This window comes from Helianthus annuus, chromosome 8 (genome assembly GCF_002127325.2).
Source record: "Helianthus annuus cultivar XRQ/B chromosome 8, HanXRQr2.0-SUNRISE, whole genome shotgun sequence".
In the NCBI taxonomy this organism is placed as follows: domain Eukaryota; kingdom Viridiplantae; phylum Streptophyta; class Magnoliopsida; order Asterales; family Asteraceae; genus Helianthus; species Helianthus annuus.
In genome coordinates this window covers 99108261-99180349 of record NC_035440.2, presented here as the reverse complement: position 1 = coordinate 99180349, position 72089 = coordinate 99108261, and positions in this window count along the sequence as shown.

The window sequence follows — 72089 nt, the reverse complement described above, 5'->3', positions numbered from 1 at the left end:
GTTGTCGTTGGAAGAACTCTAGGATCTTACGCGAGGGGAGTAGAAAGCGGGAAAATTCCAAGGTTGGGAACCGAACTCTAGGACTCGATCATGATTAGAACCAATGTTGTTGGTTACCCCCGATGCCTCTACGATCTCTCAAGGATTGATTGCATATTGGATAACACTCGAATTCAAACGCACTGAGCGCTGCATTTGGGGTTTAGCCCTGAGATACAAAGCTGACAAAAAGAAGTACACTAATAACTTGTCAAAATCCTGAATGAGATAAGTGAAACTTTCACCATGAGGGCACTTCCAAAAGTGCCAAGTGTAGCAGTGTGGTGAGACTAGGTACAAAATGGAAACTAATGAGTTAGATATACTCAAGAAAGAACCAGAAGATTTGAACTGTGGTAAAGAAGTCACGACAAGCATGGATGTCTAAGGACGAATCAAGCAAGTTAATAAGTGAATGTATGAGTAGAGTTAGGAATACTCCCCAAAATCCCAAGGTTGCCATGGGTACTTTCTACTCTACAACCAGCATGTATCCATTCCTTGGATACCAACATCGTCTTAGCTTAGTGCCTTTAGACATTAAGCATATACACAAATTAGAGTCATGTAGGTTAGACATGTCTTACTCAATCAACTTAGCTAATGGGGAATTAGTGGAGTCACGTGAAGTCATTAATGGTCACCGATACGTCCCTACCAACCGACCCGGTGCATCCATTTTGTTTAATACCGGTGTCAGTATTAGTTTCACCCCCCCCTAGAATTCGAAATATACTTGGCCAAGGATCAAGTAAGCTAGAAGTTCCCCTCATTCTATAGTATTGGCCAACGGTAAATTAGTTGAGTCAGGAAAGACATCAAATGATGCACACTCGAACTTGGAGCACGAAAATTCAGTAACGACCTTTCACTCATTCAATTAGGTTGTTATGACTTAACTTCTGGCATAGACTGGTTGGCCGACAACCGAGCAGAAGTAGTTGTGCTGCGAAAACTATTATTCTTTTTCCCCCTGTCTGACGAGAGAACATCTTTTGGTGCACGGAGAGAAACACGACACACGGCTGCTGACCAACAACTGTATGAAGGCTCGGAAGAGTCTGAGAACAGGACGCATCGCCTTTCTTATCCATGTGGTCGACAAGAAGGCCGAGTAGCGCAAGGTGGAGGACATCCCCGTGGTAAGGGAATACCCTGAAGTCTTTTCAGAAGACTTGTCGGGACTACCTCCGCAGCGACAAGTCGAATTCAGTATCGATCTTGTGCCAGGAGTAGCACCGGTGGCGAAAGTTTCATATAGGCTTGCACCCTCGGAGATGCAGGAATTATCTAGTCAGCTTCAGGAATTGTTTGACAAAGGATTCAATAGACCGAGTTTCTCACCTTGGGGAGCTCCGGTGCTATTTGTCAAGAAGAAAGACGGAACCTTTCGGATGTGTATAGATTACCGAGAACTGAACAAGTTAACCATAAAGAACCGGTATCCTTTACCAAGGATTGACGACTTGTTCGATCAGTTACAAGGTTCTAGCTTCTATTCCAAAATTGATCTAAGATCCGGACACCATCAGCTGAGGATCCAAGAGGAAAGCATTCCTATGACAGCGTTCAAGACTCGCTATGGGCATTACGAGTTCCTTGTTATGCCTTTCGGCTTAACAAACGCTCCCGCCGTATTCATGGACTTGATGAATCGGGTATGTAAACCATACCTCGACAAGTTCGTAATCGTATTCATTGATGACATTTTAATATATTCACGAACAGAGGCGGAACACGAACAACACTTGAGAACTATTCTGGAGTTGCTTAAGAAAGAACAATTGTACACCACGTTCTCAAAATGCGAATTTTGGATTCGCGAAGTACAATTTCTCGGTCACGTGGTGAACGAGAACGGAATACATGTCGATCTAGCTAAGATAGAGGCCATAAAGAACTGGAACACTCCAAGGACCCCAACAGAAGTAAGACAATTTCTGGGTTTAGCTAGATACTATCGAAGATTCATAGAGAATTTTTCTAAAATTTCTCAACCGCTGACCACACTCGCTCAAAAGGATAAGAAGTTCGATTGGGGTGAAAAACAAGAAATGGCATTCCAAACGCTCAAAGATAAACTATGCCAAGCGCCAATCTTATCACTCCCTGACAGCACCGATGACTTTGTGGTGTACTGTGATGCCTCGCACCAAGGATTTGGTTGTGTATTAATGCAACGTGAAAAAGGTCATCGCATACGCGTCACGACAGTTGAAAATTCATGAAAAGAATTATACCCCTCACGACCTAGAGTTGGGCGCAGTGGTATTCGCTTTAAAGATTTGGCGTCACTATCTTTACGGTACTAAGTGTACCATATTCACTTATCATAAAAGTCTTCAACACATATTCGACCAAAAGGAATTAAACATGCGCCAACGACGATGGGTAGATTTGTTGAACGACTATGACTGTGAAGTCAAGTACCATCCGGGAAAAGCAAACGTTGTGGCGGATGCTTTGAGACGGAAAAAAAAAGAGTTTAAACATTATGAGTACGAGCTTTAGAATTGACGATTCAAACAAACTTCACTACTCGTGTACACGATGCACAACTAGAAGCTCTAAAGCCGGAAAACATTCAAGCAGAATCCTTGCGAGGATTAGAGAAACAAATGGAAACGAATGTGGATGACACCTACAATTTCATGGGAAGGATCTAGATTCCCTACTTTGGCCGTCTACGAGAATTGCTGTTGACGAAGGGCACAAGTCAAGATATTCAATACATCTAGGATCCGATGAAATATATCAAGATCTAAAAGAATACTATTGATGGCCTAATCTCAAGGGAGATATTGTGACCTATGTTGGGAAATGACTAACTTGTGCAAAGGTCAAGGTTGAATACCAAAAGCCGTCTGGCTTATTACAGCAACCCGAGATCCCCATTTTGAAATGGGAACATATATCAATGGATTTCATCACAAAAACTACCACGGACCTCTCGAGGTCATGACATGATTTGGGTTATCGTCGATCGATTAACCAAGTCAGCTCACTTCTTGCCAATTCGCAAGAAAGACAGTACAGAGAAGTTAGCTGAGCTTTATCTCAAAGAAATAATAGCACGTCAAGGAGTAACTATTTCAATAATATCGGAATCACGATGGTCGCTTTGTGTCACGAATATGGCAATCATTTCAGGAATCGCTTGGATCTCGTTTGGATCTAAGCACATCATTTCATCCGCAAACCGATGGACAAAGCGAACGAACCATCCAAACGTTGGAGGACATGCTTCGCGCCTGTGTGATGGATTTGGGCGGAAACTGGGAAACTCATTTACCGCTGGTGGAGTTTTCCTATAATAACAATTATCACACAAGCATTAAAGCCGCCCCATACGAAGCACTATACGGACGGAAGTGCCGATCACCGCTGTATTGGGCGGAAGCAGGAGACAAACAATTCATTGGCCCTGAACTAGTCCAAGAGACTACTGACAAGAGAGCAAAGATACTAGACCGTATCAAAGCGGCTCGTGACAGATAAAAGAGCTACGCGGACAGAAGACGTAAACCATTATCCTTCAAGGTTGGAGACAAAGTCTTACTGAAAGTCTCGCCTTGGAAAGGCGTAGCTAGATTCGGGAAACGCGGAAAACTAAACCCGGGATACATTGGGCCATTCGAGATTCTAGAAAAGATCGGTACCGTCGCGTACAAGTTGAAACTGCCGGAAGAACTCAGTAATGTACACGACACATTTCATGTGTCAAATCTCAAGAAAAGTCCGACCGTTGATACAGTTATCATTCCAGCGGATGAAATTCATGTAGACGACACACTCCAGTTTACCGAAGAACCCGTTGAGGTAAGACTGGAATGTCCACAAGACAAGGAGAAGTCGTATCAAACTAGCCAAGGTCCGCTGTAACTCACGTCACGGACCCGAGTATACCTGGGAACGTGAAGATCAGATCAAGGCAAATTATCCCCACTTGTTCGAGAAGACTCCTGCAAAGGATGGCTCAACTTGAATTTCGGGACGAAATTCTTTTTAACAGGGGGAGAATGTGACAACTAGCAAATAACCAATAATTCCGTACAAACTAATCACTATTTTATTTACATAATCTCATGCATTTAGCGTAATTTAATTACGTAACTGTGTCGTAAAACAGATAACAGTGTTAGGACAGGAAAACAATGCTAAAACATATGTTGGTTTTCATCGTATTGCGAAACCAATCAAACAATGTCCTAAAAATTGTTGGTAGAAAGTGCCACGTGCACTATTCACGGTTACACTATTCATGCCAGCAAACCGTGAAATCAGACCGAAACACTGAAAAACGACACTCGGATAACATAACTGAGTCCATTTATATAAGAAAACATTATTATGAAAACACATCTTGCAAAGAAACGAGACTTTCTGGTATAACGCCCTAACCTCAAAAATGTCCGTTTCGGCTTAAAATATAGCATTTTTAACGCGTCCGAACCTATAACAAATCATTTCCGGGACTTAGGAATAATGTCAATTGATGAAAAACATACTAAAACAATAAGATGATATCAACGGAATGTTCATAATCACAAGTTTCCGGCGTTACGTCGCTATGCACTAAACTAGTCCGTTAGCGACTCGACGAACTAGTAGGCGACATTTTTGGTCACGAAATAAGCAAACGAAGAATCTAGTGAGCTAGTTAAGCTAAATTTGGGACTCGGAATCACTTCATACAACTTTCGGATGCAAGAAAATAACTTACGGAAAATCCTTATCGGTACGACATAAAAGTATCGTAGGTGAACCGGCGCTTAACCGGGAACCGTTTAAACTAGTTAAACACTATTTTTACTAGTTTAGTGAACTAATTAATAATAATTTTGGTTCCGAATCACTAATTACCCTCTAATGGCGTAATTAAACCCCTAATCACCGAACTCCGCTTAATGACTAAAACATCTATTTTTTAGTAACTTTTTATAAAAAAAATAATGATATACCCCCCCCCCCATGTATGGGGATTTGAAGTGGGTCCCACCCACAAGATTTTTGTTGAAAAACTAAGGATTTTATGTATGGTGAGTATGATGGAAGTAATGTTGCAACACTTGAAAAGATGTAAAGACCATCTTATCATTTCACCATTTTTCATAACAACATTCAACAACCAAAAACCTTCTTGTGAACCTCTTAACTCACGGCCACAAGAACACCCACAAGTCTCACCATTTTCAACCAATAAACTCCACATTTTTACCCTACTCTAGCCATTACAAGAACATATAAGCCATGAGGAGCATTTAGGGAGTTCTTGGAGGCCTAATTTTTCTCTCAATCTTCTTAAACATCAAGTGCAAAGTTGTAAGCTCTAAAACCATCATATTTAAGCTTCTTAATACTAGTATTTATTAGAAGTACAAGTTGATCATCTTGTAAATAAAAAAAAAATAATCAAAAACCCTAACCTCAAAGCTAATAATCTACTAATCTAAACTTATTATGTGGTTATTTGAGTAGATTAGTGTATCTAGTTGATGAAATCATGTTCATTATATTAATTTTATTAATATTAGTGATTTAAACTTTATGTTTATGACGATCTTGTTAGTAGATTAATGTAGTGTTCAAGACTAGTGTTCATCTTGCCATGATGAACCAAAAAAAAATGTGATTTAAACATGGTTATGTTTAAATCTTGAAAGATCATCATCCTCACTTTCATGAACTAAATATATAATTTTTTTATTACATGAAGAAGCAAGTGTTTAAATGGATTTAAAACCTAGTTTTAAAAGTTTAGTAAAGTTTGATTTCACAAAGTTAAATGAAAAAAAAAACTTGGTTGTAATAAAAAGACACCATAAAAAGGTCTCATCTTTGTGTGAAAAGCATATATATGTAAGTTCATGAAATGTGGAGGTTATGTTGTTAAAGTTACATATTTGGAGGAAACTTGATCGATAATGGTGATTTGGTAAATTGATTATTGATTTAAACGCGTTTTTATAACGTGGGAAACGTCATAGTTTTAGGGGAAACTATGGCGAATTTTTCTAAAAATCTAATCGCGATTAAAGAGGGGATTAAAGGGTGATTAACAATGTTAAATGCGATTAGTGGTCATAAACGTCATTTTGGAAACTCTAATGAGGATATTTAAGTCTTAAATATTTAATAAGTTTATGGACTAAAACTTACTCTTTTACAAAAATAAATGGTTAAAAGTGTAACCATATATGTATATATAATTTTTGGTAAAAAAACTATATATTTTCGGAAACTTGCTAAGTGCATGTAATATGTGCTATATATGTGTATGTATTAGATACCTATAGGGTGATCAAAATAAATACACAAACATGTTCCTACATGGTCCAAGAAATGCTAGTAAAATCGGACAATTAAATAAAATGGCCGAAATGGAAATACATAACACTTGATGACGACAAATTGGGCGTATCGACATCGTGAACAAAATACTACAAAGTCGAGTCTAAAATAACATATTTTAGACATTAAAACGAGCACATATCTAAACGATCGATAACAAGAATCCGGAAAGTCGAAAACTAAACAAATTACCAAGTATTTTTCATAGGAAAATGAACTTATTTAAAGTTTACTACTTGGTAACATTTTGGTAAAAATTGAAAGATCATGTTAATGGACTCATAAAGTTAGAATTGGGCGTATCAAAGCTAGTAATGGGCTAGGCCCAAATTCCTTAATACATGGGCTCGGCCCAATAACAATAAAACATGGGTTAGGCCCAATAACATAGATGACATGGGCTCGGCCCAATGACATGAGCAAAGGCTCAGTGACATGCGTGCACTGCACGAGAACGTGTGAAGAACGAAGCCGATCACACATAAGTCAATACACATAGAATATATGTATAGAATATATGTATATACATAACAATCGAGCGAGTAAACTATCAACGCTCTAAAATACAAAGTTGTTCCAAAGATAACAAATGAGAACATAATAAAGAATTCAAGATGAACAACTTGTACGAGGTCCGAAAGACCTAGTGTCTAACGAGATTAGTACACATGTAGGTTATTGACACGTACGGACGCTCACTTCGATATCATAGTACACGGAACGCAAACTTGTGAGTTCATGTCCCCCCTTTTCTCTTAATTGTTTTCGGATTTATAACTCTCGGGGGTGAAATACATGTTACATATGTTTCAATGGTATGATTTGGCTATGAAATGAACTATTAGATCATGTGAGCATAGGCTGAAACTGAAATGCCAATAACTCTCATAAGAAACATGGACAAAGGTTAGATCTAACGGGTACGGCCGAGCCCCACTCATGGTCCATTTGTGACTACTTAGAGTGCTTTTGTGTCCCAGTCGAGGTGATTCGACAACGGTCAAGGGGATTTGACACAGTCAAGGTGATTTGACACTGTCAAGGTGATTTGACACAGTCAAGGTGATTTGATACAGTCGAGGGGATTCGACACAGTCGAGGGGATTCGACACTAATAATAGCCCACTCGGGTTGGGTACTCCCTATGTTTTCACATATATTAATGTCCTTGCAAAACATTAATTGATCTATTCATAGACGCTTTACATACTTGTTTTCAAAGGAATCTCTCAAATGTTTACAAGTTTATTGGAACTCATATAAAACGCATGAACTCGCTCAACTTTTGTTGACTTTTTAAAACTACATGTATTTCAGGAAACAAGTCTTGAGCCGGTGATACATGATTGGATGCAATGATTACCTTTCTTACGTCACACGCAACACGCTTCCGCAACTAGCAGGGTGTGACAATAAGGAACTTATCTTCCATGAACTTAGCCTTTCGAGCAACAAATACCTTTTGCTCTGTTGGATCGTAGAAATAATATCCTATATCATCTTTAGGATATCCTACGAAGATACACTTAGTGGATCGTACTTCTAACTTGTTTGGGGTGTATTGCTTCACATAAGCATCACAACCCCATACCTTCGAATATGATAATGATGGAACCGTTCCACGCCATATTTTAAAAGGTGTCTTATCCACTTTCTTGGTTGGGGCCATATTTAATATACGAGCCGCGGAGAGCAAAGCGTAACCCCAAAATGATAGAGGTAATGTGCTTCTAGCCATCATAGATCGAACCATATCCAATAGAGTTCGATTCCTCCTCTCAGACACACCATTATGTTGTGGTGTTCCAGGTGGAGTAAGTTGTGAGATGATCCCATAATTCCTAAGATGATCTTGAAAAGCATCACTAAGGTATTCACCTCCTCTATCGGAAAGAAGAACTTTGATTGTCTTGGTGAGTTGATTCTCTACTTCACTTTGGAAGAGTTTGAACGTTTCAAAAACTTCATCTTTGTATCTTAGCAAGTACACATAACCATAACGACTATAGTCATCGGTAAAAGTTATGAAGTATCTTTCACCATTCCTAGTCATTGGCTTAAAAGGAGGACATACATCCGAATGTATGATACCTAATAAATCTTTTGCCCTTTGGTTCGTGCCGCTAAAGGGTTTCTTAGTCATTTTACCTTGTAAACAAGATTCGCATGTATCAAATGAACTAATTTCATTTGTTTCCAAAAGACCATTCTTTTGAAGTATTTGCATGCGATTTCTGTTTGTATGACCAAGACGACAATGCCAAAGATAGGTCTCACTCAAATCTATTTTGAGTTTCTTGGTGTTTGGTTGGTACATCGAATTTTCAAATGATATATCATAATGAACCAATTCATAAATACCACTAGAAGGCGTAGCTTTAAAGTAGAACATGTCATTCATCGAAGCATAAATTTCATTGTTCACAAACTTCAAATCAAATTTATATTGTCTTAAAAGGGAAACAGAAATAATGTTCCTAGTCAAACTAGGAGCATACAAAACATTTTTTTAAACAAATTTCCAAACCACTTGGAAGTTTTAAAACATAGTCTCCTTGGGCTTCAACTTGAACTTTAGCTCCATTGCCCATGAAGAGACTAGTGTCTCCTTTCTTGTAATGCTTATTTCTTTTGAACCCCTGCAATGAATTGCAAATATGAGTTCCACATCCGGTATCTAATAGCCATGTGTTAGAAGAAATAACATTTAGATCAACATGTATCATAATGATTGTGCCTGAGGTTTGCCCCGCATCCCTCTTGTTTTTCAACTCTTTGAGATAGGTTGGACAATTCCTTTTCCAATGCCCTATCTCTCTACACTCAAAGCATGGATCACTTGTGGCAACTTTTGCCTTCTTCTCTTTTGGTTTTGGTGGTTCTGCTTTAGCCTTTCTTTTTCCCTTCCCTTTGACGTGTCCCTTTCCCTTGGCAACATTTGCTTTGGTGTCGGGGTGATGTCCTTTCTTGCCTCCCTCATTGATCGTTAGAACGGGTAAAGCCTTTTTACCCATTCCTGCTTCGGCTGTTTTGAGCATTCATGAAGTTCACCAACGCTCTTGTCCCATCCATTCATGTTGTAGTTCATAAAAAAGTTGTCACGCCCCCCGACCCACCCTGGACGGAATCGGGAGTCGCGAGCAGTCCAGTGGTACCCATGGTATCTGATTTATGCGGCAGCGGAAGTCTTTTATTACAGGATCTTTTCACCGTAAAAATGCTCGTTTAATATATTATACAAAGTTTTAGGGATAAATTCCCATAATTTACAATACGTTGATTCCACACAGAAATCATTATTTGCCAAAACATGTTTTATTTATTTATTCACAATGAGCCACTTCTCTGAGCTTGTAGTGCTTTACTGCACTTTTCCTGGATCACACAGATCACCTGAAACATGTTTGAAAAGGTTTTGTCAGCGGGGAAATACTGAGTGAATCATTCTGTTTTCTAAAACGACCCGTTAGTTATAAATTACAGTATTAAGGGGAATTACAATGTTTCTGATATCAAACCAACTACCCACAGTATTTGTCACTCGACCAACCATTGGCTAGCCCATTTGTCCAATGGTGTCTGTGACTGTGGTCAGATCACCCCTTGGCCACCCGTTTGTCCAAGTGTGACGGGAAATAAGTAATGTATACAAAACCCCACATACCAGCTGCAATATGGTGATTACATAGACTTAATTCCTGTAATTATAACCTTTGAAAATAACTTGGAGTTTTGTAAACTTACTCACAAACTGTGAGAAAACAGTTTAAAAGAAGAATGACTCACATTGCAGATTAACGAGCAATAGATATAAGCCTACTGATTAGCCTTGATTAAACCTAGTTTAACACAATGCACACACAGGCAGGTTAGTAACTAATACAGCAGTTACGTCAATTCACGAGATTAAACCCTCACAACGATTAATCAGTGCAATACTTGATAATTCAATCGGATTCACAACAAATAACAGAGCATAGTCCGAATTCGAACAGCACTCTAATATTCAAGTCGAAATCACGATGAATAATCAAAGTACAAGCTCAATTTGAGCAGCACCCGGACTATCGTTGGATAGTTATAATCCATCGGACGTTGAATCGTAATAGCGATCGAGTTATTACCCTGATTGCGGCAGCACCTCGTGATCGTGTGTGTGTTGTGAACTGTATTGCGTGTAACTCGACGTACACACAGAAGTTTTACGTCGTTTTAAGTTCACAGTTTAAGTTCCAAGGTCGGCTATTTATAGCCAGAATTTCGCTTTGCTTACGGACCGTATGCCTTAACCCTTACGGTCCGTAAGGCTGACTGGTATGCTTACGGTCCGTAAGGACCAACCCTTACGGTCCGTAAAGGGTTCAGCCTATTTCCTAGCCTAGCTGAGTTCGGTTATAGCCTTGGTGAATCAACATTTTCAACAAATAAGAACTGTGCAACGTTTTAATAAAGATAATTATCAATTAGGGTTTGCCCCCCTCGAGTTTTAGGGGCCCTGATCCTGATTCCGATTGTTCCAGAAATTTCAGGGTTTACGCTAAATTACTTGGGTGTCTTAATTAGGGTTTTCTTATTGGATAATTATTATTCTAATTACCAGTTTTATTGACGGTTGTTACATCCTCCCCACCTTAAGAAAAATCTCGTCCTCGAGATTTATTGGAAGAGATGAGGATATTTTCGCTTCATTTCTGATTCAAGCTCCCAAGTGTATTCTGGTCCTCTCTTTGAATTCCACTTGACTTTGACCAATACCGGTCGTTTATATTTGAGGAATTTGACTTTTCGATCTTCGATTTCTAACGGTTTCTCCATGAATTTTAGTTTTTCGTTTACTTCTACATCTTGAAGAGGGACTACCAAAGATTCATCTGATAAACATTTCTTGAGATTGGATACATGGAATACATCATGTACTCCAGCTAATTCTTCTGGTAATTGTAAACGATAAGCTACTGGTCCTATTCGTTGAATCACGGGGAATGGTCCAACGTACCTTGGACTTAGCTTTCCTTTCTTACCGAATCGTACTACTCCTTTCCAAGGAGAGACTTTTAAAAGTACTTTATCTCCTACTTGGAATTCTAAAGGCTTACGACGATTGTCTGCATAGCTCTTCTGACGGTCTCAAGCCGTTTTCAATCTTTCCTTAATCTGAGTTATCTTGTCAGTAGTTTCTTGTACAATTTCAGGACCTGATAATTGACTTTCTCCGATTTCTGCCCAACATACTGGAGTTCTGCACTTACGTCCATACAGTGCTTCGAATGGTGCAGCTTCGATGCTTGAATGATAACTATTGTTATAGGAGAATTCAATTAATGGCAAATGGCTATCCCAATTACCACCAAGGTCAATTACACATGCTCGGAGCATGTCTTCTAGAGTTTGTATTGTCCTTTCACTCTGTCCGTCTGTTTGTGGATGATAAGCAGTACTTAGATTTAGTCGAGTTCCCATTGCTTTCTAAAAACTTTTCCAAAAATGAGAAGTAAAACGACTATCTCTATCCGATACAATGGAGAGTGGGACTCCATGTAAGGATACTACTTCATCTACATACAGTTGTGCTAACCTTTCCATGCTAAAGGTTTCTTTCATTGGTAGGAAATGAGCTGACTTGGTTAATCGGTCCACGATTACCCAAATCGCATCATTACCTCTTTTGGTTTTGGGTAACTTTGTAACAAAATCCATTGTTATGAGTTCCCATTTCCATACAGGCATTTCTAGCTGTTGTAGTAATCCTGAGGGTTTCTGGTGTTCAGCCGTAACTTGTGAACAAGTTAAACACTTGGATACGTATTCGGCTATATCCTTTTTCATTCCTATCCACTAGAAATTATTCCTTAAATCTTGGTACATTTTATTGTTTCCTAGGTGCATGGTATACCTAGATTTATGAGCTTCTTCTAAAATCTTATTTCTTAACTCTCCTCGCTTAGGTACCCAAATTCGTTTCTTATGGAATTTCCAAATTCCATCATTTCCTTGTTCTAGTTCTTTTATATAACCTTTCATTCCTTCAGCATCATCTTGGATTGCTGTTTTCTGAACTTCTTTGATTTGTGCCATTAAATCTACTTGTAGATTTAACCTCAGAGCACGGACTCGTTTCTGTTTCTCATGGTACTTACGACTTAAGGCATCTGCAACTACATTTGCCTTTCCTTCGTGATATTGGATATCACAGTCGTAATCGCTTAGCATCTCCATCCATCTTCTTTGCCTCATGTTTAACTCTTTTTGCCCAAATATATATCTTAAACTCTTATGATCTGTATAAACAGTAAACTTACTTCCATACAGATAATGTCTCCATATCTTAAGGGCAAAAATTATGGCTCCTAGTTCTAGGTCATGAGTCGTATAATTTTCTTCGTGATGTTTCAATTGTCTAGAAGCATACGCAATTACCTTCTTGCGTTGCATTAACACACATCCATAGCCTAATTTCGAAGCATTACAATATACTTCAAAATCTTCTGTTCCTTCTGGTAAAGCTAAGATTGGTGCATTCGTCAATCTATACTTTAAAATCTTAAAAGTTTCTTCTTGTCTAGGTCCCCATTCAAACTTTGCAGCTTTACAGGTTAACTTAGTTAAAGGTACGGCTATCTTAGAGAAATCTTTGATAAATCGTCTATAGTATCCAGCTAAGCCTAGAAAACTTCTTATCTCCATAGCTGTTTGTGGGACTTTCCACTTTGTAATAGCTTCTATCTTAGCAGGATCTACATGGATACCTTCATGATTTACCACATGACCTAAGAATTGTACTTCTTGTAGCCAAAATTCACATTTCGAGAATTTGGCATAAAGCCTTTCTTTTCTTAACAAAGTTAAGAGAACGTGTAAGTGTTCACAATGTTCTTTTTGGCTTTTGGAATAAATAAGTATGTCGTCGATGAAAACGATCACAAATTTATCCAAGTATGGTTTACAGATTCGATTCATCATGTCCATGAATGCTGCTGGGGCATTTGTTAATCCAAAGGGCATGACTGTAAACTCATAATGACCATACCTAGCTCTGAAGGCAGTTTTAGGTATGTCTTCTTCTTGTACCTTCAACTGATGATATCCAGATCTTAAATCTATCTTAGAGAAATACCTAGCTCCTTACAATTGATCAAAAAGATCATCAATCCTAGGTAGTGGGTATCGATTCTTAATCGTTACCTTATTCAATTCTCTATAATTGATACACATTCTCATCGATCCATCTTTCTTTATCACAAACAATACTGGTGCACCCCAAGGGGATGAACTCGGTTGTATGAATCCTTTGCTTAATAATTCATCTAATTGCTTTTTCAATTCTAGCATTTCGGTAGGTGCTAATCTATATGGTGCTTTGGATATTGGTGCAGTACCTGGAATTAAATGAATTCTAAATTCTACTTCTCTATCAGGTGGTAATCCAGGTAATTCTTCTGGAAAAACGTCTGGGTATTCTGAGACTATTGGAATATCCTGAAGTTCCTTATCTTTAGTGTTAATGATTACTGAAATCATATACACCATTTCCTGCTTTCTCGAATAGCTTACCAATTTCATTACTGAAATAAATTTCAGTGGCTTTCGAGGTTTATCTCCAGTAATTAAAATTACTTCTCCTGTGGGGGTTTGAATTTCTACTGCATTTTTATCACATAGGATTCGTGCATGGTTGGCTATTAACCAATCCATTCCTAATACTACATCGAATCCGGCTAAATTCATTGTTAATAGATTTGCAGAAAATTTATGGCCTATTAGTTCTATTTTTCCTTCTTGCCAGACTTTATCTATTTTCACAGAATTTCCTTCTGCGGTTTCAACTGTGAAAATTTGCCTAAGAGTGGTTAAAGGTAACTTAAGAGCTTGACAAAATGAAGTATTAATAAAACTTTGGTTCGCACCAGTGTCAAATAATACTTTTGCAAATATGTCATGTACTAGGAACGTACCAGCTATCACATCTGGAATGAGTTCGGCCTCTTGAGTGGTCAGCTGGAATGCGCGTACATTCTTCTTGGTTGCTCCTTCAGCTGGTTTAGCTTTGTTGTCTACTGGTTTAGCTAGCTTAGGACATTCGGATTGAAAATGTCCCATTTCTCTGCAGTTATAACAAATTCTTGTTTTCTTCCTGCAGTCTTCTTCACGATGTCCTTTTGCCTTGCAAAAATTGCAAACTATATTGCATTGTCCATAATGCTTCTTTTTGCAATTTCTGCAGAAAGGAGGTGATGAGGATTGCCCTGTTCCTCTTTTCTTGATATTACCCATACGAAACCCTTGGGTAATCTTCTGAGCTATTTCCTTCTTACGATCTTCCTCTCTTGTGCGTACCAATTCATCCGTTAGGGTGTTAGCTAATTCTACCGCATCGTCAATGGTACGAGGTCTCGCAGCTTTAACGATGTTTCGGATTTCACTAATTAACCCCCAGATGTAACGGGAAATGAGTACCGGTTCTGGCGAAGCCAGTGTTGGCACCACCCTTGCGTATTCAAAGAATGTCGAGGTATAGCCCCGGCAATCTACCCCTGTCATGCGGTGACTTAGGAATTTGTTTGCCATTTGATCTTTTTCATATTCGGGACAGAATTTTCTTTCTACAAGATTCTTAAATTCTTCCCAACTCATGGCATAGGCTATCCTTCTTCCTTTTGCCTGGAGGACCGTGTTCCACCATTCTAGTGCTCCTTCTTTGAACAGATTTGATGCATACATCACTTGATCCTCTTCGGCACATTTGCTTATTGCAATTACTGCTTCGGTTTTCTCTAACCAGCGCAGTGTTGCAGTTGCCCCTTCGTTACCTGCAAATTCAGTGGGTTTGCAAGCAAGAAACTCTTTGTAAGTGCAACCAGATGTTGCAGCTTTTATTCTTTTTAGAAGTGGGACTTGTTACGGATCATGATCGTTATGATTGCCGCCTCCATTTATGCTGTTACTGCCGTTATCTTCCAGAGTACGTTTACTAGGATGTAATTGTTGTGGTTCGGCAGGTTTTTGAACAGCAGCCACAATTTCAGGAATAGCATGGGCTATCCCTTGGGCGATAAAGTGCTTAATATCTTGTCGGGTTATATATTGATCTTCCGGTTCTTGCTCAGATTGATTTACTTCATTAATTGGTTCATTGTTAGCGTTTTCCATCTACTAATTAGTAGGAATTTATTAGTGTGTAACTTATTAATAACAAATTTAGCACAGATGAACCCATAAATTACTACAACATACAAACATAACCAAAATTGTCGATTTCTCGACTTTCATTTTGTTATTGTATATTGTATATGCATCCGTACACACCGTATCTTACAAAGTTTTATTGCCCATTTTACAGAATCAGTTTTACTATATTAGTTATAATACAGACAAACTTTTTCCAGTCCTTCCTATCTTTTGGTCTACTGGCAGTTTCAGTAACGACGCTCCCTCTCGTCGTACTTCCAAGAGATCTTCTCCCCCATTTCCCGGATCCTATTCCCGGTACCTATCAGTTCTTCACCGCACTGACGAAGTTCAGCTAGGTTTTCATTACTCATGGGAGGATTAGGGATTGGTTCTGGATCGAATTGTGGAAGGAAACTATAAGGACTATTAACTATGCTTTGGAATTGCCAGTCATTTGTCCACCATTCCTCCAGTTTGCCCAGTGGTCGGGTGTGGATTAAAGGTTCTGGAATAGTTGGTGCTACGTTTAAGGGAAATTGGACTGTAGCCGGGTAAGGGTACAAATTATTGTGAATCGGGCTTATGACCTCACAGTTTTCTAGTAGACGGTCTATTTCGTCCTGGAACGTGATTTCTTCTGGTTGTTTTGAATTCTCTCCAATCTCTATTCCCTTTTGCTTAAGATCTATTCCTATTTCTTTTTCTGGTGGTTTAGAACTTTCTCCAGTTTCTATTTCCTTTCCCTTGTTCATGCTCACAGGATTTTCTATTTTAGGAAGTCTCCTAGTGGCCGGTTTCCTACGGCGTACTTTCCTCCACCCTACGTATCTTCTCTTCTTTTTAGGTTTAGCTTTTTCCAGCGGCGGAGCTTTGAATGCCACAGGTTCTTCTATGTCAGCAATGTAACCAGTAAAGTCGTAAGAGACTTCGATAGGCACTGGATATAAGTTGAGATTCTGAAATGCTTCTGATATCTCACTCATGCTGCATAGTATATATGCAAAATACAAGAATGCAATGTTAAAACTTTTGAACAAAGTTTAACAATCAAACACTGAAGTTTTATTGCATATTAATTTATACAGAGGACAACAGAAATAAACACACTAGGATTTTATTTATTTACTGGATAGTGATTTTTATTACTGGCCCAACTTATCAGATATTTAGAGGTTTGCATTTTCTGCTACAGTAGCTAGCATATAGAGATTTGCCCATTTCTGGTCTATTTTATCTTCCCAAGGTGTACTATTACCAAATTCTTGGACTTCTGGGTTAAACCTAACTCTCTTGGTTCGGGGTTTCTTTTTCTCCTGACTCTTTTTAAGTATTGAATCCCTTTTCTCTGGGGAAAGAGGATTCTCATAGTTTGCTTTGCGGACAAAGATACCTTCTTCTAGGTTTACTGGGTTTTTAGAAGAAGATGCAATATCTAATTTGTGGTAGATAGCAGACAGCTTTTGTTTACCCATACTGTAACTAACAAATAATCAGTTAATACAACAAATAATCACAGAATGATAACTAGTAGGATTAAGTATTTTGTCAAATACTTAATTCCGTAATAGGCTTAAATCAGTGGCTCGATCAGTGGCTCAATAGTTATTAATTATTAGCTCTGATACCACCTTCTGTCACGCCCCCCGACCCACCCTGGACGGAATCGGGAGTCGCGAGCAGTCCAGTGGTACCCGTGGTATCTGATTTATGCGGCAGCGGAAGTCTTTTATTACAGGATCTTTTCACCGTAAAAATGCTCGTTTAATATATTATACAAAGTTTTAGGGATAAATTCCCATAATTTACAATACGTTGATTCCACACAGAAATCATTATTTGCCAAAACATGTTTTATTTATTTATTCACAATGAGCCACTTCTCTGAGCTTGTAGTGCTTTACTGCACTTTTCCTGGATCACACAGATCACCTGAAACATGTTTGAAAAGGTTTTGTCAGCGGGGAAATACTGAGTGAATCATTCTGTTTTCTAAAACGACCCGTTAGTTATAAATTACAGTATTAAGGGGAATTACAATGTTTCTGATATCAAACCAACTACCCACAGTATTTGTCACTCGACCAACCATTGGCTAGCCCATTTGTCCAATGGTGTCTGTGACTGTGGTCAGATCACCCCTTGGCCACCCGTTTGTCCAAGTGTGACGGGAAATAAGTAATGTATACAAAACCCCACATACCGGCTGTAATATGGTGATTACATAGACTTAATTCCTGTAATTATAACCTTTGAAAATAACTTGGAGTTTTGTAAACTTACTCACAAACTGTGAGAAAACAGTTTAAAAGAAGAATGACTCACATTGCAGATTAACGAGCAATAGATATAAGCCTACTGATTAGCCTTGATTAAACTTAGTTTAACACAATGTACACACAGGCAGGTTAGTAACTAATACAACAGTTACGTCAATTCACGAGATTAAACCCTCACAACGATTAATCAGTGCAATACTTGATAATTCAATCGGATTCACAACAAATAACAGAGCATAGTCCGAATTCGAACAACACTCTAATATTCAAGTCGAAATCACGACGAATAATCAAAGTACAAGCTCAATTTGAGCAGCACCCGGACTATCATTGGATAGTTATAATCGATCGGACGTTGAATCGTAATAGCGATCGAGTTATTACCCTGATTGCGGCAGCACCTCGTGATCGTGTGTGTGTTGTGAACTGTATTGCATGTAACTCGACGTACACACAGAAGTTTTACGTCGTTTTAAGTTCACAGTTTAAGTGCCAAGGTCGGCTATTTATAGCCAGAATTTCGCTTTGCTTACGGACCGTATGCCTTAACCCTTACGGTCCGTAAGGCTGACTGGTATGCTTACGGTCCGTAAAGGGTTCAGCCTATTTCCTAGCCTAGCTGAGTTCGGTTATAGCCTTGGTGAATCAACATTTTCAACAAATAAGAACTGTGCAACGTTTTAATAAAGATAATTATCAATTAGGGTTTGCCCCCTAGAGTTTTAGGGGCCCTGATCCTGATTCCGATTGTTCCGGAAATTTCAGGGTTTACGCCAAATTACTTGGGTGTCTTAATTAGGGTTTTCTTATTGGATAATTATTATTCTAATTACCAGTTTTATTGACGGTTGTTACAAAAGCTCTCAAATTTCTTTGTTAAAGAGTTGAGGATCAAATCCGTAGCCAACTCTTTAAAGACAGGACAATTGAGCCTTTCGAGGCGATCAATGTGGCTTTTCATCTTAAGGACATAAGATGATACCGATTGGGTTTCCTCCATTCGACATGCATGAAGCGCTCGAACCGTTTCGAAGCGTTCTACCCTTGCTTGTTGTAGGAACATTTCCTTCAATTCGGTAATCATGTCGTATGCCCCATGATGTTCAAAATCCTTTTGAATCTCGGGAATCATAGTTCCCAACATGAGGCATGAGGCTTGCATGGAGTCCTCGGTATACTTAACCCAATCATTGTAGGCTTCCACATCTTCCACGTTAGGTTCATCGGGAATAGGATCGTCCAACACATAGGATATCTTCTCTTGCTTGAGAACGATTCTCAAGTTTCGAAACCAATCCATGAAGTTGTTATGGTTGAGACGATCCTTTTCAAGGATGGTTCTTAGTGATAGGTTTCGGACGGTTTGGGTAATCGGGTTTGCATTGTTAGCGGCCATCTACAAAATTTAACAAAGTTCAATTTTAGTATTTTCGATATTATTAAAATTTTAATCATTAATACCCTTTTATGTCTCATAGACAATTAATAATTAAAATCTAGAATCCAACGTTACATTTAAATATTGGTTAGGTGACCTTTTTCCCATTATTTAAATTAACAAGGTAGTTTACGTTTGACGATTGCAACCCTTTGCAACTTCTAGCCATATGGGATCGGTTAAACATCTTTATGTTTAGTTGGCATGTTTAATCCCATCAACACCTTTGTTTCCCATGCTTCGGTGACCCTAAGTTCATGGTTTCCAAATCAAGTCGTCCAACTTATACACATATGTGAGTTTACACATATAAGTGGTTAGGTGACCTTTATCCCACAAACATGGTAACCCCACCTTAAATATACAAGTTCTCTCAAATGTGGTTAGGTGACCTTTCTCCCACAAAGAGTTCCCAAGTGATTCGAGTGTTGTATAAAAGGATGGTGTTTGACTTGTTTTATAAAAGGGGTTTTTATTTTCCAAAATTCTAGTTTAGAAAAATTTATGTACCATATATTTGCATGCATTCAAATCAAAGGTACTTTAGTGAAAACCAATTTTCATGGTTCTTTTAATAAAACCCATTTTATTATAAAATCATTAACTTTTAATAAAACCTTTTATTAACCATTTTAATGATTTTGTTAAGAACCAATTTTAAGCTTGTTACGGATTATTAGTTGTTAAGCATGCATATCCAAACATCATAAATAAAGTAACCATACAAGCACAACACATATATCAAAAAGGTGCATAACCATAGCCAACTATTTTGACCACACTTGTTAGCCGAAACAAGTGTGTCAAAAGGTCCTTCCTAAAGGGTGAATACAGACAAAATAATGTGTTGTTGAACTCCCACTTGATCCCGCATCCAAAAGCTTCAAGTTTTCTTCTTGTGTTGTGATTTCTTTACATTCTTTGGGGTTCCAAATATCTTTTATTTTCAGCTCCAAACTCCTTTGGACTTCAAAAATGTGTTTTGGTTATCGGGCTAAAATCCCGTTAACAACTATGAAGTCCTTTAGGCCCGAAATTAGCCAAAACCAAAACCGCAATGTTTGTGTGCATCTTCTTTTACAAAAGGTATCCTAATACATTTTTCTAGTAAAAATAAAATGCACCTAATCTATTTATTTATATACCAAATGAAAATAAATAAATTACATATTTTTACAAATGGAAGACAAAAATAATAATTATTACAACCCATTGAATAATTAAATACAAATCACAAACACAAACATTCAACATATTCACACAAGGTCATGGCTAGGTTATGTACACCAATATATATATATATATATATATATATATATATATATATATATATATATATATATATATATATATATATAGGACAAAGATCCGTTAGGAACCACCCTTTATTGCGAGAACCGCGAGAACCAGTGTGAACACAAACAGTAATACCTAAAAAAATCTAAAAAACACCCAAAAATTTTTTTTTTATTTTTTTACTATTTTTTATATAAAAATCGCTACTTTTAGTATCCAAAAAAAAATTTTGTTTTTTTAAAAAATTTTTTTTTTAAAAAAAAAAAAATTTTTCTTGGCTACTAAAAGTAGCGATTTGAACATAAAAAATAGTAAAAAAATAAAAAAAAATTTAGATTTTTTTTTTTATTTTTTTTTGATTTTTTTAATTTTTTAGGTTTTTTGGGAGTTTAGTTTTTAGCATTTTAGCTTGGGGGGGTGGGGGGTGGGGGGGTTTAGGTTTTTGGGGGTGGGGGAGGGGGGTTTAGGTTTTGGGGGGGGGGGGTGGGGTGGGGGGGGTTAGGTTTTTTTTAGGTTTTTTGAGGGTTTTAGTTTTTAGCATTTAGCTTTGTGGGGGGGGGGGGTTAGGTTTTTTTTTTTTGGGGGGGGTGTGGGGGGGTTTAGGTTTTTGGGGGGTGGGGGGTGGGGGTTAGGTTTTTTTAGGGTTTTTTTAGGTTTTTTTAGCTATTTTAGCTTGTGTTCACATTGGTTCTCGCGGTTCTCGCAATAAAGGTGGTTCTCGCATGAACCTTACCCTATATATATATATATATATATATAGGGTTAGGATCGTGTGAGAAGCACTAGGCTAATTGAGAAACATGAGAAGCATTCTGGACCACACATTTTCCCTAAGCTTTTCGTAATATACACATATGTATAGTTTAAAAGTGATAATATACATATGTGTATAATTCAAGATTTGACAATATACATATATGTATATATTGAATTTTAGACTATACATATGTGTATATTACGAAAAGCTTAGGAAAATGTGTGGTCCAGAATGCTTCTCAAGTTTCTCAAATAGGGTGGACTTCTCTTAGGATCCCTACCCTATATATATATATAGTGGAGGGTTCAAATGAGAAGAAAAAATTTGTAAGAATAAAAAGAACAAGTTTTAAACCAATAGAAATGTTCCATTTTACTTCATTTAATATATGTATTTAATGTTATTAATAAGGGCATATAGGTAAATTTTTAATTGTAATTAATTAGCTAACTAATTAAACTTGTAACTCCTTGTTAAACATACTCTTTCAAGCTAAAATAATTTAGGGTGAAGGACAATTTTTGACATGTGTAGGTTAAATTTTAGTATGTGTAGGATAAATTCCTAAATGTGTATGATAAATTTAGATATGCGTAGGATAAATTTCAGTAAGAGTAAGATATATGTAGGATAAATTTTAAAATGTGTAGGATAAAATGTTTTTTGCTTTATTAATTAGAGATAACATAATTAATGAGGGGAGTTATAAACTATTTAATATTTTACCATTATGCCCTTTCTTCTTTTTCTTCTCATATTAATTTTCTTCTCAAATAAACCCTCCCCAATATATATATATATATATCCAAATATATATAAAATTCAAGAGAAAAAAAGGTTTCCTTTTACAACCTACATTTTCGGTTAAGAATGAAAAAAATGGAAAAATGTGGGTTTTTGTCCAAACAAAACAAATCATCCACATGACATAATTTTTTCAAGATTCCTTTATGCATGTAAGAAATAAATCTTGAAAAAACAAAAGGAGAACCATGGATAAAATTTTGGCCATAGGGTTTCTACAAACCCGAAAACCCGAAAATTTAAATCGGATGAAGCATGCACTCATATAAGCGGCTCTGATACCATTGTTGGGTTTTTTGTAGGAAATGGGTCACAATTTTATTAATAAAAAAATAAAGATACTCTCTTTAAATATTTGGGAAATTGTAGTACATGAACCGTGTACAAATTCAAACGAACATAAATATGAACTACAACATATTTAATAAAACAATCGATTCAAACCAATATCTTCAAAAGATAAAGTCTTCAACTTGATCTTTAACCGCGTCTACTTGTATAGTTCCTTGTGTTTTCAGTCCGTTGTGTAGGCTTCAACGAGGTCTTGAACCACGTCTTCTTGTACAATAATTTCCTACAAACATAACAAACAAATGTTGACGGTTGTGGCTGAGGCACGTGTTCAACACGCTTCCCTTAAAACAGATTTCGCGCATCTACTAAAGATGACGCGTCTGTCTCCCAGGGTAGAACAGCCGAAGCAGTTTGTACTGCCGGAAAAGGCCACGCGCCCGAGGTTACATTGGATAAAAACATAGTGTTAGACCTTTTGGAAATTAAGAATAGAATTGTAGTTGAATCATGTAGAGAAACTTATCTCTATATGTTCCCAATATATGGGTCATCAAGTACATCTTCTTCAGGGACTCTTCATGCATAACTTTATGTCTCCTTCTTGTATTCTTACTCTTGTACTTTTATATATTAAAACCCATCAAGTTAGGCACATAGCCTACTTTTAATACAAAAGACATGGGTTGAGAAAAGTCTCACTTAATTAGAGATTTATTAGAGACATAAACTCTAATAAAAAACTAATAAATTGACATAAAAACTCTACTTAAGAGTTTATGTTACATATGAAGAGTCTAGTACTTAATTAGAGATTTATTAGAGACATAAACTCTAATAAAAACTAATAAATTGACATAAAAACTCTACTTAAGAGTTTATGTTTCATATGAATAGTCTAGTAAATAATTATAATTTCAATAAATTATAATCTCACTAAATTAATATCCATTCATAATATCCAAATTTCCAACAATCCCCCACATGAATGGAGATTGATCAAAACACACAAAGTTTCCAATGGAACCTCGACAGTTGAGTATTGTCAGATAAGTAGGTGTCCCTTTAAACTTTTCGTTGTGAAGCATACTTAGCCTCCTAGCGGTTTGTAGACACGATGTCCTTGAACAAACCCCCATTTGTGTAGATGACAATACACTTCACACAATACTCTCCTTAGCCGGGTCATCCCCTCATAGTCGTGTCCAATAATGGTCGTGGAACACTTTCCTGGTTCTGCGAGAGCTCTAGGAATTGTGCCCCCAGTTCCATTCGAAGCAACCCCACTTCTCTCTAACATAGGTGATTCTCCTTAAATCATTAAAAGCATCGTGGTTATCATGATTACCCAAAATCATTTACCACATAATATGCTTAGCCTCACAATTTGTCACTAAATTTCATAGGAATGAACTAGGACGTATTTAAACACCCTTTTATCGTTTAGGGAGTATATATAACCATATATACTAGCATATGCATATCAGCTATGCCCCCATAGTGACCACCCTTAGGCATATGAATTCGTTGTCCTATTGAACTTAGATCTTGGGATCTCCAGTCAACTAACGTAGGTTTCCTTTACACACCCTTTTTCCATGGGCTTTAGTCTCATTCCACAACTTAATCTCTAATAAACCCTTATGTTGTTGGATCCATATCATTATCTTTGTCTTTAACAAGTCACTAAAGATAACTTTGCAGTTGAGATCAATTGTCATGACGTGTTCTTAACTCGAAAGTTAACATTGCCCATTGTCAACTTCTAAGACTATAACCTCAGTGACCACCTGAATCTGGTTATAATATTTGTCTTAGAATGATACATTTATCATTTAAGGCAAACACATCTCCATTATGCACGACATTTGTGTCCTCTACTTAGTCGTCTATTTGCAATGTTAGATTGGATTACAAAATCCTTATTGCCAAAAACAAATGCAAGATACCCCCAGATTTAAGTGTTATTGGATAACATCTAGATGTGTTAATGAGAACCATTTCTACATACCCTTTTAGGGTTGTTTCTTAAATGGATCCTCCCCCACATTTCTTGCCATTTGATCAACATTTCTGTAACACCACTTATGGCGACATTTATACACATATGATTGAACAAGATCAACCTCATTGTATCAGTGAATTCAACTTATATTGCATTAGCTTACACAAGCTTTCGAGCTGACCAAAGCAACATGCTATTGTCATAAGTTTGTCACCAACTTTGAATAATTCTGATTTAACATCTACAATAAGCTTAGACAATGAGTTCTCCTCACTAGCTTTTTGAACAAACTCTTAAAAAATTACATGTCTTTTCCTTATAATGAATGAAAAATCTCCCTCAATTTTGTCTATACACAACTTCTTTTTGTGTTCATACACATTGGAATGTTTAGAGCTAATTAGTCTCCATTAAGACCCATAATTAACCGAGTACTAGTCTAGCATGCTTTAGACTACAATACTTTAGCATGTGAACAGAAGATGCAGCATTCTGATTCTTCACAGCCCTAAGGATATCATAATATCACTTTGCAACATTCATCCCTTATTAAGACAAAATAATGAGACTTATTCATAATCCTAAAACATCAATATTTAGGAAGGTCTCACAAATTATTGTATATAGCACATAGCTAAATTTTATCATTCATTTAAGGAACATAACTTGTTTACCTTTGATCTCCAACACTTTACCATTGACTCATAAGGACTTAAACATAAGTCTTAATCCAAGTCACTTGGTGAACACATTCATCACCAACAAGATGAATGTTCCTCGTCTACAATCACTATTATGTGTGATATAGAGTCATCTAGATGGACACTCAACAACATGGCATTCATAATTTTGCCATAAGTGATTTGCACACAATTATTGTTATTCATTAGGAGATATGTATATTTAGGATGCTCTCTCAAACGAAGGTAAAATCTCTATATAGTTCTAACAATAATCAAGTGGTAGACGCATCTATGTGTAGATCACTTGGAACAAATCTCGCAAGATTTATTATTCACACTGGTGAATTTTCCAATGACTTCTAATGAATTATGTCGACATGAATCTCGTTTGTGTATTTCATCTCAATACACTCAGTACGTTCTTTCATTATTCTCTCATGATGTGGTTATACATTTGATGTCTCGTCTTTGACATTTAGTCAATGCAACAACTCTTAAGTTGTTTATGTCCAAGAATTTTCATGTACTACCCGTTTAAAACCATATTCTGTTAAACAATGTATAATTGGCGTTCTAACTATTTTCACAAAAATAATTTATACGTCACAAATATTAGTGATTTATTTCTTTGTAAAAAATTGCATGTGTTATCCGAAGATATTGAACACAAAACAATAAAATACATTGGAAATTAAATCATAAGTGCCGAACACTTTTGAAATTTAAATGGAAGTATAGACGATATGTAGACATCAAATATCAAAGTTCTTTGATCCTCAACACTTTATAATCTGACCGAAAACCTCTCAATCATATCATCCTATGGCATATCTTGAGGTACTCCCTCAATAAGACTCCAGACACTTGTAAGTACAAGTTCCCCATTTCATCTTGAAACTTTAAACTTGGACAATTATGCTCAAAACAACACCAATTTGTTACAAAGAATACATTTAAGTAGTAAACTTGAACAATTAAACTTGTTCACAACAACACCAAGTTGTTTTTTTTTCACCAAATAAATGACTAATTAAGTGTCATCAAGAAGCTCTACTCAAGTGTTTCTCTTTTATTCACCAAATAACATTTTCTAACACGCATGTTAGAAAAAAAATGTTATAACAAGCACAATATAGAATCGAACGTTTACATAAAACGTTTTCCAAATATATAGTTTATAAAATAAACCATTTCTCATCATTTTTAATACACACATAGGCAATTAAATGTTTACATAAAACATTTCTGTTCATTATGAACAATCTTTAACCTCGTATTCGTGATACACATTTTCTAACGCACATGTTAGAAAATTTAAGTCATTTTATATATACAAAACATGACCAAATTAAAGGATTAAATGTCATAACTAAAACTCATCAAATGTCATCATTCAAGAGTTTCACCATATGAAGAGTTAAGAGTCTCAATAATTATATACTTAAACTCTAATAAAACTCATCAAATGTCATCATTAAAACTCTATTCAAGACTTTGACCATGTGAAGAGTTTAATTAGTAATTATAATTTCACTCAAATGGATTTAGAAATCACAAATTAAAGTTGGTGATAAATCTCACACAACTATACCATTATTTTATGGTGATTTAATTCTTGAAGTCAATCAAACATCAACTTCAATCATGTATGACATTTTATTTCTAAATCATACAAAGCATTAAAAACAATGCTACAACAAATTACTTATATAAAATGTTTACATAAAACATTTCAAAGCATTTGTATTTTAACCATTTTTAACAATCATGTTAAAATGAAAGAAATTCTAACGCGCACGTTAGAAATATTAACATTTCCACAAAATGTTAAATCGACTTGCTAAAAACACATATATGGTTCAAATAAATAAGTCATTTCTAATACACACGTTAGAAACTAAACAATTAAAAAATTGCTTCCAAACTAACGCTTTTCATGAAAGTTTCTAACACACATGTTAGAAGACAAATGATTACAAAAATCATTATAAGACTTATTTGTTCATATCAATCCATGGGTGGATGAAGAGCCTACTTTAAATAGAGACTTAACTAGAGACATAAAACTCTAATCAAGTAACATAAAACTCTTATTTAAAGGCATAAAAATCTACTTAAGAGAATTTAACATTTACAAAAAACGTATGGTTTACACCAATAATTCCGGTCTAACACACATGTTAGAGAATTTAACGTTTACAAAAAACGTATGGTTTACACTAATAAACCCGATCTAACACAAAAGTTAGAAAAATTAACGATTCCCAAAATCGTTTCAAAACCAAACGTTTGAACCAAAGCTATTCGTTTTGTACCACGGTATAGGATTTAAGATTGTATCTCAATCTCAAGAAATCCAAACATAACAAGTTGTACTACATACATATTTCAAAATATATATATATATATATATATATATATATATATATATATATATATATATATATATATATATATATATATATATATATATATATATATATATATATATTTATAAGATCATAATCTCTAAAATATTTTTTTATTATAAATCTTTTCGTGAACCCCAAATCCTTATAAATAAGGTTTTAAAATTGTAACAACAATTTCACGAAATCTGTTTTAAGTTTGTAGGAAATGGGTCACAATTTTATTAATAAAAAAATAAAGATACTCTCTCTAAATATTTGGGAAATTGTAGTACATGAACCGTGTATAATTCAAACGAACATAAATATGAACTACAACATATTTAATAAAACAATCGATTCAAACCAATATCTTCAAAAGATAAAGTCTTCAACTTGATCTTTAACCGCGTCTACTTGTATAGTTCCTTGTGTTTTCAGTCCGTTGTGTAGGCTTCAACGAGGTCTTGAACCACGTCTTCTTGTACAATAATTTTCTACAAACATAACAAACAAATGTTGACGGTTGTGGCTGAGGCACGTGTTCAACACGCTTCCCTTAAAACAGATTTCGCGCATCTACTAAAGACGACGCGTCTGTCTCCCAGGGTACAACAGCCGAAGCAGTTTGTACTGCCGGAGAAGGCCACGCGCCCGAGGTTACATCGGATAAAAACATAGTGTTAAACCTTTTGGAAATTAAGAATAGAATTGTAGTTAAATCATGTAGAGAAACTTATCTCTATATGTTCCCAACATATGGGTCATCAAGTACTTCTTCTTCATGGACTCTTCATGCATAACTTTATGTCTCCTTCTTATATTCTTACTCTTGTAGTTTTATATATTAAAACCCATCAAGTTAGGCACATAACCTACTTTTAATACAAAAGACATGGGTTGAGAAAAGTCTCACTTAATTAGAGATTTATTAGAGACATAAACTCTAATAAAAAACTAATAAATTAACATAAAAACTCTACTTAAGAGTTTATGTTACATATGAAGAGTCTAGTACTTAATTAGAGATTTATTAGAGACATTAACTCTAATAAAAACTAATAAATTGACATAAAAACCATACTTAAGAGTTTATGTTTCATATGAATAGTCTAGTAAATAATTATAATTTCAATAAATTATAATCTCACTAAATTAATATCCATTCATAATATCCAAATTTCCAACATTTTTCACATGTTTATCAAAGTAATTTTATCCGAATAAAATTAAAACGCAGCGGAAAAAGGATTTAAAACATGTTACTTTACAAGATTTAAAACCATTTTAAATGCAATACCCAATAACTGGATCCATATATGACATGCATGGTATCAAAATACAACCATAGAGTGTTTTAAGAAACAACCTTTACAAGATCAAGGAGATGGAAGATGATGATGATTCTTGAATGGTAGCTTCCAAACAAGAAAGCCTCAAGCTAGTATACCCCAAGCCTCCAACAAACACCTTAAGATTGCTAGGATTTTCACTCAAAAAATGTCTCTTGAACAACCACCCTTGAGCAAAAATTACTAGAGAAAAGAGAGTATTCTTGCACTTGAATTTTTTTAGAGAAAAATATGATCATACCACTTGCAATTTTGTCATACAAAATATATTAAAAGGATGTGAGAGAACTTTCCACCTTGATCAACCAATCATGGACCAACTAACCATGCAAATGCGTGTAATGTTATTGGACCAAAAATTCTTTGGGGAGACCATGGGGGGGGGGGGCTCACATGGTTTTTATAAAAAAATTCAAAATTTTGTTTAATAATTTAAGTCTTATATATATAATTTTATAACTTTTATAAAATTATAACATCACATGTTATAAGACTTATACAACTTTTATTATCTTATTTCACCCATTAAATAACAAAATAAAATATTCTCTCAAAATAAATTATTCATATAATTTATTAGTTTCTCAAGTGTAATTATTTAGAAAACCAATTTCTAAATATTATAAGTGTTAATATTTATTTGTTTGATGATATCATAAATAAATATTATAGGTGTTTGTCTAGCTTGTTATTGGGTATGACCCGACTTGGATCATAACGTACTAGCCACATCTTCAAAGTAGGGTGGGTTCATCTTCGTGGATCAAGTTGGCTTCTTCATTCTTGTCTTTCCACTTCGTGCACTTGTTAGCAAAATGCCCAAATGCTCCACACTCGTAGCATCTAAATCCACTCTTATCATCTCGACTCGAGCCTCTTCTTCCTCTTCCTCGACCTCTTTCACCTCTACTATAGCCTCTTCCATGACCTCTTCCTCTTCTATCATGTTCACCATACTTTTGTTCGGCCATCAAAAGTTTGCCTTGCTCTTCTTCCTTTTCATCATGGCTTTTTCGTCTTTCTTCATACGCCTTAAGCCTTCCAACGGCTTCATCAAAGAGCATTGAGTCCAATCGAAACATTGCTCAATTGAAGTTACAATTTGAAGATAGGACTTTGGCATTCCATCAAGTAGTCTTCTCACCATTTCTTCGTCTTCAATTTCGTGCCCGAGACCCCTCAACTTTGAAACCAATCCGCTCACCTTAGATGCAACATCAACAACGAGTTCTCCTTCCTTCAACCGCAAACCCTCAAGCTCTCTTCTCAATGTTGCAATTCGAGCCGCCCTCACTCGATCGACACCCAAGTATCATGTTTTTAAGCCATCCCACACTTTCTTCGGGTCCGTGTGACTCGACATTTGTAACACCATTTCCTCCGGTATAGCTTGAAATAGAAAGGCGAGCGCTTGTTTTGATTTCTTTGAGTCTGGGTCTACACCTAATGCCCTCGGTTCGATCATCTCCAAAAGACCACGTGCATCCAAGATGGATTTAACCTTGATTGCCCATACCGGATAGTTAGTTGCGGTCAAAGTCGGAACTTGGTAAGACATTGAACCTGCATCTTTTGGTTGTACCATCGCCATTCTTCACTTTCTTTCTTTCTTCTTTGAATCTTGCTTTTTTTTTTCTTTCTTGCTACCTACTGCAACTTGCTTTTTTGCTATCTCTTGCTATTTTCTTGTTGTTTCTTGCTTCTATATCTTGCTGTCTCGTTCTTTAACTTGCTGCCTTCTTGCTTCAATATCTTGCTCAATCAAAACTTGCTTACATGCGATTGACTTGCTGCTGATCACTCAAGATCCAGCCCTTTCTTTCTCTTTCAACGAACCAGGTTTGAGCCTAGGCTCTGATACCAAATGTTGGATCAGACCTTGGCTAATACAAACACTCACACCTCGTACAATAAAAGAATAAACAAAGATTGTTGATTTATAAAGGAAATGTATGCTACTGAAAAGCAAAACAAAAGGTGCTGGTTATATTATTAAACGACTCAATGTAGCCTTATCTAGGGCTTACATGCAACGTACACAGACTCATTCAAAACAACAAACTAACTACCTAAGAATCCGTGAAATCAAAACAACCAACTACCCAGTCCATGAAACGGTTCATTTTGACTACCTACACTTATTCAAACTAATTTATTACTTAATAAATAAACTCCAAATAACCAGCTGACCCAGTTGACCCGTAACCCATAAACCGTACCCGTCGACCCGTCATGTCAAGATTATCCAACACCCATCTGATATCAGTTCCTAAAACAAAAACATAAATACAAACAAACAAATTTTAACAACGTAAAGATAAAAAAGTTTTATTGGCAAACAAAAATAGCAAAAAGTAGCGGTTCCAACGGCTTCACAACTCGTTTTTTTAGCGAAAACACAGAAAGCAAACCACAAATCATCTAAAAAGCTGAAGTCGTAATGAAACCAAATGTGATTAAAGAGTTACATACCGTATCTGTCAATCAGCCGATGTATCTCAAGACCCGTCCTCATCTTCTCTATAGATTCGATTTCTTTTTTGAAAAGTATGTATTAGTCACAACGCACACCCCCAAAGCAGGGGCGACAGCATGAAGAAAGAACCAATTACATCAAAACAAAACTACACCAATCTAACCTAGCTACGTTTCTATTCCTTGATCTATTCTTGTTCCATAAATACCTAAGCCATTTGATACTATGAATAATTTTATCTATACAAACCGGCACGTTAGAAAACCTCTTGTCGTTTCTCGGCTTCCAAATGCACAAACAAGCCACCATGATAATTCTTTGAAATGCTACCTTAGCTTCATCACCAAGACTCACCTGCTCAGGCCTCAGCCGATTCCACAAGATCTTTTACCGAGCATGCGTAAATTGGCTGACCTTGCACCTCCTACAAATGTGCTAGCACGAAGCACTCACATAGCACCTCATCCGCCGACTCTTCTACAGAATTACACATGCTGCATATAACATCTCTGTTGAAACAATTCCGAGCCTGATGTTCAATAAGTTCCAAATCAAAGACGCCACATAAAAAATTTAATATTTTTAGGAACTCACTTCGACCACTTAAGCACAAATCTTCCACTGAAATCATGGCTCCTAAACAGGAACTTTTTAGCCGCCGAAACTGTAAAAACCTACTCACTTCCCCCTGCTAAACCCACGAATCAGGGCAGCACCTTAGGTTCACATTATCTAGCTTATCAATAAAGTTGTTCCACTTTGAAATTTCTGTAACCGAGCTCGGACTCCTTGACCAACACCTAGACCCCATGAAACAGTTGTTACCCTTAAGAAACTGATCCACACCAAGCATTGCTTCTCTTTTTCTAGCTTAAACAAAAAAGGATAACAATCTTTCAGCGGTTCTGAGTATAACCATGAATCAAGCCAGAAATGTATTCTTGACCCATCCATGACAATTCCTTTGAAAAGCATATTAAATCCCACATCGGCTACCCTAACTTTTCCGTCAAACTTACAATAGCCTTCCGTACGCCTGGGATAGAATTGTTAATAGGAAATGGAGGCCAGCTCCTTCTGTGCTCGTGCACAGCCTTCACCACCATCCTTCATAAATTACTCGGCTCCACCTGACACCCCTATAACCACTTTGACAATAAAGCGATATTAGTTTCCTTTAATATGCATAACCCCAACCCTCCCACGTTGATAGGAGATGGCACATAGTCCATGCAACCCAATGTAATTTGTTAACACCTTCCGACCCACCCCACAAGAACCTACATATAAAATTTTCCAAGCCTTCAATCATCGAAGCTGGAGCTTTAAAGATGGAAAAATAGTGTGTTAGAAGGCTTTCCATAACTGCCTTAATGAGCGTGACGTACCCGCCTATGGAAAGACACGATGCTTTCCACAGAGATAATCTCGCCTCAAAAATGTCGAAAACAAAGTTCCAATTTGACAGCTTGTTCATATTCGCTCCCACCATAGCTCATAAGTACTTAAAAGGCAATGCCCCTACTTTACATTTTTATCATACTAGCCGTACAATCGATCTCCCTCGCGTCAACACCAATCCCGTATAAATTATATTTTCTCATATTGATTTTAACCTTGGGCATAAGAAGAAACACCTTAACAATCTCGCCACGTTTTTAACATTCACTCCACTCCATTCTCCCATCAACACACAATCGTCGGCACATAGAAGGTGGAAAATGCAAGGCCCATTTTTTGGAAGAGAAGCTCCTTTGAGAGCTCAAACGTTACATGCCCTATTCATCATGCCTAAGAAAGCTTCCATAAAGATAAGGAACAAGAAATGGAAATTGGATCCACTTGTCTCATACCTTTGAAACATGGGAATTCGAAGGTCGGCAATCCATTTACTAAGTCCGATGACCTAGCCGATGATAAAATACATGTATCCATTTACACCACTTATATGGGTAACCCATTATGAAAAGCCAATTAACATTGTCATAGGCTTTCGCAAAGTCGATTTAAAAAATAAATGCCTTTTTATGTCTTTTCTTAGCTCGCACGATCACCTCATTTAGCACGAGCGGCCCATCCATAATGAGACGGTATTTGAGAAAGGTCATATGATTACTCGAGAACTTATTTTAGCCTGTTTGCAAACACATTTGAAAGCACCTTATTTACAATACCGAACAAATTAATTGGTCTGTAATCATTAAGGCACTCTTAGTGTTTGACTTTCGGAACGAGCGTAATGAACGACGAGCTACATCCCCTTTTAATGACTCCGAAATCGAAGAACCTCTCGAAAATTATCACCAAATCAATTTTAAACCTGCCCTAAAATCGCTTGATGAATTAAAATTAAACCCTGACAGACCCGGGGTTATTTTATCCCAACATTCGAAGACCACATTCATTATCTCCATAACCGAAAATCTATCAACCAGCCCTTCAGCCTCTGCTGCAGAAAGCTTCGCATCGAATTTGCAATTTAGGAAAGGTCTTGATTCGATATCTTCTTTCAATTTGTCTCTAAAAAACAAAAATTCTTTTCTTCACCATTTTCGGAGGAGTCTCCTAAATGTTATCCACAAGCAACCCAGAATGTAGGTACTAACCTTCCGATTATTTATATGTCCGCTAAAGAACTTAGTATTATCATCTCCATCCATCGTCCATTTTGTTCTTGATCTTTGCTTAAAATCCTTAATCCTATGGCCTTCTATCTCTTCTGGTTCCTTTTTGCACTCCAAACGGAACCAAGACTCCTATTCTGATAACATCTTTCTTCCAAAAACATATCTAATTCTTCCATCTCACTTTTACACCTATTGTCCTCCTCGCTTTATTTTTTCCGGACCTCTTCTTGCCAAATCAGATTTTTTTTTGAGAAACTTGAACTTGCGCATCAATGTAACGTCTGGATCTCTTCCCCCTCAAAAGACTCCAAAACATTGACTACAACTGTCTCAAAATCTGGTCGGTCAAGGCAAGAGCTAAAGAACCGAAATGAATGGGCTCTAAAATTGAGGTCCTTTACCGACCATAATAATAGATTGTGATCTGACAGGAAACAAGGCAGAGATCTTAAAGAGGCAGATGACCATCAATTCAAGACGCCCCTTCCCACCAACAATCTATTTGTTTTACGAAGTTTTTTTTACCTTTTTCGTCCTCCAGCAAAAAACGTGAATTTGGTCCCATTAAAATAATATTCATGAAGGTTTGCTGAATGAATGAAGTTATTGAAGTCTCTAGCACAACTTGGTTTGAATCTTGATAACTTCTTTCTTTACAATTTCTAACTGCATTGAAGTCTCCTATAATAAACCACAACCCCTTTGACCCTTTTTTTCAAACCCGCAATCTTCGACCAAAGAGCTTTTTTCCGCAACCTTTTGGAGTGCGTAAACATTCATCACATAAACCATCTCATCACACTGTTTAATCTGACCTATAATAAGCAAGAAAATTCATGTCTTTGACAACATGAGTTTTCTAAAACATCCTTGGATCCCATGCGCAAATTAAATCCCCCGACCTCCTACTAGGTTCAACAATTTCATACTCCATATTAGATCGCCCCTAGTATTTCTGTATAATAGACCATGATACCCCAGAACTCTGAGACTATTGAAAAGCCATAAAAGACACCCCTTCATTGACTTTAATATCCCTAATCCATTTCTCCTTACCATCCCCCCTATTCCCCTAATGTTCATAGATAAGACATTCTTTGGAAAACACCATTATTACCTTCTCCTTCAATCACTTCCTTGATCTTTTGTCTGATATATTACAGCTCTGTTCCAACCACGTGACCAAACTCAACGGTGTCTTGTTTTTCCATCTCCATCGAGTTTTTTATATATTTTCAACCCTACTGTCCCCAACTTCAGATGCACCTTCCTCAGGTTCCTTAGACTCTACTCTAACAGCAGAAGGTTCACCTTTAGACGATGGACTGCTATTCAAGTTAAATCCCCTTTTCGTGTTTTCGCTACGACTAGCATGCCCACTTCAATCCTCCGTAAAGTAAATCTTAATATTATTCAAGCCCAAAATCCCATCTAATGAAAGTCTTCTGATCTGGGCCTTTTCTTGGGCCTGGGAAAATACTCACAACGTTCTGAGTCCACATGTCCTCAAAGGTGGGTCCCACCTTCCTCTGAGAACTGTTACTAAAATAGTTGATAGAAAAATGTAGACGATAATTCCCCATGCCTCTGCCTCGGCATTTCCACTTCCCCTTCTTCCAACCCTTGAAACGCTTGCTAGTCGGAGTTAACCTCCGATAACCATTGATTACTGAGTTATTCCGACTGCATCTATAACCCCCAACACCTGAACTAGAATTAGTATCCAGATCTTCTTGGCAATCAGGGATCCAGCCCCCATCTCTTTTGTTATCCAGACCCTGTAAACTTTATCCTGTTACAGGAGCGAGATTTCGTGGATTATTGTCTTGCCGTTCCCAGCCAATCTTCCGACTCGTTCAACCCAAAGGTCAGCATCTTCCTCCTGTATATGAGATGGTTGCACCATTTTCCCAAATTTTCTCATTGATCACGTTGACCACTGATTTGATGTGTAATAGTCATCATTCCAGCTTCTTCTGCAATATTGATTTGACTTTTGAGTACTGTGGTCAAATCTGCACCACTTATTCTCAATTCTTTGTGAGTTGTGTTTTTCAAATTTTTGTAAATTTTTATAATGATTGGATGATTTAACTAATGATCTTTTATTGTTACTTTGAAAATTTTTAGTATTTTTAACATTTTGTTTTTGTTTTTGTTCCCCTTTTTTCTTAAAAAGTTTTTGTGTTGAACATTCACCTTTTTCAGCAATTTTCTTTTAATTTTAACAATATTTTTTTATTAATTTTATCATCATCGGTGTCATCATTACAAACTTCAATTATGACTTCGTCATAATTTGTGACGTTGTCACTTATTGGAGTTTCAACTGAGGGAGATTTAATTTTAGTGTTATCAGGTACAACCGTTTTTGATTTTACATGATTACCATTTTTCAACGGTTTATACCTAAGGGGTTGGTTCCGGTACAAACCATATTTATCCTACAAACCGTACGAACATATCCTAGCACTTAAAAAAAGTTAAATTAGCACATACCAAAACAATACATACATAAAAGTAGCACTTTTAAATTATATTAGCACATGAAAATTAATCAAGATAATTGATTTTAGCACATATTTGAATGGTATCAACACTTTTCTTAATTAGCACATTGAAAAGAAAAGAAAGATTCAAATAAAGAATTAATTAACTGTTAGCATATTTATAGGGAATTCAATATAATTGATATTATTTAAGATATTATTTTATCATTTCTCTGTAATTGGTTTGATGCCACATTGCACTTTTTAAATGGTTCTTACAGTTTGTATGCGAAATGTGGTTTGTATTTGATCTTACTCCTTATACCCAATACCACGATTACAAAATTCATACTCGTCCTCCTCAGTTTCTTCATTTTTCTTGATTGGTTTTGGAACCATATGATCTAACATTAAGGACGAGGCAACAAAACCTTTCAATTTATATTTCAAAATCTCAATTTCATTATTAGCAGTGTCAACATCTTTTTCAAATTGAGTTATTTTTTCAAGATGAGAATTTATTTCTTTTTGTTTTTCGAAAACATTTTCATTTAAAACTAAATCTTCTTTTTCTAAAGTTTTTATTTTGTTTTCAAAATCTTTTTCATTTTGTTTTAAATTTTTATTCTCAAATGTCAAACTCTCAAAATCATTCAGGAGTTTGGCAGAGTTTGACATTGTCTGATCTAAATTTATCACATTTAGAGCACATTAGTTTAGAACATGAAGCCCAATTCGTAGGCGTGATGGATGATTGATGCATTTTAGATACACTTTATTCTATATAAATTTTAATAGAAATGCATCAATAAGGTTACAAAATATGTTAGTTTAATCGGTTTATATATTTTATGGGTGATGAAAGAAATATATCAAACTGATGTTATTATATCAATTTTAATGGGTTATATCATGTACCATGCTTAAGCATTATAAATAATAACCTAAATTAAGTTCATTAAAGTAGTCTTAAGCATGACTATAAATTTAAAGTGCAAAATAAAGAAACAAGACTACATGAATTCGTTGATATACAGGAAGCAATTTATTGATTGATTATTTTTAGGTGGCTTGGAGTTAAATGCTTGAATTAAAAAGAAAAGAAAACAAGAGCACAACAAATTAAATGGGCTTTTAAAAGTGCATGACAAATTAGGGCCACTAAGATTACAAGATTTGGAAACCCAATGTTGGAAGAAAAAGGAAACGAGGGTAATATTATAACAGGTAGGAGGTGACGCAAAGAAAAGGGCAGAGGAAGGGATTCACGGCAGCTTTGAGAAGAAGAGAGGGCACGCACGGAGCACGGAAGGCAGCCGCCTTTTGACGGCTGTGCACGGTTCAAGGCATGAGCGTCTAGGTGGCTTTCTCTAACTGAACGTTTCGTAGGGTTGAACACTTTTCTCAGGTTTATTTATATTTGGATTTGTTTTGACATTGACAACGTCGTATAAACAATTTGATGAGTTAGTTATTTTAAACTATATGCATGTGTTTGAGTTCTTGCTTTACAACTTCCTCGGTTGATGACAAAACCTTGTAGCTTGTTGGGTGACATAGAGTAGGTTGACTCATGTAACATCTGTCAAAACGGATCCCCGAAAACCCGACCTGTAAGGTAAACCAAATCCGGAATATTTTAAATAGAAAACAAGACTCAATTATTCTTGTTGTTTCGAATCTTATCACAAAGATATCCTATTTATACATATATAATATAATCATATATAAAAAATATATTTTTAGCTTTACGTTGATTTTATAAACATTATGGTTCATAATGTTTTTCTTTTCTTTTCCTTTTGTTCTTTACAAAATGCTTTATGTAGATTTACTAAAGTTTAATAAAATATACAAATTTTATATAGATAAAAAAACAAGGTTTATTTTTATTTATATAAGCCTCCTAAGAACAGGGACTAAAATGCAAAGTTCTTTAAAAACTTTAATGGGCAGCACTCTTCTCATCATCCCTGTCGAGGATTCGTTTTACGAGTTCCGCCGTTACAACCCTTTCAACGACTACGAAACTGACTCTTCCGATCCTATGACATATATTAAACTAGAGTAACTACAATTAACTCATTTCCAATTGTAACTGAACGAATTCAACCCGTTATCAATCAATCAATGATTCCAATTATAAACCACCATTGAAACCAAAACTTACTGGTTGTGATTAATGGTTCCAGACCTCGGATCTGTATAAATTTCGCATTCAGAAAAGACTCTCAAAACTTTATTCTCGTTCACCCACTCTTAGTAGTTTCTACGAAGATTGCACCTGCGCACCATCGGAACCTCGTCAGAAATACCTCGACCCCGGCCATCGCAAATCATATCTGTTCAGGCGTTACTCGGTAAATAATAATACGCATTTGTTTCGTTATCTTGTTATGATGGTGATATCTCCCTTAGTTAATTCTAATAACACTAACCATATCACTTCAATTGAATTGGGAACATAGACTTTAGGGTCCTTATGGAAACTGATTTGGGAATCGATCATGTTCGTTGTTGTTTTCTTTCTTTTTTTTATTTTTGGTTATTACAGGAACTTGGTTGCCTTCTGTATTGTTCTCAAAATAACAAGGTCACATTTTATTAAACCAAGTAAGTGGCCAAGTTGCTTGAACCCAATCAAATCCACCCTTTTTTTTTATTTTACTATTTTAATTTTCTTTCAACATGTCCTTTAAAGCCTTTTTTTTGTAAACCAAATTTTATTATGTAAACAAATTCAGGATAAAGTTTTTTTATCTCAAATTACTACTAGTCTTGTAGAATAATTTTAGCAGTGTCATATAAGGGTTTCTTTTTTTTTATAAATTTATTTACCAGAAACTTCTATATGAATAAAAGGAAGTTTGTGACTTAATTACTTTATTGACTAAGCGAAACAAATAATTGTTTATATGAATAGTTATACATTTAAAATGTTTATAACCCAATAACTAAACACTTGTGTTTGTATCCAACGCTCATTAAACCTTTTATATTTAATTTGTAAATTCAACCTTGTGGTAATTATTTATTATAAGTAACATATGATTTATTTTTTTAAATACTAGTTCTTTAATCAATACCTTGTATTCCCAAATTAGTTATAGGGGTCCCTAATTTCTCTAGTCCTAAAATGCCCTAGTCTTTGATGTAAGCTCAACCTATTAAACTAGTATCATTTTAACCATATAGGATAGTTTCTTGGAACTCCCCTATCAACTACAACAAGACTTGTGCGCCTCTTTTGCTAGCTAAGGTGAGTAGATTCGACTCTTTTCCCCTTTTTGCCACTTACTTGTTTTGGGGTGTATCTCGTGCTCGATTTTAAATTTATTATTTAACTTGATAACATGCTTTTCGATGTGTTTCTATGTGTCACTTGTTGCTAATTTCTATTGTTGCTCTATACGTGCATCTATGTGTTACTCGCTTTGTGTCACAGGTTTCGCGTGGATCCACCTGGCTGACCGGTTCCCCACGGCCATGGGTTGAACTCGGTATCGCCATCATTGTTTCGCAGTTTCGCAGATTCGCCTTTCGGGGCTTGAATCTCTATGTGTCTATGGTTACTAATGTTGTTATCTTTGTGTTGCTTATGAGATATTTGTTGAATTCTTGTTATATTGAGGGACCTAGTTTCACATTTGATAATGCATGTTAAAAAGTAAAGTTTTTCTAAAATTAATAAAGCAAAAACGTTTTTAAATAAAAACCGAATCTATTCACCAACATGTTTGTTGACCCAAAACTCTGTTACGCGTGATACAGGTACGCAAGGGTGGGCGGATTTTGAGTTGAAGACACGTAGGACTGCCTTAGTAATAAACCGGATATGTTATGTTCTTTTATTTATTTGATTTTGTAACTTGTTGTTAATATTTGAATTCTATGTTATGTGTGACAATTATGCGTGACAATTTAATATTAATGCTTTAAATACTTTAACTTTTAAATAGTTGTTATAAGCTTTGAGCAATCAATCATGCCCCGTACCATTCCGCTGCGGGTCGGGGTGTGACAGATTGGTATCAGAGCCAATAACTATAGGGAACTAGGTTTAGGTTATTAGACCCCTTAGACTTAGACTATAGTTTAGTAGGTACCTTAGGTACCTTATGTGCTTACATGATCTGATTGTCTTTGCTTATATTTATTTAAAGCATACACATGCACATGATCACTCTAATTGTCACATGCATAACTTTATGTACTACATGTTATATTGTGTTTTATTATTTATCTAAAGTATAAGATTACAATATGTTTCCCCCTTCGCTTTACACACACCATATGATATAAATACTATATTTTTTTTTCAATATATAATTCTATTATCTACTTATCTAAAGTTTCAATCTAATTTATTTTCTTTTCAATTACTTTTGGATTCTATGTTGTGTTGGTTTCAAATTTCATTCGAGTTTCTCTATCTCGTCAAAGTGAGTTTATGTGACGGACATGTAGTAACTAGAAGGGTTAGGTACCGGTAGTCGGGACGTCCTGTCTAGGCTGGCAATCGTATAAATCCAATAATGGACCAGTTTGCCTACCTGGGGACTAGCGATGAGAGTACTAATACCTATTAGGCCAAAGCATGTCACACCAAACGTCGCTTAAACTAACAACACTTTGATAAGTCAACGTGTCCGTGTTAAGTCATGGATACCCTCCAACATCATTTCATATCACCCCAACTTTTGGTTCATACATTAGTTTCATGATTTCTTCTTTTTGGGTTAAGTGTATGTTAATTGGGTGAACATATGTAGACCATGCAAAAGCTCGGTAATTGCGGGGGCCCACGTAATTATGAAAGCGACGCATGGAAAACATACAAAAACCTTATTTACGCACCAACCCTAACAGTTTTCAATATTTCATTTTGGAGTATCAACTTATCATAAGTTTGTTTCTATCCTCGAGTTTCATGTGACTTTAAGTGGTTTTGGTTTGTTATGTTGATTTATGTGTTGTTGCATTTCGAATTATCATTTCTCGCAATCATAAGTTTCACATTTGTCACACAGTGTGTCAATAATTGCTACTCACAAACTCATGAATGGTTTGCGTTTAATCTTGTAGATGTCGGCTAGACATCAACGTTTCGTGAAACGTGCTCGAAACTCCAGCCGACGCATGGCGGCCCATATCGCCGAAGAGATGGCCGCCATTGTTCCCAACCTTGTCATGCAAGTTCAACAAGCTCTCAATAACCCAGAAACCCAGGATGGGGCTAATACCTCGAGGTGTTCCTTCAAACATTTCAGATCTTGCGACCCTCCAACATATGATGGCACCACCGGTGCTACCATCCTCTTCCGTTGGTATGAGGAGATGGAAAGTACTTTCTTGAATTGTGAGTGTCCTGATATCCGCAAGGTCCGATATGCGACCGGCTGTCTGTTAGGGAATGCGCTGTCATGGTGGAACGCAGAGAAAAACACACGCGGTGCTGAGGCCGCTGTTACCTTATCATGGGATCAATTGAAGGAAATAATGACTGAGAAATTTTGCCCTCGACATGAAATTAAGAAACTTGAGGACGAGTTCTGGGCGTTGGAGCAAGACAGTGGTAACAACGTGGCGTACAACAAGCGCTTCCATGAGCTTAATAAGATATGCCCATACCTATTCACCCCACTCCCTCGACTTATAGAGCAATATATTGGTGGCTTGCCTGATGTTATCAAAGACACAGTGGACGGTAGTAAGCCTGAAACTCTTGAAGCAGCTATGCGGCTAGCTGGTCAACTCACTGAAAACCGCATAAAGTCGAAGCATCTGGATCGTGAAGGGAGCAAGGGGTCAGCTGGCAAGGCCCCTGTTGAAGAATCAAAAGAGGCAAAAGAAACTAAGGCCGAATCTTCCTCTCACTCGAGAACAAATAAAAAGCGTAAGGGTAATGGGAGAAACTATGCAGTTACTACAAACCCGCCTATACCAGCCACCCCACTAAACCAAGTTGCACCTATTGGTCGCCCGAACAAGAAACCCTATACCGGTCCTCACCCACTATGCAACCGTTGTAATTTCCATCACCAAGTCCATACACCCTGCCAACAGTGTACCAATTGTGGACGCTTTGGTCACTTAGCTCATGTATGTCGCTCTGCTCCGCGACAAGCACCTAACCAACACCAAGCTCACCCTAATAACCAACTGGTAACCCAACCTCTATACCAACTACCCCAAATCATGGCTCCACCTCCGCAGAACATGATCCAACCCTATTACCAACCCAATCCCCCTATGATGCCACCAGCTAGAGCATGTTTTAACTGTGGTGACCCTACTCATTTTCGAAACACCTGCCCAAGATTGGTAAACATCATCAATGCCCAAGCTCAGGCTAACCCGGTTAATCAAGCCAACCAGGCAGCAGAGGGTAGAGGTGTCAATAACAATGAAAATCAGGCAGGGGCTAACAACAACGCTGGAAACGTGTAGTCCGAGTCTGAATAACGAAACATCTTTACTGTTGTTTATTTCAAGAAAATTTGGAAAGTTCTGATGTTACTGTTTTGAATTTTCGTCATTTTCATTTTGTACTCAAACAATTACGTTAACGTATTGTTGACTTATACATTTTATGCTAAAGTCATTTATTATCGTTTCATTGACTTTTCTAAATGTCATCCTTATTTCACGTTAATGTTGTTGCATGTTATTGCTATTTCACAATTTATTACTATCTCATTATATGCAAATACACAACCTGTCCTGCAAGGGGTAAGGACGTGGTCACAGCCTAACCCATAAGGGTTAAGGACGCAAGTATTTCTCTATCAAGTTTTGGTTGTTGTGGTTTGGTTATATTTATTTAGTTCGTGAGTTAGTAGTGTCGTCACATGGAACCAAACATGGTCTGAAAACAAAGCAGATGAAATTTGATAAGGACATGGTGGATACGCCGCTGGTACCTCCTATATATAAGTGTGCTTATCAAATTTCAAAGTCTCGTTAGACTGATCATGCGAAGTTCTGTGTAAGTTTTGTATGTAATCAATCATGATTCGAATAACGATGTAGATGGAGTTTGGTAGAGGCATGGTGGATACGCCGTTGGTACTTCCTATATACGTGTATCTGTCAAACTATCAAAGGCATCGTTAGACTAATCATGAGAGATAATGTGTTAGTTTGTGTGTTTGGTGATTCAATTCTATAGCGTCGTGAGTTCAATCTTATCATTTAGACGTTGATAGGGAAATTGTTCCCAGATTGTAAACACCTTCAGGCTAGAAGTCATCTCTGGGACAAGACCTTCCCTTAGATCACAATCAATTCTCAATATGCCATTCTTAGGCTATACGATGTAATACCTGTATCACTTATGATAGGCTACCTCATACTTTATCATGCACGTTCCTCACTTCCGTATCTTTGGCACTAAAAACGATTCCTTACATGGGTATTCAACCCTTACCAGGAACGTTACCGCCTCAAACGGATCTAAACCTTACTCCTGATATACGTTAGCATGTGTGCACTCTTAACATCTTTAAAACTCGTGTTTAATACTCATTACTAGAAGTGGTAAGAATATGAGATTTGAGTTTTTAGTGCAAGCCCTAAATCTAACCAATATCATATCCACCTATTAAAAACACTACACACCTTTCTACACGAACGATTCCTCTAAATTTCGGGACGAAATTTTCTAAAGTAGGGAAGACTGTAACATCTGTCAAAACGGATCCCCGAAAACCCGACCTGTAAGGTAAACCAAATCCGGAATATTTTAAATAGAAAACAAGACTCAATTATTCTTGTTGTTTCGAATCTTATCACAAAGATATCCTATTTATACATATATAATATAATCATATATAAAAAATATATTTTTAGCTTTACGTTGATTTTATAAACATTATGGTTCATAATGTTTTTCTTTTCTTTTCCTTTTGTTCTTTACAAAATGCTTTATGTAGATTTACTAAAGTTTAATAAAATATACAAATTTTATATAGATAAAAAAACAAGGTTTATTTTTATTTATATAAGCCTCCTAAGAACAGGGACTAAAATGCAAAGTTCTTTAAAAACTTTAATGGGCAGCACTCTTCTCATCATCCCTGTCGAGGATTCGTTTTACGAGTTCCGCCGTTACAACCCTTTCAACGACTACGAAACTGACTCTTCCGATCCTATGACATATATTAAACTAGAGTAACTACAATTAACTCATTTCCAATTGTAACTGAACGAATTCAACCCGTTATCAATCAATCAATGATTCCAATTATAAACCACCATTGAAACCAAAACTTACTGGTTGTGATTAATGGTTCCAGACCTCGGATCTGTATAAATTTCGCATTCAGAAAAGACTCTCAAAACTTTATTCTCGTTCACCCACTCTTAGTAGTTTCTACGAAGATTGCACCTGCGCACCATCGGAACCTCGTCAGAAATACCTCGACCCCGGCCATCGCAAATCATATCTGTTCAGGCGTTACTCGGTAAATAATAATACGCATTTGTTTCGTTATCTTGTTATGATGGTGATATCTCCCTTAGTTAATTCTAATAACACTAACCATATCACTTCAATTGAATTGGGAACATAGACTTTAGGGTCCTTATGGAAACTGATTTGGGAATCGATCATGTTCGTTGTTGTTTTCTTTCTTTTTTTTATTTTTGGTTATTACAGGAACTTGGTTGCCTTCTGTATTGTTCTCAAAATAACAAGGTCACATTTTATTAAACCAAGTAAGTGGCCAAGTTGCTTGAACCCAATCAAATCCACCCTTTTTTTTATTTTACTATTTTAATTTTCTTTCAACATGTCCTTTAAAGCCTTTTTTTTGTAAACCAAATTTTATTATGTAAACAAATTCAGGATAAAGTTTTTTTATCTCAAATTACTACTAGTCTTGTAGAATAATTTTAGCAGTGTCATATAAGGGTTTCTTTTTTTTTATAAATTTATTTACCAGAAACTTCTATATGAATAAAAGGAAGTTTGTGACTTAATTACTTTATTGACTAAGCGAAACAAATAATTGTTTATATGAATAGTTATACATTTAAAATGTTTATAACCCAATAACTAAACACTTGTGTTTGTATCCAACGCTCATTAAACCTTTTATATTTAATTTGTAAATTCAACCTTGTGGTAATTATTTATTATAAGTAACATATGATTTATTTTTTTAAATACTAGTTCTTTAATCAATACCTTGTATTCCCAAATTAGTTATAGGGGTCCCTAATTTCTCTAGTCCTAAAATGCCCTAGTCTTTGATGTAAGCTCAACCTATTAAACTAGTATCATTTTAACCATATAGGATAGTTTCTTGGAACTCCCCTATCAACTACAACAAGACTTGTGCGCCTCTTTTGCTAGCTAAGGTGAGTAGATTCGACTCTTTTCCCCTTTTTGCCACTTACTTGTTTTGGGGTGTATCTCGTGCTCGATTTTAAATTTATTATTTAACTTGATAACATGCTTTTCGATGTGTTTCTATGTGTCACTTGTTGCTAATTTCTATTGTTGCTCTATACGTGCATCTATGTGTTACTCGCTTTGTGTCACAGGTTTCGCGTGGATCCACCTGGCTGACCGGTTCCCCACGGCCATGGGTTGAACTCGGTATCGCCATCATTGTTTCGCAGTTTCGCAGATTCGCCTTTCGGGGCTTGAATCTCTATGTGTCTATGGTTACTAATGTTGTTATCTTTGTGTTGCTTATGAGATATTTGTTGAATTCTTGTTATATTGAGGGACCTAGTTTCACATTTGATAATGCATGTTAAAAAGTAAAGTTTTTCTAAAATTAATAAAGCAAAAACGTTTTTAAATAAAAACCGAATCTATTCACCAACATGTTTGTTGACCCAAAACTCTGTTACGCGTGATACAGGTACGCAAGGGTGGGCGGATTTTGAGTTGAAGACACGTAGGACTGCCTTAGTAATAAACCGGATATGTTATGTTCTTTTATTTATTTGATTTTGTAACTTGTTGTTAATATTTGAATTCTATGTTATGTGTGACAATTATGCGTGACAATTTAATATTAATGCTTTAAATACTTTAACTTTTAAATAGTTGTTATAAGCTTTGAGCAATCAATCATGCCCCGTACCATTCCGCTGCGGGTCGGGGTGTGACAGATTGGTATCAGAGCCAATAACTATAGGGAACTAGGTTTAGGTTATTAGACCCCTTAGACTTAGACTATAGTTTAGTAGGTACCTTAGGTACCTTATGTGCTTACATGATCTGATTGTCTTTGCTTATATTTATTTAAAGCATACACATGCACATGATCACTCTAATTGTCAGATGCATAACTTTATGTACTACATGTTATATTGTGTTTTATTATTTATCTAAAGTATAAGATTACAATATGTTTCCCCCTTCGCTTTACACACACCATATGATATAAATACTATATTTTTTTTTCAATATATAATTCTATTATCTACTTATCTAAAGTTTCAATCTAATTTATTTTCTTTTCAATTACTTTTGGATTCTATGTTGTGTTGGTTTCAAATTTCATTCGAGTTTCTCTATCTCGTCAAAGTGAGTTTATGTGACGGACATGTAGTAACTGGAAGGGTTAGGTACCGGTAGTCGGGACGTCCTGTCTAGGCTGGCAATCGTATAAATCCAATAATGGACCAGTTTGCCTACCTGGGGACTAGCGATGAGAGTACTAATACCTATTAGGCCAAAGCATGTCACACCAAACGTCGCTTAAATCTTAAATCTTGAATTATTAACCTATAAATCTTGACCATTTGTGTTGATTTTGCGAAACGTTTATTATATTTGAATTGTTTGTCGTTTATCAAGCGTATTGGCAACATACTTGTGTTGTTAGCGTGTTGGTAAGTTGTTGGGTAATTGACATAATTAAACTGGTTATTAGGTTGCATGGTGAGTCTTAAAAACTATCCCTAATAAATAATCAATGTCATTAATTCCAAGGCCATGTCTATGTGGTGCTATGAATCTGTAAACGGGTTTTTTTGTGTTAAACTTCCAATCGGGATTCTGGGTGGGAGTTGTTTTTCTTTAATATATAATAATTCTCTAGTTGAACACTAACCACAAATTCCCCGTGGATACAATACCCTACTTACGTTATCTACGTAGTTTAATTAGGTTTTTTGATTGACTTTGACGACAGTCATCAAAATGGCGCCGTTGCCGGAAAATTAGTGCGCTTAGTGTTTTTCTAGTTTTCTAAAAAATAAAAAAAGGAAAAAATACAAAACAAAAAGAAAATACAAAAAAAAATAAATAAATACAAAACAAAAACCCAAAAAATTTTTCTTTTATTTTGTATTATTTATTGTTGTTTAGTTCGATATTACACATGGGTATCCTTGTTTGAGTTTGTACATGTGAATTCTTCGAAACATCGATGGAGCTTATCGATGTCGATCAAGATTCAGTCAGAACTGTCCATACTCAATCTTCATTTGGACGACGATGATTTGAACATCACTTGTAGAGATCAACCCGAGTTTTTACTGAACGCGACCATGAAAGGAATGCTATACGGTCGCATTGGAATATTCATGAGGATCCTACTTCTTTAACCAGGGGAGTCTATTCCAATCTTTTGTACATATATTTTTTCTTTTATCTTTGAGTCGTAGTTTCCTTCCACATTGAGGACAATGCAGGAATTAAGGGTGGGGAGGGGAGACTAGTGTCTAGTTGTGTCTAGTGTGTCTTAGTCGTGTTAGTTGTGTCGTAAAAAAATAAAAATTTTAAAAAAACCAAAAAATCAAAAATCCAAACAAATTGAAAAAATAGAAAATGTTTCGAGAAAGTTTTTGCAATAAAATGGAAGATGATATGTATAATCGGATCGTTAGGCATTTGATTACTATATATATGAGATAATGAACAGTCGGTTACGCGTCTAACTTAGGATATGTGGGTAGGCCCAGCTGGTTGAAAGGTTCCTTAGAATTGATATAATATAATTAAATTAGGAGTCTTGTGGGTTTCCGCTTTAGGAGCTATAGCAAAACTAAAACTGTGGAAAGTATAAGAGGTACGTTATAAATAAAAAAACTTGTAAGTTTTTTTCGATTAAATTGGCACACCTGTTTCTTTTTATGAAAACAAATCCGAAACAGTGTGGCGCCAAAAAAAAGTATTCCATCAATCCATTTGAGCTACATATTGAAAAAAAAGAAAAACAAAGCCAATGGTATTGTCGCGGGGATGGTGACTCATGCGGTACATACCCTCTAGGTGGAGTTATAAAAAAATATGTGAAGTTTATGGCATTAACCATGGGGATGGTGACTCTGTGGGGTATGTAAGCTAAACTGATCATATGTGCAACACATATAAAGCTCGCAATCTCATCCATCTATCCATCATAAATTTAATCGGAATAGCATAAGGGCTTTTTTTATATAAGATGGTAGATTTAATATCTTTTAACCTTATAAACTTGAAACGGGACTAGGTGGCGTTGTAGTCTTTTGAGTGTGAGATCCATAGATGACTATAATTCACTTGAACTTAAATGAATTGTGAATAAGGGCTTGGAAGCTGATGGTTGGGTTTAAGTGGATCGCATACCTCCAGTCTTGGTTAACATGTGGTTTGATTTGTTAATAAATAACCAAATATATTGAACGTCAATGTTTCTGATTGTGATTCCATTGCAAAGATTTTTTTTTCGGGATGAAAAAAGATAAGTGTGGGGATGTGATTGATGCATTTTAGATACACTTTATTCTATATAAATTTTGAAGGCAAAGGGGACGCACGGAAAGGCAGCCGCCTTTTGGCGGCTGTACACGATTCCAGGCATGAGCATCTAAGGTGGCTTTCTCTAAGTGAACGGTTCGTAGGGTTTAATACTTTTCTCACTTTATTCATGTTTGGACTTGTTTTTGACATTGACAACGTCGTATAAATAATTTGATGAGTTGGTTTATTTATACTATTTGCATGTGTCTGAGTTCTTGCTTTACAACTTGCTCGGTTGACAAGACCTTGTAGCTTGTTGGGTGACATAGAGTAGGTTGACTCACATTAGTAAATAGGGCAATTAAATTGTAAAAGATCTAATGACAAAGACATATTTTTTATTACCACTTAAATTAACCGACTTTTCAGCACCATGTCTATGTGGTGTCCAATTAATGATTAAACTGAGTTTGATGTGAACCTAGAATCTGAAACTTGGAGGACTTTACCTTTATCTTATGTGACTTTCCCCGGATGATTGATTTCTAGATTTTTACATTAAACTTTGTTTTTCTGATTCTTATTAACCGGTAAATCTTGACCACTTGTGTTGATTTTGTGAAACGTTTATTGTATTTGAATTGTTTGTCGTTTATCAAGCGTATTGGCAACATACTTGTGTTGTTAGCGGGTTGGTAAGTTGGTGGGTAATTGGTATAATTAAACGGGTTATTAGGTTGTATGGTGAATCTTAAAAACTATCCCTAAAAAATAATTAAAGTCATTAATTCCAAGGTCATGTCTATGTGATGTTATGAATCTGTAAACGAGTTTTTGTGTTAAACTTCCAATCGGGATTCTGGGTGGGAGTTGCTTTTCTTTAATATATAATAATTCTCTAGTTAAACACTAATCACAAATTCCTTGTGGATACGATACCCAACTTACGCTATCTACGTAGTTTAATTAGGTTTTTGATTGACTCTGACGACAGTCATCAATGGATTCTTTGACTTCAATATTCTTCATCACTATTTTTTTCTCTTTCCATCTTTAGCCTCAAAGCTTTCTTCTCTCCAATCTCTGGCGTCTTCAATATAATCATATCGATGAAATCATAGTCATTATACTCATATGGATCATGCCTTATTTTTCTCAACATTCCCACCTAATCCGATGATAATGATTCTGTTAATTTTGCATTCTTCTTTTCAATGGATTTATAAACACTAAATTTATTCATTTCAGAAAATAATTTTTTATATCTATTTAACTCTTCATCTAACGTCTCATCTTCTTTGATTTTAAATTTTCAGATCTTTTTCTTAAAATTTCATGATTTTTGTATCTTTGAGAATCACTTGTCGTCATTTTAAACTCGAAACCTTGTAGATTAAAACCCGGTTCAAGCGGATGTATATTTTCAAGCGAACAAGATCCTTTTGTGCGAATCAATATCTTTTGTGCGAATGAGACAGTTTCGTGTGAATGAAACTGGTTTGTGCGAAAGTACTTACTTCCGTGTGAATGTTTTTACTTTCGTGCGAAAGAAATTGATTTGCGCGAATGTACTTACTTTGGCGCGGACTAACTTTCTTTCGTGCAGACGAAGACAATTCAAAAGAATGAACACACTTTCGTGTGAATGAAGATTTTCAAAAACGAATCAAAGTTACTTCCGTGCGGATGTACTTGTTTCGTGTGGATGATCTTTAGTCCGTGCGAACGAGTACTTCCGTACAAAGAACAAAAATATGGTTTTTCCGGTTTTTTGAAAATTTCGGCATGAAAACGTTTGAATTTTAAGTTGATTTTTCAGTATGTTTTTTAAAACTGAGTTTTTTTACAATCCTTAAAAAATCAGTCCAGTTTAACCGTGAAACTATGAAAATAAAGAAAATGTGTAGAAAGAATGTTTTAAGTGTCCAAGTCTTGTAGTAGTTTCGGTAGATATCAGCTTCTGGCTCTAATACCACTTGCGGTTCGATGTTAACATTTACGGAAATATCTAGCCCTAAGTCAGATGTGTGGAATCCATCAGAAATAGGTAAAAACACAAGATTTCACAATTTTTCTATGTTTTCTATATAATTCACAGTTCTGGGACAATTTTGACAGCGCTTCGCCACATAGTTCGCTGAATCCGTACCTATCACTCAGTCCACATGTCTATCCATACACGTGTTTTACCTTCGAGCGGACGTGAGTATCTTCATGCGAACCTGCTCATCCGTGCGGAAGAGCTACATCCATGCGGATATACTACATCCTTACGGATGAACTTGTTTTACAAACACAACTCATGATTAACATAATCCAGACCTATTACATTAAGACGTAGGCAACAGACATATGCACTAACATTAACTTATTTTTTAAGGTTTTGTTTTTTTATAAATGTTATTTTTAAAAATCTTTGTTTTTTAAACCACTTGTTGGTATAAAATTGATCGTTTTTAAATTCTTTCTATTTTTGTAATCATTCATTTTTTGAAGTTCTTTTTCTCTCAGCTATAACTAAATTGGATACAGAATTAAAAAAACAAACGATTTCAAAAACGGTTCTAAAAGTAACAATTTAAAAAGAAATACTTTTAAAAATCAACAACTTAAATAAACGATTTGTTTAAAAAAGTTAAAAAATTATTTTTTTTAAAAAATGAACTCTTTAACAAACTTTAAAAGACAAACGATTTTAATAAAAAACGGTTTAAAAATGAACAGTTTTAAAAATTATAGATGATTTAAAAAAATGTTAAAAAACAAATGATTTTAAAACGACGTTTATACAAAAACGAACAGTCAATTAATGAAAATACATATATATTTGTATATTTAAAACGCATTTTGCTAAACAATAATCGTGAAAACAACGAAATAATAAAAAGAACTTGAATAATTGCATTAATAATCTCTTAAATATTAAAAGAACTTTGTAATTACCAAAAACAACACCTAAGGTAGATAATGACCTAATTACCCTAACATTTACTTTAAACTGGTAACAAAGTTAGTGTTATGGGCTAAAACAGTTATAAAATGCAACCTCGCGGTCTGATATGTTAAAAGATTCATTTTTGGGCTGAAAGGGTTAAACTGCCTAAATTACAGGGCTAAACTAGTAATTTACTCTATAATAAAAAAAACCAATGAGTGACACATGTCATACATTGAATCCATCTATTTTTTAGTTTCCTCGTTTCTCTTTGCTACTTAAATATAGATAATTAATTTTAATTAAAAGATAATTATATACAATTAAATTTAATATAAATTTAAACAATTCGTATAGGAAATAATATATTATTTTGAAATCTTCATCAGATATCAAATTATTTATCCAAATATATGTATTCCTTTACTTGAAATATGATCTAAATCTATATATTCACGAAAGTTTTTCCTAACCAAAAGCAATTTTTGGCATCATATATTATTATGTGTTAATTTTTTTTAAAAGTTGTGATTGACCTTTTTGATTAATACAAATTAAATCAGTTTCAGACAAATTAAGCAATGAATTAAAAAATGTCCTGTAGTTAACAAAAAGACGTACGTGTGACATGCATATTAATACAAGAAATCAATCAATCATAAATATAAATTAATATAATATCAAAATAATTTATTTTATTAATTTAAAGTAGTTGAGGGTAGAACCTATTTCAAAATTGTTTCTAAGTGGTAAACAAAAATATTGATAAATGTTTATTGGTTTTGTACTTTTATTTTCATGTTAAACTCTCAACTCAAATACTCAAATACGGAATTTATTGTGCATTTATATGACATTTAGATGTACACTTTATAAAAAAACAAATAACATTAAGAATACACGGGGTTATTAAAGATATAATTTTTTTTATTAATTGGTATACAAAATTAGATTTATTCAACCCGTACAATACATGTGATTTTTAAAGTTGTAACTTTATTATTTATTAGTATGCAAATTACTTTTATTCAACTCGTGTAATAAACAAGATTTTTAAATATATAAATTTTTTATTAAATGGTATACAAAATTACATTTATTAACCCGTACAATACACGGGTTTCTTAAAGATATAACTTTTCATTATTTAATATACAAAATTACATTTGTTCAACTCGTGTAATAAACGTGGTTTTTAAAGATATATGGTTTTATTATTTAGAATAAAAAATTACACTTATTCGACCCGTGTAATACACGGTGTTCTAACCTAGTACACATATATTCTTTAATCCAAGCAACACTAATTTATATAGAGGCCGGTTATCATACAAATAACCTAATCGTACATTATGTACGCTTCATCCACAACCGTCAGATCATCTCATTTAAACAACATGTTTTACTATTAAATTTATCAAATTAAAGTTAATAAAAAGAAACCCTCAAGGTTAAAATCATCAAATGCGAGATCAAAACCCCTGATAATCAGCAAATAAAACATCAAAATTCATAACGTAAGATTCTAAAATCAAAACCGAAATCGAAATTATAACAATTAATCAAAAATCGATCGATTCCTATTCACCAAATCCTTCTGTGAAAATGAACTTTTGATGAATTTAGAAATTCTGAACTGAAATAAATCGATCGACTGACTATCGAAGAAGATGATGCAGGTTGTGATATCATGTGCGAATTCATGGACAATGCAAATGCGGTTTCAATGGACAAAAGAATTCTTTGCAATTTCATATAGTGTGCGAATTCATAACAATGCACATGCGATTTCAGTAAAAAGTTAAGTAATCTTCAAAATTCCATATAGTGTGCGAATTCATGATAATGCACATGCGATTTCAGTAAAATGTTAAGTATTCTTTGAAATTTCATATAGTGTGCGATTTCAGCTTGTACACATGCGATATCAGAAAAAAAGATAATTACATTTAGTGTTGGGATTGAACCCTATCAGAGGAACAGATAATTAAAGCCAAAACTGGATCAGAACAGTGGATTCTGAATAAGCAGATGCTGATACACAAATCTCTTCCCTTGAAAGTGATTACAACTACTGATGACCTCCTACCTGCTGATCTTACCAAACTGCTGTCTCATAACTGCTGCTCAACTAAAGATCTGATGAAAGGCTAAAGTCCTGCTGATTCAATCTACTGCCTTGAGTCAAGCACTGCTGATCCGGACAAGTGCTGCTAGGTTCACAGCAGTAGAAGGTTGCAGCAGCTGTTCTAAAGTCTGTTTTGTAATAGAATGTATAAGCAGTAGTTAACCCAAGCAGTGTCTGTATAGATCAGAGGTTAGAGTTTGTTAGGAGGTTAGATGTCACTTTCATGGTGACGTCAGCAAAGATGCTCAGTAGTTTGAAAGTGCCTATAAATAGTTCAGTACTTTGCACTGTTCTATTAGCTCTTTGCATCATTCATCTTCTTTGCACGAACAAACTACTGAGCTCGGGCTGAGGGGGAGTTTGCATTCATACATCTATCTTTGTAATCGTTGTTGAAATTAAATTCAATCATTCGGTTCATAGTGTAAAAGATGTTTGATTAAAGTATTACTCTCATTTGATTGTATGCAAAGTTTGTTTTCATTTTAATTCCGCTGCACAACTCATCCATTTCCATCTTAACTTCAAACACAAAATACAATAAAAAAGAAACTCAGATCCAACAATTGGTATCAGAGCTTGGACAGTCAAATTTGATTTAACAATCATTTTGACGTAAATAGTTCAGCTCAAAACAGTTGATGCTGATCGTTTGTTCGTCGTTGAAAAACAGAGTAAGGATTAATCACCACTAAAGTTGATTTCTCAGTACCTGTAAAACAACAAGAATGACGTCACAATCTCAGGACGATAAAAACAACATTGGTTCTCTCTTTAAACCACCTATGCTAAAAAGAAATGAGTACAACATCTGGCAGAGGAGGATGGGTCACATCCTCACTCAACAAAGCACAGGTTGTTGGAAGTCTGTCATCTTTGGTCCTCATGTTCCTACAGTGCCAAGCGCTGAAGATGCTAAAAAACAAGTTCCAAAACCCGTTGAAAATTATACTGAAACGGATTATCAAAAGTTTGAACTAGATGCTAAAGCATTTAGTATCATAGCATCAGTGCTGCCCAACGAAATATATGCTGGATTGTTACATGTCGTAATTGAAATAATTCAATCTTTCGATTCTCTTGTGTAAAGATTTTTGATAAAAGTATTACTCTCGTTTGATTGTATGCAAAGTTTGTTTCATTATAATTCTTGCTGCACGCTCATCCATCTTCATCTTATTTAAACATAAAATACAATCAAAATCAAACTCAGATCCAACAATTGGATCAGAGCCTGGACAGTCAAATTTGATTAACAATCATTTTGACGTAAATAGTTTTAGCTCAAAAACATTGATACTGATCGTTTGTTCGTCGTTGAAAAAACAGAGTAAGGATTAATAAACCATTAAAGTTGATTTCTCAATACCTGTAAAACAACAAGAATGACGTCACAATCTCAGGACGATAAAAACAACATTGGTTCTCTTTTTAAACCACCTATTTGCCTAAAAAGAAATGAGTACAACATCTGGCAGAGGAGGATGGTCACATTCCCGCTCAACAAAGCACAGGTTGTGGAAAGTCTGCATTTTTTGGTCCTCATGTTCCTACAGTCCAAGCGCTGAAGATGCTAAAAAACAAGTTCCAAAACCTGTTGAAAATTATACTGGAACGGATTATCAAAAATTGAACTAGATGCTAAAGCGTTTAGTATCATAGCATCAGCGCTGCCCAACGAAATAATGCTGTTGTTGACATTGTGCAATGCCAAAGAGTTGTGGGACGCGCTTAAGGAACAGTTGGAGGTACCGAAATAAGTCATAGAAAACAATAGGGAAATGCCTGAACCAACAGTATGAAACATTTTGTCATGTTAAAGGTGAATCACTGACGCAACAATTTGAGCGTTTCAGTTGTCTCATCAGTGAACTGAGGCTTGTTAAAACTACTTTTACAAACTCAACTCAAAACAGAGGTTCCTCAGGTCACTGCCAGAAAAAATGGGACACATAGCTTTGTCACCCGAAATTCACCTGAGTTCAAGGATCTGACTTGACCCACTCATGGTCGAAACTGACCTAAATTGAACAGAATGTGATTGTGCAATGATGGCTGCTGCCAAGGTATCACCTCAAGTTCTAGAAAAACTATGTTCTGACAATTGCATTATTGCTTTTGCTAACATCAAAGAGGTGAATGAAAACCTTAGGAACAAAATCTTAACTGATGAAGTCAAATTTGAAAGATCTTTAAAAGAACTTAAAAACAAATTGGCTGAAAAAGAGAAAGAGATTAGCAGCATGAAAGAAAAGCAAAGCATAACCAAAACCCAACTCCAAACTATGGTAGAAAAATACCAAGTTTGCAAAAAGGAGTTAGAGTCTACCCGGATCACATGTGAGAAATGGGTGGAATCATGCAAAGGGTATGAGGTTATGCTTGAGAAACAGATAAAGAGCAATGTGAAATTTGGGGTTGGTTATAGAAAACATGATGATGAAAACAATGCTTTTGAAAAATCTGTTTCAACCACTGATGTAACTGCTGAGTACATCCCCACAAACAAGAATGGCCAAGAAGTGAAAATCACTGACAAACTTGGTAACAAAATCACACTTGACAGACCAATGGGCCCCTCTGTTTTTGAGGAGATTGAGAATCATCAATTTAAACCAAAATGGTCTGATGAGTGTGATATTCTTGAAAATTTCAAGCCAATGGACTTTACATCAACTGATGGTGTTATAGCTCCAAAAGCTAAAGTCATTCCTCTTAAGGACATCCCAGCAGTGGTTAAAACCTCTGCTGCAAAGGAGTCTGAAAAGAGGAAGAAGAAAGAAAAAATTGATAACTTGTTTTGTGAATTTGTGAGAAAAGGAACCATCTAACAAAAGATTGTTTCCACTTAAAAGCTTATGATATAAATAAAACAAGTGTCATAGTGTCAGCTGAAAGCTGCATTGTTTGTGGTAAAACAAACCACAAAACTCAAGCATGTGTGTATCTCAAAAACTTTGACATCAAAAAGAATGAGTACCTTGCTAAAACATCCTTGAGTCCATCAGCATCACCATCTGTCAAATTCACAAAGAAACAACCACTGTTTGTGCCAGTTCAAACAGCTGTCACAAAACAGCTGAACCAAACATCTGTTAAAAGAGATGTCCAGGTTACTGATGCACCCCCTGCCAATCAGTTCAGAAAAGGCAAGGAAAAACAGTCTTACCAAAGGATTCCACACGTTTATGAGGTCTACAAAAAGCCCTCTAAACCCAGAGTGAATAGGCATCCTTTCGGTTACCAGCAGGTGATTGGGCAAGACCCTCAACAGTGGTTAGAAAGGAACAGTACTAAAACTGTCCAAACCCCTGACTTAACCACTGTCCATCACACTGCATCCATGCCAGACACTGTTGAGACTCCATCCAAAGCCCTGTTGGCTTTGGAGTCCTTAATGAACTAATCCTTTTACTTCATGTGCAGGGAGCTTCTGCATGCTTTGATAGTCTTTGGTATGTAGATAGTGGAGGCTCCAGGCACATGACAGGATGTAAAGCGCTCCTCAAAGACTTTAAAATCCATGGTGGGGGTGATATATCCTTTGGAAATAATAGTAAAGGAAAGGTTTTGGGGTCTGGAACAGTGCAATCTGGCAATGTAAAATTTGAAAATGTCAATCTAATAGACAATCTAAAATTCAACCTTCTGAGTGTATCTCAAATGAGAGACAAAGGGTTTGGGTCATTTTTCACAAAAGGTTGTTGTAGGATTGTTGGACCAGAAATGGTCAAAAAGATTGAAGCAATAATCAAAAATGGTCAACCTAAACTTGTTGCTCAAAGAAGTGGCAATGTTTATGTTGTTGACATGTCAAAAGAGTGTCCCAGAGCTGATGCCTATCTGTTCTCAGCTACCTCTAACAAAGAGACAGAACTTTGGCACAAAAGACTGGGGCACACAAATCTTAAGACAATAACAGAAACATCAAAAAATGGTTTGGTGAGAGGCCTACCACAAAAATTGTTTTCATGTCCTGAACATTGCATTTCCTGTTTAAAAGGAAAACAACATAAAAGTTCCTACAAGTCCATTGAAGAGTCCAAAACAACCCAGTGTTTGCAAATGCTACACATGGATTTGTTTGGCCCAGTTCAAGTCATGAGCCTTAAAAAGAAAAGATATTGTTTGGTTATAGTTGATGACTTTTCTAGGTTTACATGGACTTTCTTTTTGCACTCTAAAGATGAAACTGCAGGCATTTTGCAAGACTTTGTGACACAGGTTGAAAAGCAATTTGACCTTCCAGTGAAAAGCTTTAGGAGTGACAATGGCACAGAATTTAAAAATAGGGAGTTGGATGCCTTCTGTGTGAAGAAAGGGATTGTAAGGCAGTACAGCATCCCTAGAACACCAGAGCAAAATGGGGTTGTTGAAAGAAAGAACAGAACTTTGATTGAGGCTGCCAGAACCATGCTTGCAGATTCAGGTTTGCCATTAACTTTCTAGGCAGAGGCAGTAAACACTGCTTCCTATGTCCAGAACAGAGTTTTAATAAACCCCAGGCACAAAAAGACTGCCTATGAAATTCTGTATAAAATCAAACCACTGATCTCATACTTCAAGGTGTTTGGCTGCCCATGCTTTATTTTGAATTTAAAAGATTCCATTTCAAAATTTGCAGCCAAAATTGATTGTGGTTATTTTCTGGGATACTCAACCACTGCCAAGGCCTACAAAGTGTTCAATGCATGGACCAAGGTAGTGGAGGAGACTTTGGATGTAAAGTTCAATGAACTTTCATCAATAAAAATCCCAGCAAATCCTGCTGAACTGTTTGATCTTGAAAAATTCACTTTTGAAAATACTGCTGTCAAGACTAACAGTGCAGGTCCATCAGAGGATACAACACCAGACTATGGGTATGAAGTCATCATCCCTCAAAGGTCTGCCACAAAGGGGAAAGCATCAGTTGATCAAAACATCTGTGAAAGCTCAACCACTGCTACATCAACAGTTGTTGACCAAAGTAGCTCATTTCCCACTACTTCCACACCATCAAACACCGCTGACAAAAGTCCTCAAACAGTGGATAAAAGTCAGCAGTGGTCCACTTCATTACCACCCATTCCACCACCTTTTGAAGCCACTGCTGGGTCATCAAAGTCACCAGCAGTGGTTAGCTCAGATGATACACATTTGCAGCCTTCACCAACAAATGCCATCATACCATACCAAGGAGATTTAATCTTCTTGAGATCTCATCCACCTGATCAAATCATTGGCAACATCAATGAAGGGGTGCTCACAAGAAGCCAAACCCAAAACATTTGTCTTTTTGCTGGTTTTCTATCACTCCATCAGCCAGTCAAGTACCAAGAGGCACTAAAAGACAACAGCTGGGTAGAAGCCATGCAAGAGGAGCTCTAACAGTTTAAGAAACAACAAGTATGGGAGCTTGTACCACTGCCAAAAGAGGTTAGTCCCATTGGCACAAAGTGGGTCTTTAAGAACAAAACAGATGAAAGGGGTATTGTTGTCAAGAACAAAGCCAGGCTTGTGGTTCAAGGTTACATACAGGAAGAGGGGATTGATTATGATGAAACATTCGCCCCTGTTGCAAGATTGGAAGCTATCAGACTGTTCCTGGCCTTTGCTGTTAACCACAACATGAAGGTGTTTCAGTTGGATATCAAAAGTGCTTTCCTCTATGGTACATTGCAAGAAGAGATATATGTATGTCAACCTCCAGGCTTTGAGGATCCATTTTATCCTGATCATGTCTACAGGCTAAACAAAGCCTTGTATGGCCTGAAACAAGCACCTAGAGCCTGGTATGAAACTCTTTCCAACTTTCTACTCTCAAATGGTTTCAAAAGAGGTACCATTGAAAAAACACTGTTTCTTAAATGGAGAGGGAAAGATTTAATGATTGTCCAAATTTATGTGGATGACATTATTTTTGGCAGCACATGTACCAAAATGTGTGAAGAGTTTAGAGAACTCATGACAGCTGAGTTTGAAATGAGTGCAATGGGTGAGCTGCAATGCTTTCTTGGTCTCCAAGTACAGCAATTGCAAAATGGAACTTTCATTCATCAAAGCAAATATGCTAAAGAACTTTTAACCAAATTTGATATAAATGATTGTAAACCATGCAGCACACCCATGGCCACAAATAAGCTGGTCATGTCTGATGAAAAGGATGAGCTGATTAACCAAACACTCTATAGAAGCATGATTGGGTCTTTATTGTACCTAACTGCATCTAGACCAGACATCATGTTTGCAACATGTGTCTGTGCAAGAAGTCAATCAGTTCCCAGAAAATCAAATCTCATTGCTGTAAAAAGGATTCTCAGATACATAAAAGGTGCTCCCACACTTGGTATCTGGTATCCAGCTAATGGGAATATCAAGCTTTCAGGTTTTTCAGACAGTGACTTTGCTGGATGTCACACCACAAGGAAGTCCACTTCAGGAGGGTGCCAGTTTCTAGGTGATTGCTTAGTATCTTGGCAAAGCAAAAAGCAAGCAGCAGTTTCAACATCCACTGCTGAGGCTGAATACATTGCTGCTGCAAGCTGTACAGCCCAACTCATGTGGCTTCAAAATCAGTTACTGGATTTTGGTATCACTGCCTTAAAGACACCACTCATGTTGGACAGCCAGGCAGCAGAAAATATCATCAAAAATCCAGTTTCCCATTCTACCACAAAGCACATCGACATCAGACAACACTTTGTGAGGGATTGCTATGAAAAAGGTTTGATTTCTCTGCATCATGTCCCAACTAAAGACCAGCTGGCAGATGTGCTCACAAAAGCACTTCATACAGCCACTTTTGAAAGCTTGGTATCTAGGATTGGGATGCTAAACATGGAATAACAAGCAACATCTTGTTTTTCTATGAATAAAAGCAACAAAATGTTTTCAGAAAAACAAAAATCCATCCTTAAAAATAGCTTAAAAATGAAAATTTCATTAAAATCCTTAAAAGTCTGCCATAACCACTGATTGTTCAAAAGTCTGCTCTACTTCAAAAAGTCTGCCCACTGCTGAAAGGCAACCTCTGTTTTCTCATTCCTTGATAACCACTATTGTTCAAAAGCAGTGTCTTATCCACTGATATGCTATCCACTGATAGTGAAAATCATCCACTGCCTCCTTTCCACTGCTTTCATCAGTTGCTTTCACCAAAAGTACTGTCCTTCATTTTCACCAGTGGTTGTCACATGGGCGGTACATAGCAGTCAGACCTTTTGTAACGGCTGCCACATCAGCATTCATTCTCTTTCCTATAACATCCCCACTCACCATCAAAACAGGGTTTTACTGTCGAATAGAATTCTTAAAAATTCTCTTCTCAAAGCAGTTTTTCTTCTCATTTCTCACAAATTTCTTCGATCGTTTCGTTTCAAAAATGACAAAATCGAAGCTTTCTGCAAAACCCTCATCAAAATCATCGAAAACAGCCTCTCAAAAGGCAACTACCACTGAAATTCCATTCAAAAAATCTCACAATCTCCTGGGTCTTCTCACAAAACCAGGAACCACAGATGTTTTCGATTCCATTATCACCATCATGGCAAAATCAAAGTACAAAACTTTGCTCACCGCCGACGCACCCATCTACTTGGCGACCCAAAGGGAATTTTGGAAAAATGCAACCCTTGAAAAACGAGGAGACCTTGCAACTGAAATCCACTCTTTCATAAAGGGTAAAGTTGTCCACATTACACCACAATCCATCTCCGAAGTCTTTCAACTCGATGACCAGGCAGGTAAAACTTCCTTCACTAAAAACGAGTTGCACACTGATTTCATTGAAAGAGGGTATGAAGCCACAATGATGAAGAAACTAACCTTAGAAAAAGGTTATTTTCCTCCTGCCCCAAGATTTCTATTTCATACCCTCCTCCTATGTGTGTCAAACAAAACCACTTCTTTTAATGAGATCCCTATAAAGATTCAAAATCTGGGATATGCAATTCTTCAAGAAGAAAATTATAATTATTCTCGGGAAATCTTTAAAGATTTGGTTAATAATGTTGAAAGCAAATCATTCTTACTATTCCCAAGGTTTTTAAGCTATTATTTTCAAAAGAAATTCAGTAAGGATGATTTAGCTCTAATAAACCAAGGTGAAATAACTGCAATAAACTTCCTAACATCTGAAACTTTTTCACGAATGTTAGCACCTTGCAAAACACAAGCAGGGGTACCTGAGCAGAATTTAGCAGCAACCACTGCTCCTCAGGTATCTACTGCTGAGCCTACTGCTCTAGGTGATCAAAGCAACAGACCAACTGTTTTGAAACCCACACCTACAAAACCCAAAAAGCTTTACAAAAAGAAAAATCAAAAACCCCCCAAACAAATCAAAATGGCAACTCTGGAGGATGAGATACCAGAGTTAATGCCTGTGACAACACAAATGTCACAAGAAACCACTGCTGCTTCTTCCTCACAGCAGATGGTACAAATATCTCAACCCATAACCATAACTCCTCCTGCTTCTTCACAAAAAGAACAGGTTGTACACAAAGGGCCACCACATTATGATGCTCTGGATACACTCGTTTCCATCATCCACAGCTCAATGCCCGGAGCAAATCCACTTTCTACACCCACCATCACATCCTCAATTCCACCAAAAACACAACTACTTTTGGATGCAATTGATTTGAACCAGGCATTACACAGTCCTTCTCAATCACCTATCAATGAGAATATGCCTCAACAAATGACTGAGCCTGCTGTATCATTCTTTGCTAACCCACCAACACAACCTGAGGAGGTTACACCCATTGAGTTACAAGTAACTCTTTGTGGTAATCCAAGTGAAGCAGCCACTACAACTGTTGAACCTACAGGTTTACAGTTGGACAGTGGTTACATCTATAAGACTTCCTTGGAGGCAATTCCTTTTATAGCACCTCTGCCAACCACCAGTGGATTTATCTATCCAATGGCAACATCAAAAGGTTGTCAAGTGTTGAAGGAAGAAGACCCCAGTACCAAGAAAAAGGGGCATCAGTGGTTAAGGTTTGGAGTAAACTCCCTACTTCTACCACTGATAAAATCATTGTTAGTGGGAAATCAGATGATCCCATTAAATTGGGTGATGGTTTAAAGTACCAGAAATTGACGGCTCGTGTTGAAAAACTTGATAACTCTGTTGCAGAACTCAAAGATATGCTACAACAGTTGTTACAAGTACAAAAGGTACAATCCATTGTTGTTCCACCTCAAGCACCTGCTCTCCAACAGGCACCTGCTACAAATGAGCTCTGGAATCTCTTTCAACCTTTTCTCCATCATCAAGCACAAATAGCAGATCAGCAACACGAAAAACATGTTCAACAATTGAGAAATGCTATGGAGTCTAGGTACAAAGACACTCAGGCTGATCTAAAGGCTCTCAAAACTCAGATCTTGCACTCCACTGGCACTGCTCCTCCACCAGTATTCTTCATTGATCAACTCCCCGAAGATAATGCCAAAAAGGGGGAGAAAATTCAGGAATGGAGAAGAAAAGGAATAACAGATGGTCTCTACCTCGCACCAGAAAATTCAAATATGACCAAACAGATTCCTTTGCCAGATGGGAGTAAGAATATTGATGTGACTACAAATGCACTTGCAGAAGCACTTGCATGTGTAAAAAGGGATAGAGAGGCCAAAAAGAAAGCCAGGGTGGATTATCCGGATCAGGGTACTTCAGGGTCAAGAGATGATGAAAATCTCATTAATGAAAAGAAGAAGCCTACTAGAAAAGAAAGGCTACCCAAATCCATTCCGGTCAGACGTTCAAAGTCTGCTCAAAAACCACCACCTAAAACAGCTGTTGTAACTCCTGTTGTGTCAGCTACTGCTGGTACTTCAGTAGTTTCAACATCTGTTCTCACTTCAACACACACCACTTCAACACACACTACATCCAATGCTTTACCTCCATCACCACCTAAATCACAATCATCTCCTGTCAAAAGGCAGAAGACAGCAGTTGTTACAACTTCTGCTGTAAAGACAACAGTGGTTGGAACACCAGTTGTTTCAACAATTGTTAGTCTATCACAAACCACTGCCACTACAACCACCTTTCCATCCAAAACATTATCAGTCCCTCCTCAAATAAAGAGGAGAAGGCTAATTCCTAAAGATGATGTCACTACACCATCCCAAACATCTTCAAAACCTTTAGCTCTTGTCAATATACCAAAACCAGTTCCACTTTCTTCAGTTCCAATGCACAAACCTTTACCTCCTGCAGGTGTTCAATTTCCTCTTGAACTAGAAGCTGTCAGAGAAGAGATAAAATCCTTCTATACTGAGGATGACCCTGCCAAAAGGAGTTTGCCTTCAATCAAATGATATCCCTGGCCCAAAAACATTGAAGAATATTTAAAGAGAAAGGCCAAGCAAGCAGAGGATATCTCGAAAAGAAACACACAAGGGAAATCTGACAAAGAAGTATCAAGATACTACCAATATCTGCTCACACAAGTCAGTTCCCTAGAACGTTTTGCTAAAAATGTCAGTCAACAAATTTCAGAAAGAGCAGCTGAAACTCTGAAGAAAGACTACATTGAAAGCATTATGTTCTACAAGAAATACAAAGGAGAGAGACACATGTACAAAGAGTGGACTGTTCCAGAGCTTGAAGCTGAATCAGCCAGAATTCAAGTTATGATAAAAAGGAAAGTCACTCACACTCCTCCTGATTGGGCAAAGTTCAAAAAGAATGTACCTGAAAAGCAGTTGGAACTAAAAAGAATGAAAGAAGAATTGGTTGTTGCTGAATTTGGCACCAAAAGACAAGTTGCTAGATGGAAAGAAGATTTGGTCAGGTCAACCTACAAAAGGTTGGAGGAATTAAAGAAGAAAGATCCAAAAATTCCTCAAAAACCTGACTACCCTGAAGCAGCGGTTTCAAAAGGACCATCAAAGCTGCAAATCAGGAGATCCACTGCTCCAGCTGGTAATGCCATCTACAAAAGAAGGACATAAAGCCAGTTAGGAGCTGAAACTGTTCAAGAAATTCTTGCTGGAAATGTTGTTTTAAAAGAAGGCTTGTTAAGAACGTTAAAAGAAGAACTTGAATAGGAAAACTCTGCTACCACTGCTCAGCGGCCAGCCTCACCAAATACTTCTGCAAATAAACATCTCCCAAGAAACCCACCAGGCTCAAAAATACAAAAGTGGGCAACTGACAAACAGTCCTGCGTATTGACTTTGCTCAGTTCTGGTGGAGAAGTGGAGAAGATATCAAGGGAACAAGCTCTTGGCCTGAGTCTTGAAGATTTGCAGGATCTCCTTAATCTTCCACTTAGCAGGGATGATGAAGATACAGATGCCCTTGACTTTGAATTACAATTTAAAGGTCAGATAAGGGAGCTGTTAATGAGGCAATAAAATATCCACAAATAATGAAGGGTTTTGGCATTACCTGTTCTAGGGGGAGATTGTTGGGATTGAACCCTATCAGAGGAACAGATAATTAAAGCCAAAACTGGATCAGAACAGTGGATTCTGAATAAGCAGATGCTGATACACAAATCTCTTCCCTTGAAAGTGATTACAACTACTGATGACCTCCTATCTGCTGATCTTACCAAACTGCTGTCCATAACTGCTGCTCAACTAAAGATCTGATGGAAGGCTAAAGTCCTGCTGATTCAATCTACTGCCTTGAGTCAAGCACTGCTGATCCGGATAAGTGCTGCTGGGTTCACAGCAGTAGAAGGTTGCAGCAGCTGTTCTAAAGTCTGTTTTGTAATAGAATGTATAAGCAGTAGTTAACCCAAGCAGTGTCTGTATAGATCAGAGGTTAGAGTTTGTTAGGAGGTTAGATGTCACTTTCATGGTGACGTCAGCAAAGATGCTCAGTAGTTTGTAAGTGCCTATAAATAGTTCAGTACTTTGTACTGTTCTATTTGCTCTTTGCATCATTCGTCTTCTTTGCACGAACAAACTACTGAGCTCGGGCTGAGGGGGAGTTTGCATTCATACATCTATCTTTGTAATCGTTGTTGAAATTAAATTCAATCATTCGGTTCATAGTGTAAAAGATGTTTGATTAAAGTATTACTCTCATTTGATTGTATGCAAAGTTTGTTTTCATTTTAATTCCGCTACACAGCTCATCCATTTCCATCTTAACTTCAAACACAAAATACAATCAAAAAGAAACTTAGATCCAACATTTAGGTTTCTTAAAGTTTGCGAATTGGTTTCCCATTCAAATGCGATTTTGAATAAAAACAGTGCAAAAAACTTTAAAATCTAAAAAAAAAATTATGAATCTTAAAAACTAAAAATAGTGGTATTTTATATAAAAAACGTAATTTATTACCGATGTGACTGTAATTTGACATGTAATGATCAATTTTACAATAAATACTACTGAACTTACCACCTTATCTATATAATAAATTTACTATATTAATATAAAAACCTAGATATAACTACCTACCATATTAAGACATAGAAGACCAAAAAAACACACACAAAAACACAGACCAACAAAAATGGCATCTGAAGATTTAGAAAAAATCAAAAACATTGCAATCAAAGAGTTATTGTCAACTCGCACGTTGACAGAAATAAGCACTGATGTCACCTCTTCTTATTTGGTTCTTGATGTGCAGGGCAAAATTCTTGAACAAATAAAGAAAAATCAAGCAGTATGGGAAAAGCTACTTCAAGAACCACCATCAAGCTTCAGAGACAGAGCTTTGGATCACATAAAAGAGCAATCTCGAGCTGATGACTTAGACTTCTCTTTCCTGACAGATGCTCTGAACACTGTGAAGGAGAAGATGGAGTTCAGCTCTTCTTAACGTGACAAAATATTTGCTTCAAGTAACTAAAATATCTTTTTAATCGTTTTGTGGTTGTGGCTGTGTTAGACAATAACTATTATTATATTTTGGGTACATGTTTTGAACACATATTATGTTTGCTCTTAATATTAAATTGCATGAATGATATAGCCATCATTGTCACATAACAAAAACAAGATAACTCACAAATCACATGTAATAATAGTGAAATCGCATGTAAAAATGATTATAAACTAAAGATTATAAAATCGCATGTTTAAACCTATAATCGCATGACAACTGACATAAACAGATGAATATAAAAATCGCATGTGTTTCGTATAAATTCGCATGTCCATTTAGAAAAAACTACTCATCCTTATCATCTTCCGAAACCTCCTCCCACTGATCTTCTTCTTCAGATCCATCATCACTACTGTAATCTTCAAACTCATCTTCCTCTTCATTGTCTTCGACCTCATTGTCTTTGTCTCTGGCAACATTTTCGATCTGGACACCCTTCTTTTTCTTTTTTGCTGTTTACCTTGTTGTTTGGCTTTCAGCTCCTCGCAAGTCCGAATGTCATGACGTTTTTCATTACATACGCTACATGTCCTTGACCTTTCCCCTTGTGGTTGATCATTTGTTCCTTCTTAGATTTAATCCTTTTATGCGAGCCGCGACCTTTGTTTCTTATACCAGCCGGCACACGGACAGTAGGAGGAGCATTAGTTACTGGTTGTTGATAACCAATCAACTTTGAAAATCGGTCAAATTTTGGATCAAGTTGCTTGGTTATTCGACTCTGATCAACTCTCTCTTTAAGCTGCATCATTTGATCCCTCACTAAAACAAGTTGATCAAGGTCGGAAATCAAATTACTAACCAAATACTCCCCTGTGTGGATGATTTCACGAGCAATCCGTTTAGCCTTGTGTTGCACACCCACATTTAGATTGTACTTCACATTTAACTCATTCGGCACAACATCCTTTGTCCATCTCTTCGTAACATATTTGTTTGGTATTTCTTTAACACCAAACGTCTTGAAAAGAAAATAAATGTGTTTGCATAGCAGCCCATACTGCTCAAAACGCAAACAGCTACACTGTGCAGTTACATCATCTTCAAGATTCTTGAACCACACCTTGGAAAAACCAAAAAAAAATATATAAATAATAACAATTAAAATCGTATGTATAACACAACAATTTCGCATGCCTAAAAAATCATGCAAATGAATAAATTTTAAAAATCGCATGATAAAAACCAAAATCGCATGTTGCAATATGATGATCTGAAAAAAAAAAAGAAATTCGCATGTATGTTATCAACAAATCGCATGTTTGAAATAAATATGCTATAATACCTCCAATAAACCATCTTCGTGGGCTTTAAAGTCCTTCAACATTATCCTGATCTGTGGACCCTCTATTTTAGTCTCCATGGGCAGACATTCAGAAATTGTACCATAGATCTCTATTTGCTGATCAAAGAATATAGATCCGGTGAATCTCTTAGCAGCATCTTTTTCTAAAGTAGTTTCGCTCCAATCAGCAGGCTCGGTATATCTTGAAGTATGATCGTTCTTTCTATGATTATAACATTGGACATCCATTGCACCATCAAAATGATTCATAAACTCTACGAGAGTGAGTTGTGAATTAGCCACCTAGCAGAAAAAATGGTTCTGACTCTCTGATCTTGAGGTTGTTCTCATAAGTCCTGACATTGGCTCATGTCGGTAAAAAGCCGGAATCCACATGGATCTCATCACAAACATATCATCGATCCATTTGTTTTCTGTGAGACCGAACTCAATCATCACCAACTTCCACTGTCTCTCAAATTCTTTGTGGCACCCGAGGAAATCCACAATCATCCTGACCTGACACCCCGTCACTTTTGGATTACTTATCAAATTTCGGGACGAAATTTCTTTCAAGTTGGGGATGATGTGACAACCCGAACTCTCAAGGTTAGTGTTGTTTAGTCTCGTGATTCTAACTCGTGATTCTAACTCCTCTCGTTATCCCTCTGTAACGTTTCTCACTATGTTAAATTTATTAAACGTAAATGTAATCGGGTACGAGTGAGTGTGTACTTGAGTATTATTGCGTCAAGAGGTTAGTAGGGGCCGCACATATCCTTGAACTACCTCAGCTAGGTAGCAAATATTACTAAGCCGAGTGATGCTAATAAATAACTTTCCTCATGCACATGCATTCAGATGGGAAATTGCTAACAAACTGTTGTATTTAACCAAGCACATGGGCCACCATTCTCTAACTGTCAACTCGGTTATTTATAACATTTCATTAAGGATGACCAATTGTGATTGGGCCAAACTTTCCACTAACTTGTCTTGGATTAAGAGATCTTATATAGATGGCCGACAACAACAAGCAAATAGTTCAATTCACTTTGAGATATTATTGGACCACCGCCATTAGTAAACAATCTCAGCCCAGCTTCCCCTAAGCCCAACCGACCTCCGGCTCATCTCGTTCTTATTCGTATGCGTGAGTGCATGAGATGGGACGCACTGTCACACCCTCAAAATACCACCTAGGGAGTGTCCCTGTTAAGCGTGTGACCCACTAGCAACGAGCCACCAATTACATTGAATCCATAAGTTTCATCATTTTATATTAAAATCCAAACATAAGTTATTCGAAACCAGCAAATTCAACGGAAGCGTTAACGTATCACAATATAAACATTTTCCAAACAAATGTAAGAACCAATGTTCAATAAATAAAACCAATCGGTGTGAACCATGACCACTCATGCCCTCCAGCCAGCAAGTTCCTGTTCCAAGATACCTAACGACCTGCGAGCATGTAACAAGTGTATCAGACAAAGCTGGCGAGTTCACAGTTTAAGAAAACGTTTGTTACCAGTTGTATGTAAAACAGTTCACTGACAAATGCAAGTAATATTGTTAATATCTCAATTCCGAACAAGACGGCTCCTGAATCACATGACTGCCCTTTCCCACGTACTCATATCCAGTACTGGGCCCGACTGGGCCATTAGTTCACATCCGTCCTCTCTAGGAGCGGTGTGAGGGTGCCAAACCTAAGTAGCGCTACCAACTAATACCCGTTACCCTCCAGGTAACAACATAAGGGACTTACAAGAATGATAGGTGAGAATATTAACCAATATACCCGTTTTTACCCACAAGACTTATCCCTCCACAGGATACCCACTGACTGTCCCCAACCACTGGGACGCATGCTCGAGTGTAGTGAACTCACCTTTGGTTTGCTCGGTAAGATTAATTACTTGTTTATCAATTGATCACTCAAATCCTAGCATCAGTTCCAGTAACAGTCAGTTTTATAGCACTTTATCATACATTTCTCTTATACACATTTTACACAAGAAGTACCGCATAACATCATTCAGATTATAACATCAGATCATACAATCCAACAAACTATAGCATACATCAACATACTATATAATTCGTGCCTTAGACCCTCATTCTGTTCATTTGTAAGATACTTGCCTTAAGTACAATTTGACAACCCTACTCATCTATCATGCAACGTATACTCATGTTAATTTGAAACCCAAATCCGAGTGCACGACGTGTGATGTGTGTGGCTAATCATCACTGGTCCCGTGTGAGGATATGATCCGCTTCTGTTATGCGGCCCAACCAACATAACCAGGCCCAATTATTCAAGACGTGACCCAAAAATCTAGCATACAATTCATATCCATTTGTGATCCATTAATCAGTACTAAATCAATATAGCACGATGGGCCCTTTATCCCTAAGATCCTGTTACCCATGTATGGCCCAACCCAACTCATGAACTATTAACTCATCTCAACAATCCATAGTAATTCATATTATCGGCCTAATGTCAAAGAGATTGGCCCATGCTCAGCTCAGTGCACATGAAGTCCAGTTAATGCACTATAAATCGTCTCGGCCCACTAACTTATATGTATACAAACCAATACTGTTATTTTAGTTCATGTATAATAATAACCCATTAACAATCCTATCTTAGAACTAGAATTTACATTACAGTTTATATCACATTCATTCATCAAATATAGGTACCCACTAGCAATACCCCACATAAAAGAAACAATATTGAATCATCAAAATCATGTTCACCATCTTTACAAAAAATGGTGGCCGAAAGCTGTTAAATCATTCAACAGACAATTATTGGATCGATTCATTAGTGGGCTGACACATTTATTGGGCTGTTTCCATTATTGTCGACCATTATCTCAAAGTTTATTGATGAAAGGTTGTGTTTTGAATCAGATTATCACATGACTCATTATAGATCACTCTTCATTTAATGTTTGCATGTGAGCATGTGATTCTCGATCAACTAAAGCAACAGTTGTGTAGTCAGTAGCTTTTGTTGAGGTCCAATAGAATTTGAATCTATTACATTGATGTCAGCCATTTACTTAATTGATTTGATCAAACAAATCTGATTACAATCATCACGTACACGTCTCTAAGCCACTGATTCATTAGCATGCATTTCTTCACTATTATCTAATCGTTCAATATCGATAGAACCCATTTATCCATATGAGTTATTGATCATAATTCATACAATTCATACCATGATTTCTAACTACTCGAGATCATACAAATTCACATAATCATAATCGCAAATCACACTTTACCATTCATATCAATTCGCACATATTCAGAAACAATTAATTAAAATTAAAAAGAAACTATACTAACCAAAAGATTGTAAAGAGTGCATCGAAGTGAGTGGAGGGTTGCTCTCCGAGCCACCTTGCTGCCGTCATATACCCAAAAGGGGTCTAGGGTTTGCATTAGTTTTGAAAAACAAGGTTTGTGCCCTTCTATATTCATTCCCGTATGCAAAAGGAAAAGATGGGCAAAGATGGGCTGGTTCCAGTTTGGGCTTGTGGAGACCGGGCCGAGAAGAAGCAACAAGCGCAAAGGTGTGGTCCGGTTTCAACAATTCTAGTTTGCGACTAAAGTGGTATGCGGCTAAGCTTAACCAATCCCGCAACCACTTAACAACACCAGATCTCACATAACCAATCAAGTAGAAAATCAAGTATGTTTACTAGAATCACAAAGTGAACACACGTAATAGTACCAGTTT